The sequence below is a fragment of the Thamnophis sirtalis genome, unplaced genomic scaffold (assembly GCF_051295495.1).
Source record: "Thamnophis sirtalis isolate CommonGarterSnake01/CBP01778 unplaced genomic scaffold, rThaSir2_p1.2 scaffold_2, whole genome shotgun sequence".
Taxonomy (NCBI): domain Eukaryota; kingdom Metazoa; phylum Chordata; class Lepidosauria; order Squamata; family Natricidae; genus Thamnophis; species Thamnophis sirtalis.
Window position 1 is genome coordinate 151212501 of NW_028261382.1, and position 72089 is coordinate 151284589.

Consider the following 72089-nt stretch of genomic DNA (forward strand, 5'->3'; position numbering starts at 1 on the left):
TAACAGAACTTTTTTTTTTATTTTTCTTTAAAAAAAAACACAAATATGTCATCATTTGTCAATCATTAAAACATTGAAGTACAATTTTTTTTGTGTGTATACCCCTCCCTCCCTCCACCCCCCCACCCCCCCTCCTCCTTCCCCCCCCCGACTTCCCAGAACCCGTACACGGTATAGAATTTTAACTAACACAGTCTAAAATCTATTGAGAAAAAAGAAATAAAGAAATTAATAACATTCTAGATTGACCTTAGCTTCTTCTTACTGAACTAACTTTAAACAATTTAAATCATTTCTGATCTTAAGCATAGGCTAACTGGAATTTCTTAGTCCCGTATTTATTTTGTATATAGTCAATCCATTTTTTCCAGTCTCGTTTATATCTCTCATTTGAATGATCTTTGAGATATGCCGATATTTTAGCCATTTCAGCTAAGTTTGTTACTTTCAATGTCCATTCTTGAATTGTAGGCAAGTCTTCCTTCTTCCAATATTGCGCCACCAACAGTCTTGCTGCAGTTATCAGGTGCAGAGTCAAATTGGTCTCTACCACTGTAAAGTCAGTACATATACCTAGTAAAAATAACTGAGGACTAAACTTTATCCTTCTTTTAAAAACATTTTGCATGACCCACCATATTTTTATCCAAAATGCTTTAACCTTTTGGCAGGTCCACCATATATGATAATATGTAGCATCGAGAGAACCACATCTCCAACATTTAGGCTGTACATTCGGATACATAGAAGCCAACTTTTTAGGATCTAAATGCCATCTATAGAACATCTTGTAAAAATTTTCTCTCAGATTTTGAGCTTGTGTAAATTTCACATTTCTTACCCAGATTCTTTCCCATGTATCCAACATTATTGGTTCCTCAATATTTTGAGCCCATTTTATCATACAATCTTTAACTAATTCTGTTTCCGAATCCATCTGTATTAATACATTATATATCCTCTTTATATGCATTAAGCTTTGATCTCTTATTTGTTTAAACAGATTATCCTCAACTTGAATAAAACCAATTTTTTGATCTATTTTCCACCTAGCCTGTAATTGCCCATACTGGAACCATGTTTGAATTACCTTCTCCTCTTTTAATACCTCTAAAGATTTTAATTGTAATACCCCCCTTTCCGAGGTAAGAAGCTGTCTGTAAGTAAATCTGTCCTGTTTTTGTGCTGTATTCATATTTTCAATTGCATGTCTAGGAATTGCCCACATGGGTATCTTGTCATTTAATTTATATTGGTATTTCTTCCAAACCCGCAATAAAGCATTTCTTAAAATATGACTTTTAAAGTTCTTATCCAATTTTTTGTTGAATAACAGGTAAGCGTGCCAACCAAATACCAGATCGTGTCCCTCAATGTTCAATATTCTATCATTGGTTAAATGAATCCAATCACTAATTACAGATAATACCACTGCATCATAATATAGTTTTAAATTAGGTAGTTTCAGTCCTCCTCTCTCACGTACATCTTGCATTATTTTCATCTTTACCCTCGGCTTCTTTCCTGCCCACACAAATTTGTTGATACCCTTCTGCCATTCTAAAAGGTTCGCATCTTTTTTAAGTATAGGTAACATTTGGAAAAGAAATAAAAATTTTGGTAAAATGTTCATTTTCACTGCCGCTATCCTGCCCAGCAAAGATAAGTGCAATTTCTCCCATTTTTTCATCTCTGTCTGTATGCTATGCCAAAGTGGTTCATAATTATGCTTATATAACTTCCCATTTGAAGTTAAAATGTTAACTCCAAGATATTTGACTTTTTTAACTACCTCACATCCTAGCATCACTCCTAATTCTTCCTTTTGTTTAATATTCATATTTATAGCTAATGTTTTGGTTTTTCCTAAGTTTATTTTAAAGCCAGACACTTGACCATATTGATTAATCGTATTCATTAAAACCATACTGGATTCCTGCGGTTGTTCCAATATTATGACCAAATCATCCGCAAAAGCGCGGACTCTATATTCTTGCTGCCTAATCTTGATCCCTTTTAAACCATCCAAGCCCCGTATTTTATTCAACAATACTTCCAAAGTTATAATAAACAATAATGGGGACAAAGGACAACCCTGTCTTGTACCTTTTCCAATTTGAATAGAGTCTGTTAAACTTCCATTGACTATGATTTGTGCTGTTTGCTGTTGGTATATTGCTTTAATTGACTGTAAAAAATTATCTCCTATCTGCATTTTTTGCAATATCTTCAACAGAAATTGCCAGTTAACTCGATCAAAGGCCTTCTCAGCATCCAAAAATATAAACGCAGCAGGGATCTGGTTGTTCTTTCCCAAATATTCTAATGCATTAATAATTAATCTGACATTACTTTTCATCTGTCTCCCTTGTATAAAACCTGTTTGGTCCGTATGTATCAATTGTTGAATGACCAACATTAACCTATTTGCTAATATTTTAGTAAAAATTTTATAATCTACATTCAGTAATGAAATGGGTCTATAATTTTTGGGTTGAGTAGTATCTTGATCTTCTTTGGGTATCAAAGATATAAACGCTGTCTTCCAAGATGGAGGGACTTTACCTTCCGTTTGAATCATATTAAATAATTCTCTAAGAGGTTCTACCATTTCTAACTGTAAGTTTTTATAGTAAACCGCTGTCAAGCCATCTGTACCTGGTGCTTTCCCTGGCTTTAATTGCTTAATTACCTGCAGGATTTCCCCCGAGGTTATTGGTTGATTCAATTTTTGCCTGTGTTCTTCTCTAACTGAAGGTATTTTCTCCTTGTCTAAATATTTGTCTATGTCTAAACCATTAATTTTATCCCCTTTATACAGTTCTGTAAAAAATTCCCAGAAAGCCTTTTGAATCTCTTCCTGTTGGAACACCTCCTTCCCTCTGTAAATCATTTTAGATATATTTCGAGTTTTCCTTTTTTTCCTAATCTGATAAGCTAACCATCTGCCAGGTTTGTTTGCATTACAAAAAGTATTGTGTTTTGCATATAATAAATTAGTAGCTACCTGGTCAGAGATCAACATGTCAAATTGAGATTTTAATATGTTAATAGTTTCCTTAACCTTTGTATCGTCTGGTTTCCTTGTTAACTCCAGCTCTTTTCTCTTAATTTCCTCTTCCAGTTCTGTTCGTTTTAACCCTTGCTTATTTCTATGTGTTTTATTTATATTCATCAAAACTCCTCTCATATACGCTTTGCTTGCATCCCATACAAATTCCATAGATGTACCCTTATTCATATTCAAAACAAAATATTCAGATAGTAATTTTTTACAATCATTAATATAGTTTTCATATCTAAATAAATTTTCATTCAGTCTCCAAAACCTTCTTGCCTGCACTACCCTTCCCAACTCCATCCAAACTGGGTTATGGTCCGAAAGGACTCTAGCTGCAATCTTTGTTTTCTTGACCCTAGAAAGCAAATCATTAGTAGTTAGAATAAAATCAATCCTTGAAAGGGATTGATGCCTGTCCGAGAAGAAAGTGAAGTCATATTCCTCTGCATTTCTTTCTCGCCAGATATCTCTCAATTCAAAATCATCCATAATGTCAAAGAAGGATTTGGGTAACTTTGCTCGCATCTTGGTATTTAGGCGGGAAATCTTCTTATCTCTCTTAGTGTCTATCACTCCATTCCAGTCACCCAATAGTATACAGGAACTATAGTCCCACTGTACTAATTTAGCATGAAGATTTCTATAGAATCTATCTTGCTGTTGATTGGGTGCATAAATTCCCAAAAGTAATGTCTTTTTCCCTTCTAAGATCAAGTCTAAAGCAATATATCTTCCGAAGGGATCTGCTTCTATTAATTCAGCTTTCATATCTTTTCTTAAGTATACAACTATACCATTCTTCTTTTCCATAGCAGAAGCTGCAAAATGTTGACCAAGTTTTGAGTTGATCAGATATTTTTGATCAGTTGACTTGATATGAGTTTCTTGCAAACAAATTACATCGTTCTTAAACTGTTTAAGATAATGAAATATTTTCTTCCTCTTCTGTGGAGAGTTCAGTCCGTTGACATTCCATGTTAAAATCTTAGTTGTCATCTTTGGTTGGTTGAAGCATTTTTAGAGCTTCCTGCACGGCCTGTTTAACCTTAGGTTTAGCTCCTCCCACTGCTTCCAGATTTGTTGTTGTAGTTCCTTGATCGATGGCCGATAATTGTTGATACTGTTGCTTCTTAGCTTGTTTCTCCATACGTCTAGTAGTCATGCGGCTAGGTCTTGGTTCCATAGCACCTTGCACTTCTAGAGAAGAGAGATGCTCCATCTTGTCTGGTGGTTGTGTAGTTTGCTGTCTATCCTGTCCTTCTTGTGGTCTTTCTCTAGGTCCAGATGGTGCAGGGTGTCCAGCCTTCAATATATTATAATAAAAATCTCGGGCTTTCCATACAGAGTTGAGGCGGTACCTTTGCTTATCAAATGTAAATATGATGCCGAATGGTGCATCCCATCTATACTGTATCTGACGGTTTCTGAGTTCTTCGACCAAAAAAGCGTAGTCTCTTCTGGCTCTTAACATTTGAGGTGGTATCTCTTTCAAAACAGCCAGGTCTTGACCGCCAATTTGAAGCTTAGTGTTATAAGACGCTTGCAGTACCATATTTCTGAACTCTCTTGTAGTAAAATATATAACGATGTCTCGAGGAAGCTGCTTCTGCTTTGCCAGCCAGGAGTTAACGCGGTAAGCTTTGTCAATTTGCCAGCCTTGGTTGGTCCCTGGTCTTCCCATCAGGCGGTCAAAAGCTTCCGATAGGATCTGTTTCAGGTTCTCCTGTTTCTCCTCACGCAGCCCCCTTACTCTTAATGCAAGCTCCATTTGTCGGTACTGTATCATAATAATTTCTTTTTCAGCATTTTCCACTTTTTGTTCCACCACCTCTGTTTTCAATGTCAAGTTAGCATTGGCATCATTAAGAACCTCTAGAGTATCTTCCACTCCAGAAATATGTTCTGTTAATACAGTTACAAGACTCAGCATGTCGTCTCTAATTTTATCAACCTTAGCCTCAAATTTCTCATACAACTCCTGTTTAAGTCCTTTTATTTCACTTTTAATTTCACTTTTAATTTCTTCTTTCATTTCTTTTATTTCCTCTTTTCTCTCCTCTCTATTATCTCTAAATTTATCTTCCATTTTAATTGTCTGTGCATTAAGAGCCTCGCTTAGATTACTCAGAAAAAATTCTTTCGTTAATACATCCCCAGCAGGGGGCGTAGGAAGCGGAGGCTGCAGCTTTGTGCCAGGCACTGAGGGTGTACCCCTGGAAGTAGAGGGTGAAGACTTCAAGTTAATATTTGGTTTTGAGGCCATTTCAAAATTTGTCTGCCTGCAGTTAATAAAACTCTATCGCCTAAATATGCAGCTTTAAGTAAAGAGGCTTTTATTTTGAAGTTTAAGGCTTGGCAAAACTTTCAGTGAGTAAACATTGTAACAAGACCGTTCAACAGATTCATCACCATTTAACTTCCAAATAACAAAGTTAATGAAGGAGTAAAATTCTTCTATTGTGAAACCAAAACATTTGATAAGCTATCTCTTTTGTTTTGAATTCTTTTGAAGTCTTGTGAGGATTAGCAAAAAGTGTTCGTTATTACCGGAGAAACCAGCCTGCTCGGCGCCATTTTAAAAGCCTCTGAGTAAATAATTTTTCGGAGGAGAAAAAGAGAAGAAACTAAAATGTTGATAAGCAATTATTGTCCTCGCAGTAAACGGATTCAGCTCGTGATAAGATTAAATCAAACAAAACTTAGAGCAGAGTGGGAGAGACCTACTTTGTCCTGCACAAGGCAGTTTGAAGTTCCCAGCACGGACAGCCGTTCTGCCTTGGGCTCGCCCCCCTTTCCTTGCAAGCACAAAAGCTGCAAAAATCGAAGAGCATTTGCCAGCAAAACAGTTTCTTCTTTCCCTCTTGCCTGAAGGATAAGAAAACCTGATAAGACGTCAGATGGAAGATCCTCTAAACAGGTACGTAGCCAGGAATTCGGAGGCAGCTGATTTTTTGCTGCCTTCACCAGTAGGCTCCTCCCAGGAAGTGAACAGAATGTATTTTTTGATAGAAAGGAAGTTATTTTAATCTGTCAGAAAGAGCCCATACATGTGTATGAAAGGATATAATATTAACAAACATTTAATAATTGGATTACACATTAAACAATTTAAGACCATAGGTTGTCCATTACAGTAGCAAATATTAGGACAGTTATTGAAAGCCAACATTTAACTTAATATTTTTTTAATTTTATTATTGTATATATTTCCTGCTACAATCCCAAAAGACTCAGGCTAACATATAACATAAATAAAACAGCTACAATAACAAGATCATAATAATGATAATAGTAATGAAATTCTAAGGGTATCTATAAAGAAAAGCAAGAATAAAATCCCACACACTTGTTCACAGTAGAAACAAAGTTAAGTTAACGTTAATTAACTTTTACTCATTGGCAAGTTATGTGTATAAGTTCAGCTGGGGAGAATGTGCCATAACATGGGAATTATTTCAGAGGACACCAGAGATGGTATTCAGCAGGTTCTGATCAGTTCTGGATAACCGGTAGCAGAAAGTTTGAGTAGTTCGGAGAACCAGTAAATATCACTGACTGCCCCTGCCCCCATATATTCTCTGCCTCCCGAGTCCCAGCTGATCCGGAAGAAATGGGGATTTTGCAGTAACCTTCCCCTGGCGTGGGGGAGGGAATGGAGATTTTACAGTATCCCTCTGCTGCCACACCCACCAAGCCACGCCCACCAATCCACACCCACAGAACCGGTAGTAAAATCTTTCGAATCCCACCACTAGAGGACACCCACCATTGCAGTCACCCATCCTGTGAACCCCATGAGGAGAAGGAATTTTCAGCAGGCCTTCCCTTGATGAATAAAACAGGTTTGGAAAGTATACATAACATTAACATTTTATTTATATTTCCATTTGTTTTGACATTTCTTAAACAGAAAGGACAGAATGTCATTCTCAAAATAAGTGCCAGTGCAAAAAGGGGACTTCTTCATGTCTTTGCTAAATGACAGAGTGGTTATGTGTATACTATTTCTGTGCAGCACTTCATACAAGTTTTTATATAAGTGTCACTACTTTCTGGCTTTTTTTACACACAGGTAATTAATACCAACAAAGAACAAACAACATATTTGGATAGAGGTGTAATGGTGATCCTAGAATGGTAGAAATGCATTTAAATAAAAAAAATGGTTTTTGATTAGACAGTGGGAGGAAATTGCTGAGGATGGCAACATTTCTCTAACGGAAATCAATGCCTACAGAAAATATGGATTCAACTTGAAAAACAAGAAGAGGAAGAAATAAGGTGTTTGGCAAATAAGTGTATCCATTCTGGTTCTGGATCATTGTGTGTTATATGATGTTTTCACATTAGCAGATATGATGGTCATGGCTGCTTTCATTTCTATGGTTTTATTTGTAGCACATCCTTTTAGTATAAAATAGGGTCCTATAGAACTTTAGGGTTACTGGATTTTTATGGGTATGTGTGCTTTTCATTTTATTTTTATCTGTTTGATCTGATAGATGAATTGTTGGTGAATAAAAATCAGTGTGGTGTGTTGAAATAAACTACAGTATTATTCTTGTGTATATGTTGTATTGGAACCTTGATAGTTAACTATTGTGAAGGGAATGAGGCAGATTTGTAATCAATACTTTATTTTTCTAATCTTATTTAGAATATTAATTATTTTTATGACCACTTCCAAGGTCTCTTCCAACTCGGTTATCCTGTTATGCTTCTTATGGTGGCAGTGACGTGCGGTCAGCTTTAGCCCTGGTGAGGCACTTTTTAGACTTGTGGACTTCAACTCCCAGAATTCCACAGCCAGGCATGCTCAGTTCCAATTTAAAGCGACAGCATTTCCCCCCCTTGCAAAATAAGTTTTCCCATTCTTTTTCTTCTCCCTCCCCCTCCTTCCTCCCTCTCTCCCTCCCTTCCTCCCCCTCTCTCAAACAGACACACGCACACAGAGAACTTCGATCTCTCTCTCTCATTCACTCACTCTCAAACACAAACACAGAAGTTGGATTGGATATATTTCCCAAAGGCTTGAAAGCAGCTCCTCTGCCATACCCCCCCTTCCCCTGCTGTCTTCCGATCAAACTTTTTGAATTCCTCCCCCCTCCCCACACGGACCTTTTCCAGCTGTTTCAGAGACTATTTCAACTCTGCTTCTCCCTGCCCTGCCCTGCCCTCTCCTCTTGAAAAGCCAGAGCTCTGTCAGACTGAGCTAGTTGCTCCCAGAGAACTCTAAAAAGCGTCTAAAAATGCCCTCTACAGGAGGTGAGAGAATACGTGCCTCATTTGCATAAGGAATTCTTTGCTTGTTAATCCTTGCTTAACTCTTAAAAGGTGAAAAATTCCCCTAGTTCTCTGGCCTCCTCCTAGTTAATACTGAGAGCAGACACCAAGCCACTGTGACTTGAAATCTGATAGCAACTACCCTGGCTTTAATTATTTGAAGAAAATTATTTAAAATCCTTTCCTTTCTCTGAGGAGACTGGTGAGGCCCCGCCTCCCTTGCCTCTAGTGACTGCACGTCCCTGTATGGTGGTATCTTTTGTCCATGTCTGAAATGGGACAATACAATACAATACAAAACTTGCAATGTTTTTATTAAAAATAAAAACATTCATTTATCTCTTTTATAAGAAGAAATATTTTTTCTTTGTGAAAAGCAATGATTTTCAGTTAAATAACAACAAATGCATAATATTTTACTGATAATTACTTTTCCCTGATAAATGCAATTTTCTTCTGTTTCTTAAGTTTCATATAATTAATGTCATACCAAATCAATTCAACTTTTAAAAGCAATTACAAAAACTTCATTAAAAAGTACCATTTTAAGCCTTTATCATGAATATGTATGGGAACATTTTTCACTGATCTAGTGATTATGTCTTCCTTTGCTAGAAGCATAGATATTTGTCAGTATAGGATTATACCATGCATTTATTTCAGGACAGAGATTGGTTTAAATGCTGCTGAAGTCTAAATCCTAGTATAGCAAGGGTATCTGCAGAGTATGGTGAGAAAGGTCAAGATAGGCAATCAAAGATTTTTTTTTAAAGCAGAGCTTCAATTGCACATTAAAAATTAGCAAAGCTTCATCTCACCATCATGGCCTCCATCCTTATTTTTAAAATCACACTCTGGTCACTGGCCATGTTAGACTTCAACAGCATCCTGTTCTACATCTCAGATCTAGCCAATGGAAGGTTATCATATCATATTTATTTTTTGTTGTTTTTAACATATTCTTTATTTCAATTACTGTACTATTCTGTACAATTCTGAGAAAAGTATCCAATGACATTTATAGCAATAGCAGTTAGACTTATATACCGCTTCATAGGGCTTTCAGCCCTCTCTAAGCGGTTTACAGAGTCAGCATATCGCCCCCAAGAACAATCCGGGTCCTCATTTTACCCACCTCGGAAGGATGGAAGGCTGAGTCAACCTTGAGCCGGTGAGATTTGAACAGCCGAACTGCAGAACTGCAGTCAGCTGAAGTAGCCTGCAGTGCTGCATTTAACCACTGCGCCACCTCGGCTCGACATTGATAGTTTATGGCCAACATTTACCATTCTACATGTAAATGAAATTTTCTTGGAATTGGATCCTTTCTAATAAAATCTATAATAATCATCTATCATATTTTTAAGCAAAGAATATGAACATTTTATTCACATTTTGAATGTTAAAAGCAAATAAAAATTATGAAATAAAAATATAACCCCACTATTGCTAGTTCATATCTTCCCTGTTTAAATGTTTTGGGCAATAGAATATTATTCTAATGTGTTTTTAAAGAATCATCACATTTAATCATTCTTGCATCTTAGAGGAAGAAAATTGCATAAATGATCATCCAAATAAACCCATATTTTAATAATCAGGCATTATTTGGGTAACACAGAGGATAGATTCAGAAAAAGAAATGACTTTTAAAATGGAACTGAACTACAACATAAACATTTTAAAATGCTAGCTTGGCTTGAGAAATATTTTTTGATTCAAGGGTCAGATTCTTGAAAGACTGATTTAAGGTATATTGCATTAAGAGACAATACTAGATAAGACTGAAATGTTTTGGCAGAGTGGGGGAAATTATCATTCTGCCTTGTCAGACACTTTTTAATAAAATCTGAACTCTTCCCACCCCCATCCACCTTTGAATAATTTTAACTCTCTTTCATTTCAGCATATTACAAGGAAAGGACTGATCAGATTATTCTGCAATTGGGTCACACTCTATATTTCTGCACATCCCTTTCATGTGAAGAATATCATAATCCTTAAGTCATCAAGTTTATTTTGAGGCTTTTTAAAAAAATGTACTAAGTACAGAAGTTAGGTTCATCTCACTCAAAAGAGATCCTTTACACCATTCAGTGACATGCAGTCACTAGAGGCAAGGGAGGCGGGGCCTCACCAGTCTCCTGAGGGAAAGGAAACTATTTTTAAAATAATTAAAAAGGCCAGGGTAGTTGCTCCCAGACTCTAAGTCACAGTGACTCTGAGTCTCCTTAGTGCAGTTAGTAGGAGGAGGCTAGAGAACTATGGGCCTCCTTTGCATAAGGAATTTTTCGCCTTTTAAGAGTTAACAAAGGGTTAAAAAGCAAAAAATTCTGTATGAAAATGTGGCACGTGATTCTCCCGCCTCCTCCTGCAGAGGGCACTTTGTTTAGAGCCTATTTTAAAACATTTAAGCAGAGTCATCCACATGGTGACTCTAGCAGCAACTAGCCTAGCCTGCCTGGCCCTGGCTAGACCAAATCTAGCATTTTTGACGCAGCTGGAAGGTATGTGGGAGGGGGCAGGAGGGAGGAATTCAATTTATTTGTAATGTAAGTAATTGTTTTTATTATGTGTATGTGCGTGTGTGTGTGTGTGTGTGGTTTTTTATTACCTGCCTCTGCTGGCGCGCGTGCTGGCACATCTATTTTTATTTTTCATTTTTCATTTTTTATTTTTCATTTTATTTTTTTATTTTTTAAAGCCATGCCGCCTTGGCGTGCCATAGAGAGAAACATGTCCTGGTTTGTGGCCGGGCGGCATGCACTTTAAAGTGCAAGCATGCCAACCGGCCACAAACCAGGACATGTTTCGCTGAATGGCCGGCCGGCCCGGAAGGCATGCCGGCACTTTAGAGCTCAGCTGCCATTCAGCGAAACATGTTTTGCTGAATGGCGGCTGAGCCCTGCCTGCCGTGCCGGCATGCCTTTAAAGTGCTGACTTGCCTTCTGGGCCGGCCGGCGCGGATAGCAAGCCGGCACTTTAAAGGCATGCCGGCACTTTAGAGCTCGGCCGCCATTCAGCGAAACATGTTTTGCTGAATGGCGGCCGAGTCCTGCCAGCACTCTAAAATGCTGATTGTATTCCTCCTTTGCTAGAGTCCCCAAGCAGTAGCAGATGCTTCGGGAGCGATTGTGGGGAGGCTGCGAGGTCCGGGCAACCCTTGCTCCCCAACTTCTTCCCCGGCGATCCCGAAGGGACTCTGCACGCACTCAGGAGCCCGTCTCTTCCGCCCATCGGCAGCTCGGCACTCCTCTGGCCAGTGTACCTCGATCGGTGCTCGTTTGGCGCTGCCTCGGCAGCTCTACGTGGGCACGGTGGCCATGGCGGCGGGCGCAGAGGGAGGTGGCAGCAGCCCCCCAGCCCTGGCAGCAGGTGAGTGCTCCCCCCGGGAGGGTGGGGGGCTTTGGGGCTGGGGTGAGGGGAGGGGCACTTGGGGGGGCGGGGGGGCTTGTGGAGGAACATGGGGGGAGGTCCTGGGTGGAGGAAGGGTGGGCAGGAGGTCCTGCCAAGGGTGGTTATAGATCAGCGATGTGCGGTGAACTTCATGGCTGGTGAGGGTCCCGCTCTATGGTGGACGTGGCGCCGGGGCTTCGGTGGGGCTTTTGCGCTTGCCTCACTGGCCATGAAGCTCACCGCACATCACTGACACCATTCCATCATTAGTTTAACCTTAAATGGATCTAACCTTCAGTGAAGATGTTGGAAAAATGTTAAAAAAAGAGAAAAGGCTAAGCCAATGTATCAAGTAACAAGGAATTGCATATTTTAAATTGAGGCTTTATCTTAAATGAAGAATGAATTTAGTTAGTTAGTTAGTTTGTTTATTTAGTTAGTTTGTCACTCATGTACAAGATAACAGGAATAAGAATAAACATGAATAAGAACACAAATAAATACAAATAAATGGGGACATTAGGGCAGGGATGTTAGGCATGCTGGTGCACTTATGCATGCCCCTATGTTTACTACACTACCCAATGCCAATGCTTTTTGGCCAGGCAAAATCAGGTTTTCAAAGTTAGGATTCTTCCTGCTATTTTCCCCCATTCATCATGGTCTTTGCCAGAATGCTCATCCTGAATTCAGCTGTGTGGATTCCTAATTAACAACTTGCCCCTAAGGTACTGACCCTCCCTGAACTCATCTGTCTTCTTCTGAAATGACTAAGCACTGTCCTGCATTAAAGATGTAAAAGGCCACAAATTACTTTCCTGGTCTTTGTAGCTAAGAAAAGGTGGCGCGGGGAGTGGGGAGGGTAATAGTATGGGGCAAAGGAATGGGTAGGAAGAACCATTGCTTAGTGACTAGCAATTTCAGGCTTTGGGAACAAAACTAATTTATTCCAGAAGCTCTCTCTGCCTGAGTGAAGAAAAATATTCCATTATTTTTCAATTAGGTAGTTATACTGTGTTATTGAAACAAATAACTTTTCCATCCAAAGAGCTTAGAAAAGGTTAATATTTTTACAATTACTGAATGTATAAGCTATTCTAGGAGGGACAAAAAATGTAAGGTTTCAAAGTCTTAAATTTTACCAAATTCTACTTAAAAGGTAAAGGTTCCCCTCACACATATGTGCTAGTCGTTCCCAACTCTAGGTGGTGTGCATCTACGTTTCAAAGCTGAAGAGCCAGCGCTGACCGAAGACATCTCCGTGGTCATGTGGCTGGCATGACTAAATGCCGAAGGGACATGGAACACTGTTACCTTCCCACCAAAGTGGTTCCTATTTTTCTACTTGCATTTTTACGTGCTTTCGAACTGCTGGGTTGACAGAAGCTGGGACAAGTAATGGGAGCTCACTCTGTTACATGGCACTAGGTATTTGAACCACCAAATTGCCAACCTTTCTGATTGAGCATCTTAGCCACTGAGCCACTGCATCCCTAAAATTCTACTTAGGCAGATGTAAATAGGAAGTTGAGAGAGACACATGCAGTTGAAGTTTAAGAATCTAGCATCCAGTATTCTTGAGAGAATGTTTGTAATTAAAAAAAAGTGTAAATGTAAAAAATAAAGAGAGAACCATATGGAAATATCATGCATGCAAGTTAGAGATAATATATAGTAGTCCACTTGATCCATATAGGATCACACTTAAACTCTGAATTTCACAGCCTGTTAACAAAGTTAAAATGGGCTTGAAGTTAAGTTTCTTTTAGTATGCAAATCCAAACCATGTTGTGGGAACCAAGCCATCATATTAAGTCATAATATGAATCGATTTTTTAAGTGAACATAGCAATTATGTTTTGTTAACATTTAGATTGTATATCTTGCCTGCAGGAATTTATATATTTACATTAATGTAGGGGTGTCAAACTCGTGTCTTCTAAACTTCTAAACTTTGTGTCATCACAGCGGTAACACATGACGTATCGGAACTTCCCCCCCTTTTGCTAAAGTAGGCGTGGGCATAGCCGCGTGTGACACATCTGGCCCATGGGCCGCGAGTTTGACAGCCTTGCATTAATATGTCTTAATTCATTGCATCTTTTCTTTAATATAGCATATCTCCACTTTCCATAATGAAAATGGGTTCCATGTTGTTAGAAGATACAACACTGTTTTGTATAAAATATTAAAGGCTGTTTCTAACTTTTGAAAATATAATGTGCTTATTTTCTGAAAAATGCTTCTATATTATTCTATATTCTATATTATCTATATATGCTTCTATATTATGATTACAAGGAATTATGATTACTGTGATTTTCTCACACAATTAATGGAAATAATGCCTAGAGAATGAAATATAAACTCAAGGAAATGGTTTCCCCAGACTTTGAAAGTCTGAATCTTTTGAAAACATTTCCTGTCAAAGATCTTTCTTTTTGATGACAAGCTGACTTCAAAATACATTGTGGTATGAAATGATCCTTTTAGTGGTTTTCACAAAACAATTACAAAGATAATAATTTTCTTGTCAACAGCCATAGAGCTTTCTTGAGTTTTGAATAATAAATATAATGAATTTAGAACAATATTTATGATTTAGGTAAATTTGTGTTTCTGTACAAACTCTAAACCTACCCTATTCATCCTGAACAAGATGTGTGCGTTGAACTGGACAGTTCTTCAACAACACATTTTTATAGCACAAAATTCTAGAAAATTAAACAGGTTTTTAAATTATTTATGATTACATATTGTGCAATATGTTAAAATATCAGTATATTGTATTGTCCTATTGGACAATGCTGTTATCGTGTCTTAACATCTGCTCATTTGTGGCTGTATTGGTTTACCACTGAATGGAATGACAGGCATTGTTGAATGATAGCCACAAGAAAAAGAAAATATGGTAGAAGACATATTAAAAATCATCTTCATTTGTTTGTCCTCTATGAATTAGTAATGTGGTATTAATATTTTTAGATCATTGCACTGAGATACAAACATATATTAATAGCTTTTAATGTATAATGAAATGTCTTGTTTTGTTTTGTTTATAAAGATTTCTCTCTCTCTCTGGTATCCAAAATTATTGTTATAACCTAGTGACAATAACTGCTTTTTGGTGGCTAAGATTGCCTCTTTGTGAGTAGGTTTTAAGCCACACCCACTCCTTGCCTCTAAGACAAAATATCTTCTAATATGAAGCACTTATTTATTTATTTATTAAATTTTGTATGCCGCCCATTCTCAAAAGAGACTCAGGGCGACTTCAGAGCATATCTGTTCAAAATTATATTAAAATCTAGAGGAAATTTGATTCTACAATCAATTACAACAGCTATTATGGTCATGAACCTTGGACTGATATGTACAGTAAATCTGAACTGTTAGGAAGGGTCTAACTCCTAGAAAAAGCCAAGGCTTTTATTAATCCCACCTTAAAAAAACTAAACTTGCAAACTATTCATATTTTAAAACAAAGATCTATTTTCCCTTCAGTATTTTCTTAAGCGATACCACAGAGGAAGTGGCTATTCTGCTCACATACATAATGCATTTTGGAGCAAAAATACTCTCAGGGATATAATTTTTTCAAATAGATACTCTGACGAGATGAAATGGCCTTTTGATTAATTATTAAAATTTGGGCCATTTGTTTTTCTGACTAAGTGCTCATCAACCCATTGTTAGGCTTTAAAAATAAGAGTATGTTTCAAGGAAGTGCATCAGAAACCTCACAATTACATAAAAATAATTAATTATAAATCCAATGCTCAGTGGTTCAGTTCCTGGCAGTGCTATCATTGCTGGCATCATGATACGTAGAATCTTGATGTTTAAAAACAAGGAAAAGGTTTTGAACAAATATTTTAATGAACATTTTACTGTAAATTCACAATTATCAGTTCTATTTTGGTCACACATAGTTAAATGAAAACATTAAATTAAAATATAAAAATAAACACTAAATGTTAATTATGATTTATAAAAAGTAAAAGCCTTAACTACTTATAGACTATCATTGCTCATGAACGTTCAATAGATAGTATATATAAAAAGGGTTCTGTACATAAGTACTTGAAGCAATAATGACAGGACTACCAGAGGTAAACAGAGATCTCTATCATTGTAAAAAATCATATTTCAAATAACTGGAGACAAATGAAGTTGCTGATGAAAGTGATTGCACTTTCTTAAAGATTATGTTTCAAAACTTTCTAAATTCTTGATTTCACTATCACTGCTGCATTCAAAAGCAAGGCAAATATAGAATTCTGCTACTTTCAAGATACCAAAAAAAAATGAAGTAGGGATTTAATAGGATCCATCCTTTAATATAGAGAACCAAAATTTGGATTCAATGAGATACTTTAATGTGGAAGCAAATAAAAAAAGGTATGAGACGGTTTGAACTTGGCAGAACAATAGGAAAACTGGTATCTTTTTGCTTTACAGCTAAGATAGGATCATAAAGGGATACTAAGACAGGAGGAAAAACAATTTGGCCTCAAAAGTTCAGAACAATAATCAAAACTGAAGTAGTATTGTGATACATTTAGGCTGAAGTAGAACATGGGTATTGATAGTCTGATTTACTGGAATGAAAAGCAATTTCTAGGAGGTTCTTGAGTACTTCATAATTTCATTCAGTCCTCTAAAGGATAGGAAAGATAAATAAATGTTGGTATTCCAAACTTAATATGTCATGATGATGGTTCAGCTGATACTCTGACTTCTAATCTATTTTGAAAGAAAAAAGGTTGCACGGCTGAGGCATTTTTATAGCAATCCTGTGGAAAAACCAATTCACATGGATTATCTAGCAAAGTGAAGACTTTGCAATCCAGCAAACATTTGGCTATATTGAGAATTCCCTGACCACAACTTCCTTTACTCTAAGAAATGGTGGGAGAATAATAATAATAATGATATTTATATCTCCATTTGGGAATTATTATTTTTTAATATTCAAGCTTTCATTTCTGCTGTTTATTCCACTTTCAGTCAAGAGATCAGGTTAATGCTTACAGGAAAATATAGGGGACCGCTACATATGAACCAAGAGTTAGTGCAACAGAGCTCCACCATTTATTCTGAAAATTGGTTTATATTAAACAAACAAAAACATTTTTTTTCTTATAGCAGTAATGCAGACCCCATGTACTTTTAATAGTTGGCTTGTAGCAGGATTTCTTGGGAAAAGAGACTGGTGAATTAGTGAACAGACTGAGATAAAAGAAAATGTTTTGATAGGGGATTAAGGAAAAAGGTATGAAAGCACTATGAGACTTTGTGTGTCTGTATGCTTGTGTGTATATGTGTGTGTATGAAAGAGAGAAACAGAGACAGATACTGAGATACATCTAGATCAGGGGTGTCAAACTGGTGGCCCGCAGACTGGATGTGTCATGCGCAGGCCACACCCATCCCAGCTCCACGAAGGGAAAAGCATTGCAATACATCATGTGACGGCAATGTGATGTGGCAAGTTTGACACCAGTGATCTAGATGATTCTGCATTGCTTTTCTGTGTCTTTTAACATGTCACATTTCATTTCATGATTTGTCTTATTAAAGGGAAGCTCATGAACTCTGTTTGAGGGGCCAGGTTTACTACTTCTTTCCCTATACGAATACTGCAGTAGAAATATCACAAAAGGTTCTACTTCGTTCTTTATGTTTGTCCCAAAAATCCCTTTTTGTTTTCAGTTTTCTAAAAGGCCTGTACAAAAATGAAACAAAGTAGACGAAACAAAGTAAAATGAAACACTGAAGAGATATTGCTTCAATTGACAGTTTATAATCAGAAAGAAATGGAAGACAATTTTCACTGTGATTTCAAACTGCATCTTCATTCGAATTTCTAAACAATCCTGAATGTCTAATGACACCACATGTGTGCCTAATTAAACATATGATTATGAATAATTATGTGTATCTGATTATGTCTTCCTAATGAAATATAAATTTGTGCCTTCTAAAGAGTAATCCTTATTCTGCTTTGACTTTTTTCTTCCAAATTTAAAATCTTTTTCTGTGCACATTGAACAAAGCTTGTTTAAAAATAACTTGAATATCTATAGTTTTATGCCTGTTTGCTGAATAGGGACTCCTACTGCATTTGGTGAGACCTGCTCATAAATGAGCACATTTAGGACTATCTTTTTTCATCGTTATTTTTTATTATATTGTTTTATGTAAGAGACTGATCTTGATTTTATGTTTTGCTTTTTATAATAAATATTTGTGAATATTTTATGTTTTTAATTTTATTAGATATTTTCACTTTTTATAAATCATTCTCAGATTAACAAAAAATAATAAGACATAGACTCCAGAAAATCAACTTTTCAGGTTGAAAGTGACAAAAACCTATATGCAGTGAAAATTTGATAGGCAATCATAAAAACAAAAACAATATAGATGAATATACTTATGATCAACACAATAATTGTATAGTCCAAATATTTACCCAAACAGGAAGGTTTCTGAGCAATCTCAGAAAAAACCCCCTCTGTATTTGATTTTTGAATTTCTGTTTTATTCCACAGTTTTATTACAGATATCTAGTACAAGAATAGTACAGGAGTGATGAAATTATTAATTGTGAACAATAGTGATAAGAAAGCATGAACAGAACTGACATGGACTTAAGCATATTCAACACGTTGGTGGTGGTGGAGATAGCAGATTTTGAAGCAGTATTCAACCATGCAGATTTTAAATTACCCACAAGGTGGCAGAGGCAGCTTACAAGAGCTTTATTTGGTAGTGAAATATTCCATGAAGGATTTCATGATCCTGAAAATCTATAAAAATCTTAGAAAAGAAAGCTAGGGCAATGGCACAAGAATTTCACTGATTCTTATGAGAAAAAACTTCAGATTCGCATAAACCTCTCAATACACCCTTAAGAAAAAAAAGTTTATAATCTTTTGAAACACAAAAATTTTAAACACCAATTAGAGGATTGCTTGGTTGAACTCTGTTGTTATTACTATTATTATTTTACAAGTATTGTTATAGTTACCGGTATATTTCTTTCACTACTGGAAAACAGAAAATTGTGTTTTAAGTTCCAAGAGGCCCTTCTTTCTCCCTTGTTCAATTGCCAAATAATTGAATCAGAAAGGAAAAGCCTGGTGGCTAATTTCATTCTTGGTTTTCATCACCTTAAAATGATCAAACATCCTTTTCTCACTTTCCTAAAATTTAAAATAAATCTATACTTTTGAAAGGAAAGCAAATGAACAATAGAAAATTATTTGAAAATTAGATTTAAAAGGATGTTTGCTCATAGTTGATGTCAAGGGATGGTGACCAAGCAATAGATCATGAAGTCTTGAAGGCTTTCCTGAAGAATTTTCCTGGATTTGACCATTTAAGAAAAATCTGTGTGCTGATTTGAAAAGTATTCAAACTGCAAAATTGCTTTTGTATAGACAACAGGATAGACGTTTATAACTAGCATTCATATCATTCTAATAATTTTTTTCTTGTTCATATTTCCCTATTTTTAACATTATTATTTCAATCATAGAAATAATTGCTTGTTAAAAATATTTCATTATGTGTTTACAAAGGAGTCTTTTTAAAAGCATAAAATCTGGTGCAATTTTCCTCCAATCTAAAAGGATAAAACCTATTTTGAATCTGGAGTGCCACGTGGAATATATTTTTTCAAAATCTTTTTTTTCAAATCACTTTGAAGAATTTGAAACAAATATAATTTCAATAAGACGGACTAGGCTTATAGAATTTACAGATGATAAATTTCTAACATTGCTTTGCCTGCCAATATTGGAGCTCGGTAAGGCATTCTTTGCCCGAGGTACTTGTTTGTTTGCCAAAGCCAGTTCAGCACCACTGTGCTTGGACAGTTCCACCAGGAAAGAAATTGTTCTCCTACCTAGCTATTAATAAATTCACCCTCTGGCTAGAAACTGTCCATTGCCATTCCTAATTAGAAATATCCTAAGAATCTACAGATTCAAACAGTTTCCTGCAAACTAATAATACTGATTATAGTAAGAACAAGAGCAATAATCCTCTTTACAGTATTTAACTGAACCAGCAAACGGTTTCCAAGATGTTTTGATTTTATAGTCAAGAACACAGTATTTAGGAATTGTGGCAGGTTTTCAGTTTAAAAAGAAGAAGAAAAAGTCACTTAGTTGGGAAGATATGATTTATTTGAATTTTATTTGAAATTAATTTCCATTAAATTCGATCCTCACCACCCATCCTGCTTTCAATAAGAGGTTTGGGAGCAAGAGAGTTTCTTTAAATTTATTTATTTTACTAAGAAAATTTATATGGCCACCCTCTCACTCTCAGCTACTCTAGGCAGCTTACAGGCAGTAAAAACAGTCTAAAATAAATTTAATAAATAAATATATAATTCAATGTAATGAAATTCGAGAAGAAAAGTGAAATTTGAGAAAGGCATTTCACTGAAACTTGAGTTTGAAAAGGCTACGGAAGGGGTCGCGGGGAGGGGGAGGGAGGAAGTGCAACTTAAAGCAAGTGCTTATGAGAAGCTTATGACTCCTGTTCGCATCATCTTGGACATAGAGTCGTTATGTCCCTTGAGGAATTGGAGTGGTGACGTCTTTTCTGATACCGATTATTACGTGACTGCAACAACAAAAATGAAAAGTCATCGGCAAATAAAAATCCGAATGCCACATCAACAGCGAAGGAAAATAAGCTAGACACTCGGCAAGACAACAAGAGAGAGAGAGAGAGAGAGACAGAGAGAGACAGAGAGAGAGAGAGAGAGAAAGAGGGGGGGGGGTTCCAGTGTGCAACCGAGAGCTGTTGATCAGAAAGCCAAGTGTGCAAAAGATCTGATAGCTGAGAAGGCGGGTGGATGTCAGCGGCTCCTCAACTTGGAAGACACAGAAAAGAAGAGCGGTGAAAATACCAACGGACGTCAGAAGCAGCTCGGTGAAGATAGAAAGTCTGAAACCTCGGAAGAACACAGCTAGCTCTCACCTGCTGCTGCTCTGATCGGCTGGAGCTGTTCCCACCTAAAGAGCCCGCTCTTCTTCTATTTCCCTTGCTCTCGGTGTCTCTACACTCCCTGGCAGGCTCTACTTTCTGCAAACTTTTTTTTCCTTTTTGTAATTTGAGCGGATTTCCACCCCCCCCCTTAAGTTAGGCAGACAACCAGTCGCTCTGCTGTCTTATCCCACACGCCCCCTCCCTTTCTGCGGTTTCCCTTTTGCCCATCAGAGGACAGAAGGCAGAGAAGTAGAGAGAGGCAGCGATGCTTCAAGAGGATTAACTGTAGCCGCCGAAACTTGGAAGGAAGTCTCTGGGAATCCAGACTCAGTCTCGCTCCTCACTCTCTCGAGTTGAATGGTAAGTTACACTAGATCAGGTGCGCTGGGCGACGATTTTCGCATCCTGCCAGCCGAAGAGTAAAGGGAGTTGTAGTGCAACAGCTGTGGAGGGCGCCAGGTTGGGGACAGCTAAGCGGGATGAATGACTCGTAAACCAGGGAGGGAGGGGAAGGAATGGAGGAGGGAAAGGGGGAGGGGAAAGGCGCAATCCCAAAGGCAGCTGTCTCTGCGTTTGATGGGCCAAGCTTATAGAGCCTCTTTCTTAGCGGGGACCAGGGCCCCCAGAAGAACCCAACAGTGACAGTCGTTCTCTTTCTTTCTTTCTTTCTTTCTTTCTTTCTTTCTTTCTTTCTTTCTTTCTTTCTTTCTTTCTTTCTTTCTTTCTTTCTTTCCTTCCTTCCTTCCTTCCTTCCTTCCTTCCTTCCTTCCTTCCTTCCTTCCTTCCTTCCTTCCTTCCTTCCTTCCTTCCTTCCTTCCTTCCTTCCTTCCTTCCTTCCTTCCTTCCTTCCTTCTTCCCTCCCTCCCTCCCAGAGTGGCGATGTGCAGCAAAGCGTTTCTCGCCCTGCTGCTTTATGGGCTGATTATGCACTGCAGCGTCTACTGCTCACCTGCTGCTGCCGCTGCTGCTGCTGGACTTCAGTACCCCGCGCTGAGGTAAGTGCCCTATTCTGCCTTCCCCGCCCCCTAGCCAGTCCAGCCTTGGCTGCCGTCGCCGCCCGGCGCTCCTGGCTCGTCTGCTCCTTTGCCATTCGGCCGTCTCGCTCGGAGCTGTCCAGGTTAAGGCTCGCGAAGCCTTAGTCCCTTGTCCAAGGCGACTTCGCCACATCTGGCAAAGGGGGAGGGCAACTTCTGCCAAGATAGGCTGGAAGAATTGAGATCGCAGAGGGGGCCCTCGCCTGGTTCTTTCACTTGTATGTCCTGCCTGGGGTAGAAGTCCACTGGAACTCTTAGATTCAAGAGAGGCCGCGATTCTTTAGGAGCGTGGGGGAACGAAACGGCCAGGAAAACGTACGAGGTTACAGTATTTTGACTGGGGTGTGTACATATGCGTGTGTGAGAGAGGGAAGAAGAAAACGCGCGTGCGTGCTTGAGTGCATATGCATGTATGTGTGTGCGCGTGCGTTTTGCTTAATTAATTGCTCAGTGGAAGCTTCCATCTCTTACATCTAGCCTCAAATTGGCAAGATTAATTCTTCCTCTGGTCTTCCTCCAGAGCAATAATTTTGATTTGGGGAAGGGGGTAGGTGGGAGGAGTTCCTTCGGACTAGGCTTTTCCATCACAGTCTCTTGGGAATCCCTGACTGGAACGGAAAGTCAGTGGCTTCCCCTTTTCAGGTTAGTCTCCTAAATAATCCCAGAATAATACTCTAGAGGTGTATGTGTAGGATCACAATGGATAAATCGCTTTGTACGTGTTATCTACTATCTTTGAGCTTATCTCCAACATGAAGAAAACAATGTAGAAATTCTTATTAACTTTAGGCGCTAATGATGGCCATGCTTACTCAGAAGTAAGTGCCAGTTATACCAATGGAATTTATTTCTAAATATGGGTATGTACATAATTTTCCAAAAGTTAGCCTAAAACATTTAATGAATATTACTCTTAGATCAGTGTGTTACCTAGCAGCCTTACAGTGAAACTATGTAAATATCTATGTAGATTTAAGGATATTATTATTATACACTAGAATTCTATTTATTTCTGATCTGGAATTTGGTTGCCCATAGCCTATTATCTAGAAGTTACTAGATGAAGGTAGTTAAAACACTGCACCTATTACATGGCTGGTAGTATGAATTAAGGTTTGAAATCATATCTAATACACAAGGAAATGATTCCTTTTGTACATGATAATTTTCAGAGAATTGCCAAATCATCTGATTTAACCTGACCAATGCTCAGTGCTCAATGCTTGTTTCAGTAGATGCCTGTAAATTGGATAATTTGAAAGAGGATTGATCACAGTCATCCCCAGGGATGTAGGTTAGCATGGGAAACTGGAAACCTGCCTTGGAAGAAAGCAGTGACAAAACATTTCTATAACTAGTAATCAAACCGCAGAAGCTGAGATAGATTCATTGGTTTCTTAATTTTGTAGCAGTTTTTAATTCTCTGAAATTTAAATTAATTGAAGTGCAGTCCAGACTGAAGTCAAGCAGTACTTGGCATAGGGCCAAATCTTTTTCAAACGTCAGCATTGGTTGGCTAATGATTTTTTTCTGCTGACTTTCTTGTAAGATTTGAACGATTGGCTAACACAGGTTCTCACAATGGAGTTGTCTGATCCCCAATGATTTTCAGTTCAGTTCAGTTGGTTTCTTACCTCATTTCCTGTCATTGTAAGGAAATGTAGGAAGACTGTTAGACTCCTCCTTGCCCCCACACATTCAATCATTTATTTATTTTTTCATGTAATTTGTTTCTGGAATGGCTAGGAAAAAACCCCATAAGGTTTACACCAATATGCATTAGAAGGATTCTTCTGTAATAATATCTTCTAGGATGTGTGTTTAACTACCTCATTGAAGTCACTTTCTTCCCACAATTTCTGCCCAAAATTTAAATGTATTTGTTTAGCAATAAATTCCAAACCAACCAGTTCTTTAAAATAAATTTACAACTGCCTATTGAATAAGAAAAACCACATTACTTTGAAGATTTAATACTATTAATTTCAAACTCTGGCTGGTTTGCCAGACAGGTCCCAAAGATGCAAAGAAGGATTTAGTGTGGAATCTAGTTAATGTCATGTGCCATAAGATTTATTTCACAATCCACAGTGGAGGTCAATTAAGGATGACTGTTGTAGTATTCCCCCTTGCACTTCTTAATATATATATGTATATAATGGTAATTTCCAGGGAGAGGAGAGAACCAAGGTAGAGTATGTGACGGAAAAAAATAAAGCAGAGACCAGAGGAGAGCTGATAAGATTTATACAGATTTCTTGCACAAAATAAAAATAAATCCGCTATTTGGCTGAATAAAGCCTCCTTATTCAGTCTAGATTATTATCAACTAAATGCCCAAATGAATTAAATTAAGGCTCCGCAAGGAGCAGAATGCGGACCTAGTTGGAACATTTCGGAAAATCTCCCAAAGCTACTTGAGGAAATCATCTTTTGTTGAGGAAAGCCGTTCTAAGCGTTGCTTCTGGAGAGGAAAAAGGCTCACACCCGACTTCCTCCCCGCACTGAGAAATGCGAAGTCCTTTAGGGAAGCTTTAAGAAGTTCAAGGCATTGCTGGATTCTAGTCCAGACGAATTGGGAGGCGCCTCTGCGCGGAGAGAGAAGGGAGGGTGGGAAGTTGGGTTTTTTCCCCCCTCCACCAATCCTGGGGACAAAAACAGGCTTTCCCTCCCACGGGAAAGGGGGGACTGCGGCGCACTCTTGGCAATAGCAGAAAAAGCGGCCAAACAGGGCAAAATGCGCTGATGCGCAGACGCCGAGATTGTCCTGAAACGAACCAGCTTTGTCCACACCCACCCGGTTTTCGGGACGGTTATCCTCGCTTGTCCTTTTCCCTCTGCCCGAATCCCACCTGTATGGGATGGAGTGGGTGAGGGTGGGCGTTGGAAAGCAGCGGCCCTGAAACGGGAGAGTGACATTCCTTCCCTTCTCGGTTCAGAGGACGCCTGCAGCCTTCCAAAACGCCTGAATTACCAGCCGCGAAACACTTGAGGGGCATCTATTATTGATCGCTCCAGCCAGAGCTCCGCCGACGAAAATAACTGGCGGAGATGCACAATGACCTAAAAGCAGGGAAACGGCGGGGGGGGGGGGAACAGGAGGCGTGGTGTGTGTGTGTGTGTGTGTTTGTGTAGGGGGAAGAAATGAAGGCTGCAAGGAGGCGAAGTGAGGAGGAAGGAAAGGGTCCTCTGTGTGTGTGTGTGTGTGTGTAATGCACTCACTCAGGTAGCGTCCCCCAGGCAATGATTTCAGTGTTGGGATCCTGCGTCTGTCAACTCCGCATCGCCCAGAAATGCACAGAGGCGCCCGAAAGAGTTTCGTTGCCTCGGGAGGTTGGTGGGCGAAAGGGAACAACCCCAGAAAGTGCAAGTCCGCCAGGAGTAGCCACGCTGTCTGCATTTCTTTGTTCCGTGGCAAGCTTGGGCGTTCCAAGCCAACCCGATAGAGCCCCCTGTCTCCGTTGCCCTTCCAGTTCCAGGGTTGGTGCCCGAGGCCCCATTTCTTCCTTTTTGGGTTTCCATTGTCCTGGGGGGCGGGGGGGGGAGGACTAAGAAATACACCCGCAGGTTAAATGAAAGCAGTTGGTACTTGGGTAGGGAGGAACGGAGAGTCTTTAGACTTGAGAAAAAACCCCAACCCCTACCCCAAGAGTCTCTCAGATCCGCCTTTGTCCCTTTGCAGAAGGTTTTTTTTTGACGGACTGAAAAGAGAAGGGCGACGCAAGGCGCTAGGCTAGGGGAAGGCGCTTGCTCAAGGGTTTAGACTGAGTTTTTATCTTTCTGTCCCGGCCCTTCTTCCCAAGTTAGCTGGGCAACCGGTTCCAAATTCCCAGGTTGTACAAGAAACTGTCGTTGCTCTCCTTTGGAGGTTGTCGGGATGAACAGCGGGGCTTTAACTGGGATGGCGGTGCTCTTCTCTCTTTCCCGGGTATACCCACCCCCTTTAACCAGTCAGAGGTGGCGGGTGGGCCCACTCGTCTGCTTACCGACTCTTATCCGTCCCCTTCCCAAATTACCCCTCCGCTGCATCTCTCCCCAACTCCCACATTAAGGCGGCGCTTGTGCGTCTGTTCTCCTTCAGTAGGCTGGAAGATGAAATGTACGACGAAGAGGGCAACACTCTTTCGGACTATGCCTTTGACAGCGAACCCCTCAGTATAGCCGACCCTTCCACCATGCTGGACGACATGTACACTTTGTATTACCCGCCGGACAAAAGGTGATTTCGTATTTGCATTTATATGAGAATTTGAATGATGCGCCCGGGGAGCGGTCGTCCAGGGCTGATGGGGGCACTCACGTCTCAGCCCACATCGGTGGGTGTGGCGGGCGGATTTCCCTTGCGCTTCCCAGCTTTGTCTTGAAGGCGGGGGTGGGAGAGAGAGACAGCGAGAGACAGAGACAGAGACAGTGAGAGCGAGCAGAATCAACTGGCGTCCCTCTGGGCTAGAGGCAGCCCCGGCGAACAAGCATGGGAAGGAAGGGGTGGCCAATACAGCAAGGCAGACGAAATCAGACTTACCGCTTCTCCTCCACGCTGGAAAAGCGAGAATCGGGAGTGGGCAGCCATCAGCTTACTTCGACCGGAAAGAGAGAGAGGGTGGGGTGGGGGGAGGGAGAGAGAGACACACACAGACAGACAGACAAACAGACAGCTGGTCTTGACAGTCAGACGCCGCTGCCAAGATAGGCGCGGCCCCGTCTCGCTGGGGAATACCAAGGAGAAGTAGGGGCCAGATTGATGCCGGCGCCCTCCCAGGAATCTTCCCTGTTCTTCGGTGGCTTATCGGCTTGCGGGGGGAGGGGAGGGGGAGAGGATGTCCATGGTGTCTATGGGAATTGGGTAATCAGCACCTCTTGTTGCTTATTAATCGGCGCTCTTTCCACTTCTCCCTTTTTAGGCGTGCAGATGGGCTACTTAACAAAGCGTACAGGAAAGTGCTGAACCAGTTGTCTGCAAGGAAGTATCTGCATTCTCTGATGGCCAAGCGGGTGGGGTAAGATGTTACCTCTTGTCTGCAGATTCTTGTTTGTTTGTGCTTGTGTTAAGAGGGCAAAACGATCAGCTTTTAAAGAAACAAGGCTTAATGACTGTCCCACCCTCAGGGTTGCTAAATGTATTAAACACCATTAACCTATTATTAGATGCTCAATGGTGTATCTCTCCCTCTCTCTTCCTCCTAAGGATGTGTGCTTTAAGCAAAATGGACTTTTTCCCATTTCATTCCAACACTGGGCATGTGCTTGAATCTCTTGCAGTTCCATGTCTTCAACGGAAGAAATGAAAAATGCCTTTTGCATCAGAGTACTTAATATATGCACTACACACATTTCTTCATTCATACAAATGGATTTTTGATTTCAGTTGCTAGCCTCCTAGATGGCCTGTGGTCCAATAGCTAGGTTGGGTTGTAGGCTTTTAATCCAAAATGTATTTTTATGGAAATTAATTTCCCCCATTTGGTCTCAGTGGAATTTCTTTCTGGACAAATTTGACAGGAGTATTGATTTGGATGCAAAAGTCAGGTCCTTCGTATAATATTGCTTCCTTGGCCAATAATCTCCTTGCTCTTTTTCTCCTCTACAAGTCTTGATGCAAAATTCAGAACAATATTTAAACCCCCCTCCCCACAGATGCCATAACCTTTTATCGTTACCCTTGGGATACCAATCTGAATATCCTTAGTGTGCAATCTATTGTTTGTGTATTCTAGAGGGGTCATTAAAATCGGTTAGACTAAGTTCTCTGATTTGCAACTCTGAATTGTGCCACGATTATTCATAAATGCTGTTTAATATGATACCATTGGCATCACCCCACCAGACTGATCACAATGAAAATCTCAGCTGATAAAAAACAGCCTCAGTTACTGTACACTTCAGTCCTTTATGGATACTGCGCCTGCTGCCCCAACCTGCTCTGTGATGAATCAATGCCAAAGGTCTATGTCTCAAAGGGAAAAAAGATCACATTTCCATTGATCCAGGTATAGAATCAAGAATTTTGTGGCGTGAAAATTAAATGAATAGGGCAAGAGAAGGACTTGGAATAGAACCTCCCAATCTTAGTGGCCTGAAATCAAATCTCCCAGGCCAATATGAGCCCAGCATGCTCATATGTGTCACTGTACCTATCAGCAGAAGGCAACATTTTAATGAAGAGGGAAATGAATTACACAATTTTTTCATGAATAATGCAGAACTTGATGAGCTGGTCTCCCGACTGTCTGCTTGCATTGTGATCAGTTTTCAACTTCCGCCGCATGTTTAGAGAAATCCTTTGTCTCCTCCTCAAGAAAGAGCCTACCACTGATTCCCTTTGCTTCTATCCCATAGTCTACTACGTGTTGCTTTAGCTGTTCACCAACCAGCCACATAAAGAAAAACAAAAACAACACTCCAATTCCCACCCAGCCCAAATTCTTTGAGTGAAGACAAATGATTGGGTGGGGGGATTCTTAAGTTATTAAAAAGATTTTTTTTTAAAAAAAGGGAATAGGAGCGATCAAGACAGGCAAACCTTCTGGTAGGAGATTTGGAAATTTGCATAGAAGAAAAGAGGGGAAGTGCTGACTCTCATTCGCATTGCAACCTAAAATGCAAAGTAAGCAGGCGTACCAAAAGTTAAAAGGATCTTGTTAATAAAAGAAACAGAGTTAAAGAAACTGCTTAAGGAATCCACACAGGTTGAAAAATGCCTCTCCAGAACATAGCTATTGGGATCTTAGTCACTGCCAGTTTCATTGACTGTCAGTAACTGTCAGATATTCCTATTCTGTACGTTTTTCTTCTTCTTCCTTGCCCTCCCTAGAGATTTCACTTCTGCTTCTACTGGTGCTGTCTGTTGATCCCAATGTTGCACCAACCATGAATTGCTTTTCTTTCTTTGCCTTGCAGTGGGGCCAGTAGCCTGGAGGACGACTCAGAACCCCTTTCCAAAAGGCACTCGGATGGCATATTCACAGACAGTTACAGCCGCTACCGAAAACAAATGGCTGTCAAGAAATACTTGGCAGCAGTCCTGGGTAAAAGGTATAAACAAAGAGTTAAAAACAAAGGACGGCGAGTAGCTTATTTGTAGCGATGAGCTCCCAACCACTCCTGTGTACACAAGAGTCCCCCGGGGAAAAAAATCTGAGAGAGGACCACCCCACCCCCAAAGTCATTTCCAAACTGACTGATCAATCACCACTCTCCTATGTTATCTAAACATGTATTTATGTATGAAGTAAAGCCATTAAATGACTATTTTGATAATAATACTGTTTTTCTTTTGTACAAAAAAATTAAATTAAGAGTAAGCACTAGAGAAACGCACAGATCTACTTTGTGGACCAACCCTTTAAATAAATAGATATAAAATAATAAATATTGGATAAGGATGCATAGTGATAGAGCTTTCCCCAACCAGATTCCCATCAAATGTGCTTGATTACAACTCCTATCATCCCCAGACAGCTACCTTACTGTTTGAAAGATAGTGATTTGAGTAAAACTCTGGGGTAGTGAACAGACCTGAGGAATAGGCCTTTAGTGGTTAGCTATGCACAAAAACAAAACAAAACCCCGAGGGCATTCCTCTAAACTTATGTTTTTTAATAAAATAGAAGAGATAGAGAGTAAGAGGGAGACAATCATTGCTTTGAATATGATTCCTATTTTTGTAATGGAAAATAAAGGAGAGTATTTTTTATTTATGACAGGGTTGAAAGAATAACTGTTCTCCACTTGCTATTGTACATTCAGAAAAAAATATTCTTTTCCTAGGGGTTTAGGTGCTCTCTTGAGTAGAGAGCATCTTTGGCCGCTGGGAGTCTTTCCCGAAAAGTCCTTGGCCATTACTCCCCTCCCCATCTCGGGCTAGAGAAGGCATTGCCTTACTTCCTAAGGATCAGTCTGCCCACCCTTCCCACCCCACCCCATTCATGAAGAGTTTACTCGGGACTGCACAATATGCAGTATGAATCAGCTTGCTGCCTTCTAGTCTTTTTGGGGGAGACGCTCCTCCTCCCACTCAGCAGATCTTCCTGCTACTTAGAAACTATGGGAGAACTAGCCCATTTCAGTCCGCTTAAAGATTTAGGGCTCAGTACTGTACAGCACTGCAGCTGTTCAGTGAGTAAGAGGAAATGTACCCACATGCATTTTTCAGGGAAAGGTACCGTGGGGGAAGCCCTTCCTCCAAACCGTAAGAGTAGGTTGGTTTCTAAGTGCGTTTGCGCACACGGACCTATTCGTAATTTCCTTTTCTAGAAATAACTACAGGAGTTAGAAAGCTTCCCTTAAAGAACGGGAGAAAGGTCTCTTCCTCAGTCCTTCTGAGTTTTGGACTGACGCAATCCAGGCTCCAAGTCCAATAAATTGGTTCTCTCGCTTCCGCGCAATGAAGCGGACGGCAACACTTGGGAGGGGCAGAAAGAAATGCTCCACCGCTAGAAAACCAGTTCATCAGGGAGATGGAATCCAGGCGGGACCCTTCGCCTTGCTGGACTCGTTTTCTAGCAAGGCACGAAATAATCCGAGGGGACACCCCAAAATCCGCACCGTGTTATCTTCCAGCCCTCCCCAGAGATTTAAGCCCCCCCCCGCGCTACAAAGGATCCCGTGCACCTCTCCAGTGCTGCCCAGGCTCCCTCGCATCTTGCTCTATTGGCCGGCCTTTTCTCTTTGGAATCGCCCCTCCGGGCCTGGCCAGGGGGAGCCACATTTTCCGCCTTCGGTGTTGCCCGTAGATTTTACCCATCCCTTCCCTCATGGCCTCTCTCGCAATGTTGTGTTTTCCATCCGGGTCATTTCAGTTTGTTTTGGCTTGAAAACAACAACGAACAAATTATATTGTGAACGCCTCAGGCATTTTTTGAGTTTTGTTATGACGCGAGCTCTGATTGTAAGACCGTTTCAGGCCCCCTCCCCCTTGTTGTAGCGACTATATATCTCTATATCTACTACTAAATACTTAACGCACTATTACAGAAAAGGTTCTTTTAAAAATATATATTTTAATTCTTTTTGGTTCCTTGTTGATTTATTGAGTTTGGAGGTTTAAAATGTATTTTTCTACATCATGGCTTTAACCGCTTAGTAAAATTTATTTCATACAATCAACTTTTGTCATACTAGAATGTGTAGTGTCCATCTGCGCTTCAGTTTCTGATATTTATAATCTTTCTGTATGGAGGGGGATTTGGAAATACGATGGGAGGTGGGCGAGGGGTGGGGGTGGAGTGGAATGATTTAGAAATGAACAAGGAAGGTACTCCCCTCCCCTGGCAAATGAACAGCTAAATGTATCTCCTGATTCAGTTGGCAGAATTTGGATTTAATCCAATAAAAGTGCTGCAATCAAAAAGCTTAAAGCTGCTTTCCCTACCTATATTGGAACCAAGCTAAACTCCTGTTCATTCACCTATCTAGCCTATGGTGGGCCTGAGCACAATGCTTCTCACAGATATGAATAAACTGAAGTCATCCAAATAACTAGGAAAATGAGCAGTAAACCAATCATTTGGTTTCCACTGGAATCAAGGACACTTGGTTTTTTTTTAAAAAAAACCAGCACAATCTTCAGCATAAACAAAGGTTGAGGCACCTTCAACACCAATGACAACATTTGTTAGTATTTAAGGTGTCACAAGACCACCTTTTGTGGTTTCAAATGATAGATTTACACAGCCTTCTCTCTGGAAAACCATTGTACTTTCTCAAAATTTCTTAGTCATTTCAATGAGAAAAAAAATCCTATTTAGACATATTTCTTACCCCCCCCTTAAACTAGATATATTGGAGTTAATCCACTTTTTGTGAGATTGTTTTGGATTGATTGAATTGGGGTTTAGGGTGGTCAGAATGTAAAGAAATGACCTACTGGATATGAAACATTTGATGCCCTCATTCCACCCCCCCTTTTTTTGAATGACTTGAAAAATGGGTTGAAACTTTGAGAATTTTATTTCCAAAACAGGAGTGGTAAGGGGGAGGGAGCTAGTGGCAAGGTATGCTCCATTCCCCACCGTACACATTTGATAAAGATTGGCTATATATCTAGCCATTTACAGCTAATTTCCTCAATATTTGTATATTACCCAGCAAGTGACAATGATTTCAAACAGCTTCATACTTTTAGGCTCCTCCAGTCCAAGAGATCACTTCCTTGTTTTAGAGTGTAGCTGCTTCACCTGTTTTCCTTCTAGTTATAAGGCATAAACGAGCGCCCACAACAAATTCTCTTAAGGTGCATGCATTTAAAAAAAAATATTCCCTTTCCAAAGGTGATCTCGAACGACCAGTGGAACTTCAGTCTTGAACTGACCGCTCCGCTTGGTTTTATCCCAATTTCCATAGGAATCGCCAGCTGCCTGGCTCAGTCGACCGGGGGCATGGGCTGAGTTTTGGGAGCTTGGCGCCCTGACCCTTGTGCCATCAACGCGGTCAATCCTCCTGGGGCACCCGTTGGGAATGGACTGGAGCAAGTGCCCCGGGGCTTGGAAAAATAGGACAGACTTTACACCTGGTCTAGGCTTGGCATCTTTCCCTTAAAGCAGGGAATTGCCCTGTGCCCAGCCGGGGTCCGGAGTACTGAAGCCAGGACAGCTTTCCCCAGGGCTCCAAAGAGACCGTCTGCAGCCCGCGGGCCTTCGACCCGGAGCGGGGGTGGGGGTGGAGCTGAGCGCAACCTCCCTCGGAGTTTCGCTTTCCCGTTCAGGCCATGTGCCGTAGGACGCAAACTTTCCGTGCCTTCACTTCGCCTTTTAAAATCGCCACGAGATCACAGATGGCTATTTAGTGGCCCTACAATGCTGCAAGACATCCGCTTGCCTTTCTTTCTTTCTTTTTCTCCCACCCCATTTTCCTTTTTAATCTTTTGGGTTGAATTTCTCGCGAGCCGCTTCTCTGACGAAAACAGCGGGCAGAACTTCTCCCGCGGGCGGTGGTTTTTTGTTTTTTGTTTTAAATGTATGTTTCTGTGTAAATGTTTTGTGTGTGCGTGTGTCTGCGCGCGTGCGTCACGTGCTTGGTGCGAAAAGGGCGACCTCTGCCTTTGGCTTGCTTGTGGCGATGAGCTTCGCCCAGCTGGCCAGAAAGCTAGTTAGTTGCAGCCAGTCCGCCGGGGTACGTTTTTCTCTCCGGGCAGTGATCGCCTGTTTGTAGAATAGCTATCGCCAAGAGCCTTAAATCCAGTGGATCCCCTTTGGAAATCCAGTGATCACTGAGGTTAGATGTCAGTCTTTTGGAAATATTTATATCTATATCTATATATCTATTTTTCCTCTCCTTTTTCTGTGTAGCAACTTGAGTATCACAAAAGCACTGCGGCAAGAATTAAAAAAAATATGATTATAAGCACTCATGGTCTCCGCTGGGACTTTGAGCACTGTTATTTTAAAGTGTGTAAAGTTTGTATTAATAAATTTTTGTAAACAATGCAATTTTGTCTACTGTTTGGGGGAGGCTGTGCAAAAGAGCCATTTAAGTAAGTCTTGCTTTTCAGTTTACATGTCAACTCCTTTGGAGTTATGGAAAAAGCCTGCTTATCTTGTCTCTCTTCCACTGTAACATGTAGGTATCAGAAAAATCATTTAAAAAACCTTTCCCATAAATGTGGTTTCTAATAAAGATCAGAATATTCCCAAAGATTTAATTGCAGCTGTCTTGAAAAAAAGACATAAATGTTCAGCTGTCTGCTTTTAAAGCCACCTTTTTAAAAGAATCTACAATCAATTTAAATTTATCTAAATACATAGTACTAGTTATTGATCAATCCATTATTTTATTATGCATTTATATTTAAACAGTGATAGAAAAGATGGATGATTGCTTTCACCATTTATAGGCATCATCTGGCTTGGAATTGTGGAAACTGCGGTTAGATCTGTCTACCAAGTCTGTGAAAGCTGTTTTGGGCATTAGTTTATCCTAAGCAAGTTCACTAAAACAAAAATAACTTTCATGGGGATTTTATTATGAATAAACCAGATTAGTGATGTCTTCAAGATAGGAACTTGGGCTGAATGCAGGAGCTAAGTCAGCAGTAGAGGTGTTTATCCCATTTTTGAATGAAGTCATGCACATCACTGTCCCAAATAGCAGAGAAGAGAAGAGCAGGAATGGCCACCTGGTTAAATTGTTAAATTCAGAATTTAAAATGATCTTACTGCTGCACTGAGGAACAATATCCTGCACTTCTAAGGAATTAAGCACGACCTTTTTATGGATTACATGCTAATGAGCTCATACTTATTCTGGAGCAAAACAAATGGAAACCAGTGGATTGCTTCCAGAGTAAAACTTGCTGTTTTCTTTCTGGAGGCATTTCAGAGATATCCCTGAGGTGGTTAGCCAGACCTCACCTGTATGCACTTCTTTAGCCTCACAATACTGCTTCACAATAATCACAATTATGGTGTAATGGAAACAATCTTCAAACAAACCAGCTTTGCTCAATAAAAAGCACTGAACCACAATACTTTTTATAATAAAAAGGATACACTTGATTCTGTGGCCTCTGATACACTATGATAACATGTTTTAAATACTTTTAAATTAGACCTAATTATTTTATTTCAAGTCACAAAACAATGGCTGTACTGTAAAGCCTTTTAGTCTGTCACTGGATCTCCTCAAATTTTTCAGTTTGATTCTTCAGCGCCATCAGTATGCAAAAAATTAAAGGGTTTCCTGAGGAAAATGTGGCTGCCTGTTGATTTGGCAGCATAAGAATTCATAGCAAAGTATTCTAAAGGGAAATTTAAATGTTTCAGGTATAATTGGAAACATTCCAGTTCCCCATTATGACTATGATTGCTATTCCTAAAGTAGATTAAGAGCTGTATTGAACTAGTCTCTTAAAGTCCCTCAAAATTTTTATTAAAAAGCGAATAGACAGCTGTGTCATTCTTCTCCGAAGAAGACTACACTGTATGAAATATTCAAGACAACAAGTAATCAAGCCATCCAAGAACTGCACAATAAGAAGCTTGGAGGGAAAAATAGGTAATGAAATAGCAACCTTATCCTGTTATAGGCAAATTCATCATTAAACCTATGCATAGAGATAGTGGCTTGACACTATGATTCCGAATACTTGGAAGAAAGTCCAGTGAATGTCAATTTTAGATTAATTGACTTGAAGAATTAAATCCATTCAAACCCATGGGTTACTAAACAGGAGCCAAGGAGGGTTGTTAATGTCAGCCCACCAAGGTACACCAGACCATAACCATCAACTCCATGGGAAGGGTACAATTACATTTACTGAAGTTGGCTACAAAAACAGAATCTTGCAAGTCTGACTGTGCTCTATACCAGAGTTTTTCAACCTTTTTTGTGCAAAGGCACACTTTTTTTCATGAAAAAAATCACAAGGCACACCACCATTAGAAAATGTTAAAAATTTTTAACTCTGTGCCTATATTGACTATATATAAAGTAATTCTCCCACGGCACACCTTACACTATGTCACGGCACACTAGTGTGCCACGGCACAGTGGTTGAAAAACACTGCTCTATACTACATACTCCTCTTTACAATTCAATGAATTAGAACTGTGTCTGTCTGAAAACTTCTGTTGGAGTATGTTCTGGACTTTAAAAAATGCATCCGTCATTTTTGCCCAGGCAACAGGTTCTGCATATTTCAATCGAGGTCATCTTCCTTACTCTACAACTAAGAAGCAGTTAACCCATAAACAATGAATTTCAAGTATGTAAATAATTTGATTGGATGGAGTGATCTCTAATTGTGAAAAGAATAGGATGTTATGTGTGGAAAATGAGGTATTTTTGAGGCAACATTATGGAATTATAGCTGGGAGGATACCTACAGTCTGAAATTATTAGCAACTTACATCCTGGGGAAAGTTCTACGATACCTGTAAACTCTACTTTCAGCTGAAAAAGACAAAAGTCCTATGAAGAACAGAAAACGTTAGTTCACATGTGCTATCCTAACTAGACATGCTTATATTATAAGAAGGCAATATGGGGATAGGGCTTGCTACTAAGATCCAGTACCAAATAAAATGTCAGCTGCTCTTTTTTGCATAGAATGATATGACCTTTGATGGACACATGATCTTAGATCTTCAGTTGCTATGTTCCAATAACATCTGGAATCAAACATTTCAGCTTTATATATTCTTGTATATGTATATCAGGAGGATTAGAGTGAAATAACCATTTTATTTTATGTGAGAGAAAGATAAAAGGTTTTTCAAAGGAGATAAAAAACCAAGTCAGATAGCACCTTTTCTGATTAACAAATTCTATTAAAGGACGTAAACTTTCATTCATGAAAATGTGTTAGCTGAAAAAAATACTATCAGATTCCTCATGATTTTTGTTGCTGCTCTACAACATTGTACTTAACAAGTAGTAAATACAAATGAAACTACCTTTAAAAAATAATACGAAAACAACATAGCAATTAACATTCTTAAATATACTTTTCAGAATGATAAATAACATTTGTAGTAGAATTGAGAATTAAGACATTGGGAGAAATTATAAAAATGTAACCCAATTTAAAGTATGGCATCTTACAAGCCTTTTTTTCATTTGGGAAGGAGGAAATACAATTGTACAAATAGGCTTCTGCTTGCGCAGTGGAATTTCTCCCCTTTCTTAAAGCCCTCAACCCAGTGCTAAGTCTGCAGTAGAAGATTCCTGAATTTCTAGAGCCGATGATTTCACATAGATCTAGAGGGCAATATAAGTCCCTGTGACTTTCATACTATGGATAGAATACTGAAGTTGAAGAATCTATCTTGTACAGGGCCATACCATGAAACTTGACATATTAACATCCGAAACGTCTGGAGAATCATCTCAAATACATTGGACATCATATGTACCATATAGATAAGTATAGAGAAGTTTACTCCTTGTTGCATTGAGCCAGTGTGATCTAGTGGTTAAAAATCTTAGATTAGAGAGATCTAGTTTCAAGTCCATTCTCAGCCATGGAAGTTCTCTGGTTGACTTTGGGTCAGTAATTTCCCCCTTAGGTCAACATAACTTGTGAAAAAAATAGAAGGAGTTATCACTATAGCTTCTGCCTTATGTTAAAAAGAGAAAAGGCAAGATATAAATCTAAGAAACAAAAAATAAATTCATAATTAAAGCCCAGTGAACAACAGTGGCCAATTTCTGCTCAAGTGAAGCTGACTGATTGCATGGGGGTTTTCTTTGGCAGGTAACATTAATTAATGTTGGCTGACATGCATCATCGAACTCGCTTCAGGAACAATAAAAGCTTTCTACTGATCTTGGATCATTATGATGAAATTAAATGGAAAAGTTATGCCAGCATTATAGACAAACAGTAAGAAACTTGCAGTGGGGATGGGTGATTTTTTAAACATTAATGAAGTTATGTGCTAGGTGAATTTTACATTGTGACTTTATACCGAACAGAATGCACAAATTAGAAGCAGATTTAAAAGGTAAAGGTTCCCCTCGCACATATGTGCTAGTCGTTCCCGACTCTAGGGGGCGGTGCTCATCTCTGTTTCAAAGCTGAAGAGTCAGCACTGTCTGAAAACGTCTCGATGGTCATGTGGCTGGCATGACTAAATGTCAGCGGTGCACGGAATGCTGTTACTTTCCCACCAAAGGTGGTTCCTATTTTTCTACTTGCATTTTTTATATGCTTTTGAACTGCTAGATTGGCAGAAGCTGGGACAAGTAACGGGAGCTCACTCTGTTGCGCAGCACTAGGGATTGGAACTGCGGACCTTTCTGATCGACAAGCTCAACGTCTTAGCCACTGAGCCACCGCGTCCCTCTAGAAGCAGATTACATGTCCTGAAAAAATAATTTGTGCAGTTATTTGTATTCAGATAATCATTAAACTGATGGATTGTGTACTCTTTGCTGCTAAAAGTTTGGTTCCATTTAGTGACATCAAATTATAGACAGTGCTAGTAATGATCGTAAGACAAACACCAATGTCTAATTTAACTTGCTGTTCTAGAGTATTAGGAGAAAATATTTAAAATTCAAGCAGGGAGATGAGTTGTTTAGAAATGTTAAGTTAAGCATCTGTGTCTCCTGTTTCAAAATTTCACCTTTCGAAAATGATTTTTTAAAAACAGTTTTCACAATTAAATACATTAAGCCTATTGTACCTCAAGCAACTTTGGAACTAAATTTCTAGATAGAAATGGCTGATGCATAGTAAGGTCTGGAACTGTCATCTTTTGCTAATGCAGAACCATGTGGGCAAAGAGGTTTGTAAAATTTATTTTGTTTTTTAGTGGATCCAAAGGTCCCCAGTTTTATCTAGTGCAGGAGACATGTGGAGATGAAATTCAGGGGATTTCTGATTATTGGAAACAAGTCTACATAACGTGAACAGAAATACCTATTTCTTGATACTTCTAAAGTCTGTCCCCCCGCAAATAACAGTATATTTCTAGAGGAATTGTGTGGAGTGGAAGATAATTGTGTTATTGCGCTCATTAAAATATTTGGAATTATTGACCAGTGCAAAATAAACCTACTCATTATCTACCAATAGAGTTTCTCTTCCTTTTGTTCTTTTCTGCTTAGGGGAAGACTTCTGAATATAGGAACTGTGAATGATGGTTCAGCCACCAGTCACCTCAGAAAAGTCAGGAAGAATTTGAATATGTTTTTGGAGTCACATCTGTTGAACATGGAATGTTTCTCGTGGTTCAGTAAATAAACATTGCTATTAGTTCCTGTATCTATTCAATTTCTTAGCAATGCAGAACCCTCCAGATATATTGGCTCCAATTTAACTCCTGTCATTCCCATGTAGAATGACCATATGCTGCAACACATCTGGATTACACCTACTTGAAAAGGGGATGTCACTAGTTGTTTTGGTCTGGAAATGAAGAAATTATTTTTCTGTGCAAAGTTGTCTGGTTCCCTCCTTTCTCTTTCTCTGGCATATGGTAATGCTTAATCACTTAAATTACTTGGGTATGTTTTACTCAGTATCTCTTGCCATAAATACTATTTATTGCAAAGAAGTAAATAGCTGCCCTGCAGTTCCCAATCCATTGCCAAGGAGCAATTCCTATGCAACACGAAACCTTGGCATTAGTTTATTTTTATTTCTGTTTCTTGAGTGTTTTATCTCAAACGAGAAGATAAAAGGCATGACCATACTAGCAATGACTCTTAGAATTTGGTCTTGGAGTAGGGTAGGCCGGCTGCTTTTATCTGTTCTTAGGACGCATGTAATTGATGCAATCTGCTTTGGAGATGTTTTTAGCAGTGATAATATTGAATGACACAAACACACACATTGAAATAAAATCAAAACTTACAGACAATTTTCATAGGGATGAAACTGCAGGTTGGACTCAGAAACAGCCTTTCCCGTGATATGAGCCATAGAAGAGAATAAAAGAGTTTGTTTCATGATATTTCATTCACACCCCTATTAACAGCATTGATATTACATAAGGCATATAAACACTTATATAAAAGATGGCTATGTGTACAGGCATAATTCTTAATGCCATGTTTAAAGGAATACTCAAAGTATGAAGGCTAATATTTTGGTCAACCAGTGCAGGAAAAGCAGTGAAAACGACCACTGAGTTGATTGGGCTGCTGTGAAATGACTTCCAAAGGGTTAAAGCTTTAATCAGTTGTGGACTGATCAAGAATGAGAGCTGTGGCTGCAGGCTGCAATATTGTTGTCACTTTTTAAATGATCATTCAAGCTAATGGTTTATGGCTGCTTTTCATTTCTTTCTTTGTAACCATTTTTCCAAATGATGCTCATAAAAGTCAAAATACTTATATGTTGGCCACATTTAAACTAAGAGACAGAATTTAATTCACCTTGATATCCTTCTTTAATAACTTTTGAGGAAGGATGATTAGAGTCCAGAACAGCAGAGTGAATCAATTAGTAGCAGAATTAAATTTGGTTCAATAACAAATTTTAATTCTTATTTTTAAATAGTATTTTCCTCTTAAAATTTAGTTTTTATATTTCATACATTTAATGCAAAATAGAAACATGTAGGTGTTAAGCATTTGTCTGTCTCCCAGACAGACAGACAGACAAACATTTATTAGATGACAAAGCAGAAAAATTTATGCGCAAGTAAAAAAGAATTTTCAGGTTACTTTATGCCTTTCTTAGTATATTGGCTGTTAAGCAGTTGGATTAGGTTTAGAAGCAGTATAATGGTCTCATTACTATATTTTCTATAAAGGTGAAAGAAGCAAGGGAAAGAGAAAGTGAAAAGGGGGCAGAAGAAAAAGCTGCATTCAGAAATCCATCTGGCAAGCCAGGAGCTTTGGTTGTGAAAATGTGAGGAGCACTACTCTATTAAGTGCTGCTGCTGTCCTTAATAGGTATAAATCTCTAACAATGCGTCACATTCTGATTGAAGGGTTTTGCTCGAGGCATATATGTGGAGAATAAATTCCTTCCCTTTTATACATGTTCCAAGAATTATTTTATGGCTAGCTAAATGTCTGAAAGGCAAAAGATCCAGAGCTTCTGTCTACAATCCTGATCTGAATCTTAACTTTTTCAGAAGTGCCATAAGGTGAAGATTGATTTATACTGGCTCCTTGTCAGACACCAAAATACTTACACCAGAGTTGCTGCCTTGAGGTAATTTAGCAATTGGAGGCTTGGCCTTGGCAAGGCACACATCATCCCTCGGAAGATTTGTTAATCCAGAAGGAGGTCTTTGTATTCATTTTTTTCAGGGTGTGATCCTGACATTGTGCTTGCCTACTATCTATCTCTTTCCTCAGAGAGATAGGAAGACAGGTTTTCTTTCAATTTAATTTATGGGAGTTAATTTAATTGAGGCCATGGAACTGGAATTTGGAGTCTATTATTAATTATGTTAATTCTAGGTGGCCATAGGCAAATTGAACATGATGGATATGGAACAAGTATAAACAGTTAACAGGTTTGAAAGGAAGTTCTAATTTAAAATGGCCAATTTCCTTTTGACACTTGGAATTTACCAACCTGTATTTGAATCAAAGCTTCTAAACCTACTTTTACCCTGACAGTATTAACTTTATCATCATTCTGTTACTATAACTCGTATTTAAGACACATTTTTAAAACAGGACATAAAATATTCCAGAGTGAGACAAAAGGGTTGAATTTCCAATATTCTTCATGAACGAAGGCAAATATATCAGTGATGGGAGCTGTGGGCATGGCATGGTTTGCTGGGTATCACAGGGGAAGGATACTGTAAAATCTCCATTCCCTTCCCCCTCCAAGGGAAAGTTACTGCAAAATCCCCAATTCTTCCCGATCAGCTGGGACTCGGGACACAGAGAATAGATGGAGGTGGGGCCAGTCAGAGCTGGTATTTACAGGTTCTCTGAACTACTCATAATTTCTGCTACCGGTTCTCCAGATCTGGTCAGAAACTTCTGAATACCACCTCTGAAATGTATGTGTCTCAGGATAATGTTGCAAGATCCAACCCAGATTGGATCTTGCAATATTGTTCTATCCCATAGTGTAAAAACAACGTGATTTCCATGGAATATTTTACTCTGAAATTAATTTTCATAATGATCCATTTCAAAATTATAGATTCAAAAATGTTTCTTTTTCTACAGTTTCCTAAATAACTCTGCAGTTTTTCTCTGCTATGATAATTTTACATTTTAAAGACATTTTTGATTATATCTGGGGATTGATAATTTTATCTCATTCCACCCGCCTTAAGATGTTAACAGGTGAAGACAGCGGTGTTGTTATCTGTTGGTAAACTCTACTGAAGACAGGAGCAAAAAGTACATCTGACCAGAGTTGTAAATTGCAGGCAGATTGTAAATTAATAGCAGATTAACTTTTTGTTTGAAAGTAGCTACTGCATACCAATCACAAAGTTGGACAGACCATGACAGGCTGCATTCAGATGTACTTGCAGTCACACACGCACGCACGCACGCACACACACACACTCACAAAAAGAGGCATATATGCATACAGTGGTACTCATTAATTGGTTCATTAGTGCGGGAGTTGGCAACCTTAAACACTCAAAGAGCCGCAAAGGTCCTCACCGGAAACCCCTCGTTCAGTTCTGGAGCCGACGAGAATACCAGTTTCTCCACCATAGAGTCTCTTCCTCGTGTGGTGTCCTTTTTCCTCTACCTGTCCTAACCAAAAGCCCTACCAATTGTGGAGTTGACTGGTGACAGGGAGCCACAGCAGAGGGAAGAAAGAGCCACATGCGGCTCCAGAGCCACAGATTGCTGACCCCTGAGGTAGTGGAAAGCATACATAGAGAAAAGATAATACCAATATGGCAAACCTGGTGGGTTTTTTAAATAACAAATCTAATATAGTGTAATGTTTTACAAATAAAATGTATGCAAAAACGTGATGGAGGAAGTCAGGGAAGGACAATTGAATAAGCTGAGACTATCAAAGCACACAGGAGTCTGGAACATAGATAATTCTGGAAAATTGGATTTCTGAGACAGGTCACCCTAGCAAAATGTATGAACTTTGTTAAAACAGAAGAGGTTTTTTTTTTTTAAAGAAAGCATCAGAATCTACTGGAAGATGAGATAATCTGGATGTCCCATGCACTTACCATAAGGAATGAATCATGATGAATCATTGCCACTGATTTTGCTGGTTGGTCTAGGAGAACAGGTACAATCAGGCTTGTGGTCTTCAGTGATGGGCTGATAGCATATGTGACAGCTATATTTCATCATTTTATTAAAAAATCTATTCTTTCATTCTGTGATGTCCACTTTTCTTGTCCTCTTGGGTTTTAACTGGGACACATGACCCTGGCTCATTAACAGTATTTATTGAGCTTTATAACCAGCGTTTAAGAGCCCATCCACATTTCCTGAAAGAAAGAGCTAGACAAAGAAACATGCTGGCTTCAGCAGTTTGTGTAAAAGCATTTTGAATCTTGATAACTGAAAGGTGTATTAAGGATATACTTTTTAAAATGAATTCCAGTGATATATTATATCCCATGCTACCATTCTTGGATTTGATCCACAATTTGACAGGCAAGTGTTTTGAATTGGATCTATATAGTGCATAGGGCAGTATATTTTCAGATTTTTCTATAATACATCCTGCCAGCTCTTCAGTGTTTTAAATTCTTTTTTGTAAATGTAATGAAGTATAGGAGGGAGAGCTGCAACAAAGACAATGGTCAGATAAAAGAAATCTGAGTCCAAGCAGAAATGTTATTTGAGAAAGTGTTGCAGGCATGACCCTCCCTAGTTCTAGGGAGGTTAAAGGGAAAGAGAGCAGAAGTGCATTCAGATTGACAAGATTTCAGCTGCTATAATCTTATAATGAAAGAAGTACCATATTTTGCAGAGTATAAGACACACCTTTATCCCTCAAAAAAGAGGCTGAAAATCTGAGTGCATCTTATACACTGAATACAGCATTTTTTGCCTCCCGAAACCCCGCCCTCTTCACCAAAATGGCCGTGCAGAGCCTTTAGGAGGCTTCCAGAGTGCTCCTGGGGCCTGGGAAGGGCATAAATGAGTGAAAAACGGGCTGTTTTCCAGAATGGGAGGAGGGAATGGTCACACGTGGGTTTTATCACAGCCTGATTGGTCCAAGGCTGAGAGGAAATCTATAAATACCGGTGCCTGTCCATTGCTGGCCCAGATTCTGTCTCAGCCTGGTCCAAGCTGTAGAGTAGTTGGATAGGTTCTATTTGTTTTCTCCTTTTGGGTGAGTTCTATTCAATCTGATTCCTATTTGGCTAATTGGGCACTTTAAATTTAAATTCTAAATTGATCTGCTGCGGCCCCAAGGGACAGATCTCTGCCTCGGGCGGCTGGGGGAGAGCCCAGTGGGGCACTAGTCTCCCCCCCGCAGGCCAGGAACCTTTGCCCGTCCCCGGGTGCGGGGGTGCGGTTCCATTCAAATTGCTTCGTTCAAACTACTTTGAAGAGGCTGTTTTTGCAGCAGGAAAGTGAAAGAGAAACTTCAAGCCTCGAGGCTCCAGCGAGCAGATCGCTCCGGAGGGGCCTCGCTGCAGGCTTCCTTTGTTTGTGTTGCCGGGGAGACAGAGCAGGGGGGGAGAGCTGCTCTCCCTGCTCATTTTAAAGTAACGCCGGCTAGAAAGCCTGGCTGGGCTGCTGGTGATTATTTCCAGCCCTTTTCTCCCGCGCACGGAGTTCCGGTGGCCATCTTGGAGGCTGCCACGTGCGTGAGGCCTGGCCCTTATTGACGGGCCTAGTGCGGCCTAGTGAGAGGCCTTGAGCTTAGGTCTCCCCACAGGCTTCAGGCCCTGGTCTCAGGTGGGACTTTGGAGGCCGATTCCTGCTCCTTTCGTCGGACACGTGAGTGGGGCATGGACGAGGGAGTGGAGATTCCCCAGGGGCAGGGGGCAGGCCCTACTGGGAGTGAGGAGGCCTTGGATCAGGAGGTGGGGAGGGGGGCTCCCCCTCAGAGATCTCTTTCTTCAAGGCGCCCCTCCAGTTCTGTCTCTAGGGATGAGGCAGCTCGCCATAGGGCGTTGGAAAGGACCTTTGCCAGGGCAGAAAGGCAGGCCCAGTCCTCCAAGCCTTTATCTAGGGACAGATCCAGGTCCCCTGTTAGGCCCATTTCAGAAAGGTCTCTACTTAGAGGTTTTAGCCCGGCTTCTTCATGCAGCTCCCCTGGTAGGTCGCAGGCCTTCTCCAGGAGGGGGCGTTCTCCATCCCCCATAGATGATCCTCTGGAGGGCACGTCCAGAGGCCCCTGTTCCCCCCAAAGGTTGGCCCCTCAGGGCCCTGCTTCTACTTATGGGGATGTGGAGGATCTGGATAATCTCCCTGAAGGGATTAAGAGGCTTATTTCTGCAGCCATCACTCGGGGTATTGCCCAGCGGGACAAAGGCTCCCTTTACTCTAGGCATGGGGGGCTGAACAGGGCTCAGTGTCGGGCTTCCTCCCCTTCCATGATCAGTGAGACTTCCTTCCTGGGTGGGGGGGAGTTACCCCAGGAGATGGGATTCTCAGATGATGAGAATACCACTGTTTCGGAGGAACCTTCTTCTAAGGTCCTATTTATGCCCGCCTTGTTTAAAGTTCTCTTGGATAAGGCGAGGCACACCACCAAGGTCGGAACTGGGGATCCTTCTGTGCCCCCCCAAGGGATCCCGACATGGTCATGTTCTCTGCCACGGCCACCAACAAGGAAGAGATCCCTGCCCCTCCCTTGTTCCTTGAGGTTCTGACCGACCAGTGGGCTAAACCTTCTAATTTCTCTTCTCCAGGCAGTACCGACCGTCGGCATTATAACATGGAGCAAACCTTTGCTCAGGCCATTCAGCTCCCGACGGTTGACATCCCTGTGGCAGCATTGGTGTCCTCCTCCCCGGTGGTGTCGGGCGATGCGGCAGATAAGATGAAGCCGGAGGATAAGCGCGCAGAGCTTACTTTGCGGAAGAACTCCAACGCCACAGCGTGGGCCATTAAGGCGGCGGCTTCAGCTTCGTACTTTAATCGTGCCACGGTCATGTGGCTCAAGAAGCTGCAGGCACGCATTCCCATACAGGAAGACCGGATCCATCAGGATCTGGTCAAGATTCTGGCAGCGTGTCAGTTCTCAGCTGACGCGACCTTGGACACGGTCAAGTTTGCTTCTAGCGCCCTGGCCACCTCGGTCACCTCCCGTAGGCTCCTATGGTTGCGCCATTGGCAAATGGACAACAAAGCGAAATGGGATTTGGCGGCTGCCCCCTTCAAAGGGCCCGATCTCTTCGGGGAGGCCCTTACTCGCATCCTCGTGGAGGATAAGGATAAGAAGAAGGTCCTCCCCTCCACGGCTAAGAAGGCCGAGAACAAGTCACGTCCCTTCCGTAGGCAACAGTATACGGCCCCTAACTTCGGCTATAACCAGCGCTTCTCTTCTTTCTCTTCTGACAGGCAGTTCTTAGGGCAGCCCTTCCAGGACAGGAGCCGTTTCCAGGGCCAGGCTCGGCGGCCCTTTCGGGGGGGAGGCGGCCGTCCCTTCCGCAGGGGGAAGTGACTCAAACCCGAGTCATCCCATTGGTGGCCGCCTCGCTCTCTATTCGGACCGGTGGGACGACATCACGTCGGACGCCTGGGTTCGAGCCACGGTTCGTTACGGGCTCAGGTTAGAATTTCTCTCCACTCCTCCAATTCTCTTTCGGTTGTTCCCTCCATCCCGGAGTCGAGAGCGCCGCCGCCTGATGAGTCAGGCGATCACCCACCTCCTCGAAATCCATGCGGTGGAGGCGGTTCCCGCAGGGGAACGGGGCCGGGGCCACTACTCAAATCTCTTCGTGGTCCCGAAGAGCACGGGGGGTTGGAGAGCAATTCTAGACCTCAAGCGCCTGAACAGGTTTCTGGTCTACAGGCGGTTCAAAATGTCACCGCTCAAGTCCATCCTTCAGGGCATCAGGAAAGGCGATTTCCTGGCCTCCGTGGATCTCACGGAGGCCTAGCTTCACATTCCCATCCTGCCCGCTCATCGCCGGTTCTTGAGGTTCTCCCACGGGCCCCACCATTACCAGTACAGGGCTCTTCCCTTCGGCCTGGCCTCGGCCGCGAGGACCTTCACAAAGGTCCTGGCTGCTCTGGCGGCCCATCTGAGATCGGTCCCGGTCCGCCTCCAATGTTATTTAGACGATGTCTTGCTTCAAGCGGGCTCCCTGTCTCAGGCCGTTTCGGATCTTCGGATTACGATTCGAAGCCTCCAGGCCCTGGGGTTCTCGGTAAACTTCGAAAAGAGCCATCTCACTCCCTCCACTCGCATTCTGCATCTGGGGACAGTCATAGATTCCAAGTTGGGGGAGGTGCGTCTGTCTCAGGAGAGGCAGGTCAGCCTTCGTCGGCTGGCAGAGAGCGTTCGCACAAAGCGCTCCGTTTCCATTCTCTCTCTGTCGCAGTTATTGGGCAAGATGGTCTCTTGCATAGGGATTGTCCCGTGGGCCAGACTCCATCTTCGGCCCCTTCAATGGGAGCTTATCCCCTATCAGAGGGGACGAATGAGCGATTCCCTTCGGACTCTCCGCATCTCGGCGGGGGTCCGTGCATCCCTGGTGTGGTGGCTCTCCCCGGCCATCCAGCGGGGGTGTCTGTTCTGGGAGCCGAGCAGGGTGACCGTCACCACGGACGCGAGTCTGTTCGGGTGGGGGGCCCTGGTGGGCTCTCGGATGGCTCAGGGCAGATGGATGGCCTCGGACCTCCGTCACAACATCAATTGGCTGGAACTGAAGGCCGCGCGTCTGGCCCTGAGTCACTTTCGCTCCTCGGTGGAAGGGAGCCACGTTCTCCTCCTGACGGACAATGTGGCCACCAAGGCGCACATCGTTCGTCAGGGCGGGACCCACTCGAGAGCCCTCTGGCTGGAGGCTCTGCGATTGGGGTCGTGGGCGGAGAAACACTTACAGTCTCTGGTGGCGGAGCACATCTCGGGACTCTCCAACGTCCAGGCGGACTGGCTCAGTCGAGCAACTCTGGACAACGGCGAGGGGCAACTCCACCCGTCGCTGTTCCGGGAGATCTGTTGTCGGTTCGGGTCCCCCCGGGTGGACCTGTTTGCGTCTCCCGAGAACACACAGCTCCCGCGTTTCTTCACCCGTTTCCAATCCAGCTCGGCGGAGGGCACGGATGCCCTCAGGAGCCGGTGGCCCCCGGGCCTTCTCTATGCCTTTCCCCCCATTCCACTCATCCCGGGGACCGTCAGGAAGGTGGTGACGGAAGGGGCCTTGGTCATTCTGGTGGCCCCGTTTTGGCCCAGGAGGCCCTGGTTGGCGGACCTGGTTCAGCTGTCGGTGACTTCCCCGTGGAGGATCCCACAAGGGGAGGTGGTCTTACGGCAGGGGGCCCTGATTCACCCAGAGCCTCAGTGGCTTCAGCTGACCGTTTGGCTCTTGAACGGCGGCTTCTAAGGGGGGCTCATCTGTCTTCCGGGGTCATTCGCACCATCGAGGTGGCCCGTCGTCCCTCAACGACCCGCATTATAACTCCACCTGGGCAGCGTTCGTCCGCTGGTGCTCCCCCAAGGGCATCTCTCCCGACAGAGCCACCATCCCCAACGTCTTGAATTTCCTTCAGAAGGGCCTGGAGGACGGGCTCTCGCAAAACACCTTGCGATGCCAAGTGGCGGCTCTGTCCTCGGTCTTGGGGGGGCGGGGTCTTCTTCTCTTTCCCAGTCTCCTCTGGTCAAGCTGTTCCTCAAGGGGGCGGCAAATCTCAGGCCTCCCCCCGTTCATAGATTCCCCACGTGGGATCTTCCGCTTGTCCTCAAGGCCTTAACGGGAGCTCCGTTTGAACCTCTACGCTCGGTGCACTTGCGCTTCTTATCACTGAAGGTGGTCTTCCTGGTGGCCATCACTTCCGCCCGGCGTATATCCGAGCTGGGCGCCCTGTCTTGTAAGGACGACCTCTGTCTTTTTCACCAGGACAGAGTGGTCCTTCGCCTTGACCCGGCATTCGTCCCCAGAGTAAATACCCCCTTTCACAGGGCTCAGGAGATCGTCCTGCCCGACTTCTGCCCGAGTCCGTCCACTGACAGGGAGCGTCTTTGGCATCGTCTGGATGTCCGCCGTGCCCTGCGGATCTACCTCCGGCGGACCAAGGATTTCCGCAAGTCTGAGGCCTTGTTCGTCTCCTTCCTACCTGGAGCTCTGGGTTCGAGGGTGTCCTCGGCTACCATCGGCATTGGCTGCGTCAGGCCATCTCGGAGGCCTACGTGGCCTCAGGGCGGCCGGTTCCATCAGGCGTCACGGCGCACTCTACAAGGAGCGCGGCAACCTCAGCAGCGTGGGCCACGAGGGCCCCGTTTGAAGACATCTGCCGGGCGGCTACCTGGGCCACTCCAACCTCGTTCATCCGGCATTATCGTCTGGATGCTTTCGCGTCAGCGGACGCGTCTTTCGGTCGTAGGGTCCTGCAGGGGGTGGCAGCTGAGGCTCCCCTTGGGTCCTAGAGTTCCTGTTCTCCCTCCCTGGGACTTTAGCTTGGGTATGTCCCACGTGTGACCATTCCCTCCTCCCATTCTGGAAAAAGGACGTTGGTCTTACCTGAACGTCTATTTTCTGATGGGAGGAGGGAATGGTCACAACCCGCCCTGAGTTCTGTCTGTTGGGGCCAAGGGGAGGGCCCGGGGGGTGTTTCCCGGGGTTTGTTGTGTTGTTTCTTGTTTTTCAGTTGTACCGTTCATGTTCGAGAATCTGGGCCAGCAATGGACAGGCACCGGTATTTATAGATTTCCTCTCAGCCTTGGACCAATCAGGCTGTGATAAAACCCACGTGTGACCATTCCCTCCTCCCATCAGAAAATAGACGTTCAGGTAAGACCAACGTCCTTTCCAGGAACACTCTGGAAGCCACCTAAAGGCTATACATGCCCTTTTGACAAAAAACGGGCCCGTTTTCACGAAAAATGGGCCATTTTGGAGAGGTCTGCAGAGTGCAAAAACTTTTTAATTTGCCTCTTCAAAATCTTGGTGCATCTTGGCCGCCGGTGGCTCAAAGGAGCTGCCCTCAGAGTTCTGGTCTGTATATCTAAAAAATCTATAGATATCTCTCCTTTCAGGCAAGAAAGGGGCAGGGAGGAACTCAGTCGTTAGAATCTCTTTGTAGTTCACAGCCTTTTGTTTTTCGCTGTGAATGGAGAAGAGGTTCAACAAAAAGCTTAGTTTTTTTTTTACTCCAGCCAGATCTTCTCAGCTGTTTTTTTTTTCAGCTCAAGGCAGGTCGTCCCCCCCCTCAGGACAAATCTAAGCTATTTAAAATCAATCTGAGCAGCGACCATTCCTGAGAACCTTTTTGTTTATTATTATTCAAAATACCAGCTTCAATTTTATAAAAAACTCCTTTGTCTTACTGCTTTTCAAAATGGCGATTTTATAGCTTCCGCATTTGATATATGATATATTTAATCAGCCCTGTTTTCCTGAAGACTTCTCTTTATTAATTGCCAAAGTTTACTGAAAGTATTTTATCTTAAATCAAGGTGAGCAGAGACTTTGTTTGTTTTCTTTTTTTCTTTTATAATGGCTCCCAAGTCAAAGCAATCTAAACGTTTTTTCAACAATACATCCCAAGCAATTGCTATAAAGCCACAGCCTTTGCCTTCTACGCCCCCTACTGGAGATTTGTTAACGAAAGAATTTCTTTTTGAAACTCTTAGAGAATTTAGAGAGGAAATGAAGCAACTTATTTCGGAATTATGTGATAAGCTTGATGCCAAGATTGCTCAAACAAAGGAGGATATGATCGGGGTTATAACCGTGATGACAGATTACATTGCAGGAATGGAGGATAAACTGGAACTCTTGGAAGAAGCTAATTCTAATCTGACATCTAAAATTGAAATGTTGCAACAGGAAGTTGAAAATGCAGAAAGACAACTTGTTATGACAAACTATAAAAAGACTGCGTTTGCAATAAGAGTTAGGGGATTGCGTGAAAATGAACAGGAGAATTTGAAGCAGACCTTTTTTGAGGCTTTCAGTCGTTTGGTGGGAAGTCCGGGACTCAACTTTGATTGGCAGATCCAAAAAATTTACCGCCATAATTCGTGGACAGCAAAACAGAGACAGCTTCCGAGAGATATAATTATATATTTTGCCACAAAAGAATCCAGAAACGCGATACTACAAGAGTTTTACAATAACAGGCTGCAAATTGATGGACAGGACTTGATCGTTTTTAAAGAAATACCACCCCAAATATTAAGAGCCAGGAGAGACTATGCTTTCCTAACTAAAGAACTTAGAAATAATCAGATACAGTATGGATGGGAGGTGCCATTTGGTATTACAGTTACACTTGATGATCAAAAACATCGCCTCAATTCAGTTTGTGAAGCTCGAGACTTTTACTATAAGATCCTAAAGGCGGGACTTCCTGAATTACCCGGACTTGGACAAAGACAAGGAGAAGTAGAAGAGAAACAACCAAACACACAACTACGAGGCGGGAGGTATTGTTTTTCCCCTCCGGAAGGGCAGAAGAGCAGAGAACAAGGATTTAGTTATGCTTCCAAAACATTTGCTTAATTTAAACCTGAATAATACTTTGTGACTCTGTCTTGTATAAAATGGTATAGTAGTATACCGATGAAGAGACATTAAGGCTGAAAGAAATGATGCTGATTTCCTCGGAAAATATACTGTATGGGACTTAAAAAAGACTTGATGGATAATTTTGAATTTTTATATAAATTGTTTATGTTTTATTCTCTAGGGTGAGGAGGGCGGAGATTGTGATGCTTCTGGATTGTGGTTTAGGTTGAATGGAGTTGGGAAGGGTGGCGCAGACGGGAGGGTAGTGAAGGTTTAATTAGAGCTTATTTTGAGCCAGAAAGTATGTTGATTTTTATAGAAATTCTTATTTGAATATAATGTTTGGAAGGAGATACTCAGGGAGTTCGAAGGAAGGCGGAGCAAATATGAGAGGAGTACGGATGATAATAAAATATATATATGGACACGGGTAGAGGCAGGATGAGAGGAGTTGGAATGGAAACCGAGAGAAATATTTGAGGTGTTTAAATTGCTTTATAGAGAAGGAGATAAAAGGGACAAATTAAAGGTTTGGAAATGGACACATATTTAGATAAAGAGATAAGGCCCCTAGCTAGAGTAGAATTTTATTTGATTAACTCACTTGGTTTCAACATAGTTTGAAATCCTGCAAGTAATAAATTAATTGAGATTAGGAATGATGCACACTGCTTAAGTTTTAATAATGATGGGAAGCTGAGCTTAAGGTAGAGAGTTTATTGATTTTTCTCTTTTTTTTCTTTTTTGGGTTTTTTTTTATTATTCCTTTCTTTTTTCCTTTCTTTTTTATCTTTTAATTTCTAATCTACTTGGTTTTAATATACTCCAGACTGTGCTTGATAAAGAGTTATGTCGGGAATGGGATCTGGGAAGTCAGAAGGGGGCTAGGGAGGGGGGTTCACGGGGGGGGAGGGGGGAGGGTGGAAATATAGAATCAATTTCCAAAACAATGAATGCACTTGTATACTGTTGCTCTTTTTTCTTTTTTTTCTCTTTTCCTTTTATTTTCCTTTTTTTCCCTTTTCTTATAGTTTTAGTGTAAATTACAAAATGAATAGATTAATGAATAGTAGAAATACACCGAAGTGAGGAGTAGAGGGAAAGAAGAGGGAGGAGTTAAGAGGGAGTGAGAGGGGAATGTAAGGAGGGTGAGATGGAGGGAAGGGGAGAAAGGAATGTCTGAGGGGGAGGGGAAGTAGAAGAGGGGAATGCTGGAGGGGAGAAATGAAAGTTGGAGGGGGAGAAGAAAGGGTGTATGGAGGATAGAAGTGTTATGAGTTGTGTTTATTGCTTTCTTAATTGCACAGTATTTAAGTGATTGTATAAAAAGGAAAATGAAAATGAAATAAAACAGTTTTCAAACAAGCAAAAATCTTGGTGCATCTTGTACTCCAAAAAATGTGGTATTAGCTCCAGAGTTTATGATTTTCAAGTTTCCTCTATGGAGGGCTGTTATTGTAAGTCTTAGTTGAGAGAATTAAGAAAAAGAGAAAATATTTTACATTAGTTTCAGTTTCTTGAGGTGGTTTTTTTTTGGGGGGGGTGTTATTTTATAAAAATTAGAATGTGGTAGTGGGTTCATCTGCCTCACAAATGGTGTTTTACATCTCCTTGCTTTAATTATAAAAATAGATTGGACATCTCTTATAAACAAAAGGAGATCTCTGATAATGGACAACATTGGATTTTATTCAGAAGTGAAGTAGAATGAGAACACCCATATCTGACAGATTCATGACTGTCAGATGTCTAATGACACTTAATATAAGTAATTGTACAATTTTCTATTGGGGCACGCTTGACATACTCATGATGAAGAAACTAATAAGATGCTAATTTACAAGTTATACAGAAAGTAAGGTACAAGCCATTTGTTGTGACTCTACTCCCATCAAGCTGTGCAATAATGTATGTATGCGTGTGTGTGTGTGTGTGTGTGTGTGTATGTATGTATGTATATATACATATATGTATATATGTGTGTGTGTGTGTGTGTGTGTGTGTGTATATATATATATATATATATATATATATATATATATATATATATATATATATATATATATATATATATATATATATATATATATATATATATATATATTTGTGTTTTTTTTTATTTGTGCTGATAAATAAATAAAGGGAGACTAGTATAGATCTATTTCAAGCTATTTAGCTCTCATCAGCTAGCCATACCCTCACTGGGATTATATATATATATATATATGATTATTTTACAACCCCCGGTATGCCCAAATATGGGAGGAAGATCACTACTTCCATTCTTCCATATATAAACACTGTATTCCCCCCCCCCCCGCATTACATTAATTCAACAAAAACATAAAGCGAACAGCAGATCCCAATATTTTGGTGGACAAGGTATGACTAAGGTGACCAGATTTTCAGATTGGTAAAGAGGGACACCATTGACCGCGGGGGGGGGGGGGCGGCTTGATTAAAATTTTTATATTTTGTCAAAAGGTCACCCCAGGACACTGAAACCAGCATAAATATGAATCTGTTGCCAAACAAAATTTTGATCACATGACCATGAGGATGCTGCAACGGTCACTAAGTGTGAAAAATGGTAGAAATGGTCGCTAAGTGTGAAAATGGTCATCAGTCACTTTTTTCAATGCCATTGTAACTTTGGTCACTAAATGTTTTCCCCCTCCTCGAGACACCTCACTTCTTCCTTCATTCCTCTTGCTTATCTACCTTCACCTTATCCGTCTTCTCTTTCCCTCTTCCTTCCTTTCTCCTTCCATCCTCTCTTCTTTCCTCACTCACTCCCTTCCTCCTTTTCTCTTCCTTCCTCCTTCCATTCTTTCAGTTTCATTTCTTTTGCCTATCTACCTTCTCTTTCTTTCTGCTCTTTCCATTTCTCTCTTTCTCTTCGCTTCTGTTCCTTCCTCCTTCCATCCTTTCCTATTTCTTCCTTCTTCCTTCCTTCTGCCTATCTACCTTCACCTTCTCTGTCTTTCTGCTCTTTCCCTGTCTTCCCCTTTCCTCCCTCCCTCTCTTTCCTTTCTAGTTCCATCTTTTCTTCTTTCCTCTCTCCCTCCCTTTTTCTTTTTTCCTTCCTTCCTCCTTCCTCTTGCCTATCAACTTCATCCTCTTTGTCTTTTTGCTCTTTCCCTCTCTTCCTCTTTTCTTCCTACCTCCTTCCCTCTTTTCTCCCTCCCTTCTTCTTTTTCTTCCTTTCTTCTCCCATCTTCCTCCTTCTCCTTCCATTCTTTCTCCTTCCATCCATCTTTTCTCCTTCCATCTTCTCCCCCCTCCCTTCTTCTTTTCCTTCCCCCCTCCCTCCTTCCTTCCTCTCTTTCCCTTTCTCACACACAGGAAGGGGAGGGGGGGGCTTTCTAGTCTCTTTCACAGCATAATTTCTTTATCTAACTTTCAAAAAACAGTGTGCAAATCAAACTTGAGATTTTCGTAACCTGCGAAGCACCAAGTTATTATCTTCTGTTGTTGTTACAAATTCGCAGCTACTCCATTCTTTCCGATAGGGAACTGCATTTCCCAAGATGCCTCAGGTCCTCAAAGCGCTGAACGCGGTTTTGCAATTGACTCCAGCGAGGCCTGGTAGCCGCCGGCTGGGGTGGCTGTCAGGGCGCTGACGGCGGAGCGGACGTGCCGTTTGTTACTGCTTCCAGCAATCGAGACGGACGAGGGAAGCAGCGGTGGCGGACATCGGCAGCGACTGTAACGACCGCTCGGGCGAGGTGCGGAGGAAGAACGGAAGGACCCTCCCGCCCGCGATGACGGCTCCAGCCATGGACGAGCAGGCTGGCCCCGGCGTCTTCTTCAACAACAACAACAATGCACTGCTCTTGCCGCCACCTCCGGGTGGGAAGCAACCACGCCTCGTGGACTCACTTCCCACCGCAACACAGGCGCCGCATAGGTGTGGTTGCTTCCCACCCGGAGGCGGCGGCGAGAGCAGTGCATTGTTGTTGTTGGGGCCAGCTTGCTCGTCCATGGCTGGAGCCGTCGCAGGCGGGAGGGACCTTCCGTTCTTCCTCCGCACCTCGCCCAAGCGATCGTTACAGTCGCTGCCGCCGTCCGCCGTCCGCCACCACCGCTTCCCTCGTCCGTCTCGATCCCTGGAAGCAATAACAAACTGGGCGTGTCTGCTCCGCCGTCAGCGCCCAGACAGCCACCCCCGGGCTCTGGAAGAGGCAGAGGTAAAGAAGGCGGCGGCGGCAGTGGCGGGGGGACCCACAGCTCGCTTCCCACCACAGCACAGGCGCCGCCAGTGGGCTTGCTTTGCTGAACATGCGGGCGACTGACACTAGTTTGAGCGGCCGCGGCCGGCACAAACTACCGTCAGTAGCTCTGTGCGCATCAAAACAAGTCTGCTAAAAGGGCCACAGTTCCCCATTCCTGTTCTAAAAAAGCATCAAGGAGTGAGACCACATGGAGGTACTGCTCAGCACACGCTCAGCCCCGCTAGCTAGTCCCAGCGAGTAACATTAGGCAAAGGGGCAGAATAGCCCGACTTTAACTTGCTTCTTTGACAACTCTTCTGTCCCGAAGAACAGGAGAAAAGAGTCTGGAATTTAGCCTGGCCACCATCCTTCTGCATTACAGGAAAGCGATAATAACGGACTGAGCATTAATCTCGTGGAGCCTCCAGAGAACACCAGGGCTATGGAAGGAGGCAAAAGACGCTCCGAAGCAAATCACCTTTCTCCTCTCGGCACTCACCATTGCTGCACTCAATATTAATCGATAAGCCAGGCTGAAGGCACTTATAAATGTTGGAATCCATACTAAAACTGCCAGTGAAATCTCAAGACGCCTGCAAACTAGCCCGCTACCGCACAAGAGCACTCAACCAACTGCCGCCGTTTTGAATGGGGCGCGCCGAAAAGGCTGCCGGGAAACGTCCGTCCAGAGACTTCGACGTTTGCAGAACTACATCTCCCAGCATGCAGTGGGAGCTCCTCATGTTGTCCATTTTAAAATTACATTTCCGAGAGGCTTGGGAGCAGAAGATGGTAAAATCGATTTAAATCTGATGCAGACAGTTCAGAAAGTGGTAGTCCCTCTCAGGGCGGCCCGCCCAACTCCGCAAAGGGGGAGAAGGAGAGGAGGGCCATCTCCTCCCCCCAGCTGCCCTACTGTGGAGGGACAAAGGCTAGTGGAGGAGGCGGGATGGGGGGTGGGAGCCAGCCCGCGGCAGCTACTGCCAGCCCGTGGCCTCCCTAGAGAGGTCTGTCTCCGCATCCACATGTGGAATTTGTTTCACCTGGGCAGCCGGGAGGCGAAGCTGGCGGCTATGCACTGGGCCAGGTGGCAGAACCGGGAGGGGGCGGCAGGGGTTGCCGGCATCACAGCGTGAGTCACTCGGTGCACCCCGCTGCGACTGGTGGGGACAGCGATGAAAGCTCGGGCTCCACTCCTCCATCTGGGGCTGCGGCTAACGGGGGCGGCCAAGCGCTTTCCTCAAAAACGGTACTTCCCACGACCTCCCGTCCCTCCCTGCAACTCCCCAGATTTTGGAAGCTGGGTATGTGTGGAAGGCGGGGGTGCGGGGGGGAGGAAGGAAAATGCAGACACCGGCAGCGGACAAAACAATGTTGCTGTAGCAAACAGAGCTGGCGACTGGGTTTTCGCTAGAGCAATGCCAATGTTTTCCGCTGCCAGTGTCTGCATTTTCCTTCCTCCCCCCGCACCCCCGCCTTCCACACACACCCAGCTTCCAAAATCTGGGGAGTTGCGAGGAGGGATGATCTTCTTCCCCTCTCTCAGGTTGCCCAGTCCCCCACCCCCAGTTCCTCTCGTGAGTAGCTCGCAAGGGAAGGCCTTCCCTTCCCTTGCTAAAGGCCACTGCCGCCCACCTGAAGCGGCGAAGCCTCCCGATTCCCACCGGCACCGCCGGAGTTACTCACCAGGGCAGTGCAGCAAAAGCAAACGGCAAAGGCGAAATGAAATGGAGACTCGTGAGAGTCGCGACTCGCGCGGCGTGCTTAAGCGGACTCCAGCCAATCAGTGAGCTGGCTGGGATGGAAAATTTTAAGCACGCCTCGTGCGTGCTTAAAGTTTTCCATCCCAGCCAGCTCACTGATTGGCTGGAGTCCAGGCCAATCAGTGAGCAGCAGGCTGGGCTGGCTTAGATTTTTAGTGTAGATAGAATAGATGGGGGAACGGAACGAGCGAGCTAGCGGCAGCTGATGATGCGCGGGGGAGCCAGCGAGCGCCAAAATAAAGCGGGGATTTTTGAGAACCGGGCGGGACGCGGGAAAAATGATGAAAAGTAGTGCCTGTCCCGCCAGATGCAGGACGTCTGGTCACCCTAGGTATGACTCTTCAGATACTAATGAATTCCAATCTGTATTAGCCTTTGTCATGGCCAGTGGTTAAAGACAATGGGAATTTATGAGATTATGATTAACTGTAAAGACTGTAGACCTAAGTCACATCTGAGAAATGACCTGTATATGTTTGCAGCCTGCACATAATTGGTGTTATGTGGAAAAAAAAACCCAAAGAGAAAATCATCTTGTCTGTAATGCAAAGCATGGAACTGTTAAATCAATTTTATGTTATTTTCCACTTGGTAAAATACTGAATAAATAATTAAACAAAAAAACAAATGAGAGGAGCATCTTCCTGTCATCTAATCTTGATTAGGGAAGGTTCACAGACTGCATATTTATATGCATCAACAGATGTACAGAAGCAATGAATTCACCTATGGAGAAATCGGTATCACTGCTGCTTGTTAGATATGGGATAGGAACATCAAATTTTCTAGGAGAAAGAAAGATTAAAAAAAAGTTTTGAGGGCATCTTATTGCCACATTAGAAGGGATAAAATGCCCTGTTAAAAATACTTATTTGTAAATAAAGGCTATTTACAGTGTAATAATTACTGCTAAAATATGGACAATTAGAACCAATAAATAATTGAAAATGTATGTTTATAAATACACATTCAAACATAGACATGGATGAATGAAAATATATAGCAGATACAAACTTCTCTTATAACTGTACCCTCCAAGAATTAAGATGTCCTAGACAATAAATACAAGCTGAGGTTTGATTTAAAGAATTTGGGCTTATTAATGATTAGCTATAAGTAAAACTATAGGTATACTGATAAATTCCTGGGATTTGTGTTAATTTTGTTGGTTTGTTGGTGATATACTTAAAAACACAGTATGGAACAATTTAAATTAAATAGTTGCTCACCAAATTAATTCAAGGAATTTGTGGTGTTTAATAGCACAGTAATGAAGAGTGTTTCCCTAATTTTTAAACATCTTTGTTTCCGAGTCTCCCTAAAGCAGTAACTCTCAAGCTCAAGTCTCCAGTTGAAGATACAAGTTGAATCCAAATACATGTTGAATGTAACAGTTCAGGACAATATAATTTAGGCCTTTATTTTTAATTTTAAAAAAGGACAACCAAAAAAACAGTAAAGATTTAGTCATTTCTTCATTTAATTTGTATGCTGACTCCCAGTAACTCTTAGGGGTTTACAAAATGTTTAAAAAATTGAAACAAGAAAACAACATAAAAAAGAGGAAAGATAGTAAAGATAACTAACCCACATGAAAAGAGAAAAAGTGGGGGAGGGGGGAGCTTCCAAAAATCCTTGGGCCAACAGCCAGTTTTCAGGGCCCTTTGAAATAGTGATATGGAGGGGGGTCATTTGAATCTTAGGGGGGAAGCTAGTATAGAGATTATTTCTTGAATCTAATTCCAGATTCAGACACTTTGGCAGAAAAGGCAACACTTTGGGGTCCTGATTTGGAAAATGATTGAAATCAAGGAAAGGACAAATCTGAATTCCTGTGTGATTAACTAGCAATGAATACTGTAAGAAAGCTTGGTTCTGTAGAACTGATAGGATGGTATAGCTATTCCCAATAACACCATAAAACAAACTCCACTCTTTTTTAAAAAAAGAAATTGCACTTATGATAACACCTCATTTGGGGTGGTAGAGATATATTAGGAGAATGTTCTGAATGTTCTCACAGAATGCTTTTTGCAGAGGGACTTGCCTGTTCATAAAATTATTGTCAGTCACAAACTAGTCACAAACTTCCATAAGAGCCACAGTGGCGCAGTGGTTAGAATGCAATATTGCAGGGTATTTCTGCTGGCTGCTTGCAATTTGCCAGTTTGAATCTCACCAGGCTCAAGGTTGACTCAGCCTTCCATCCTTCTGAGGACCCAGATTGTTGGGGGCAATATGCTGACTCTGTAAACCACTTAGAGAGGGCTGTATAGCACTGTGAAGTGGTATATAAGTCTAAGTGCTAGTGCTATTTTGTCAACAAACAAGCTGCTCCATGATATGTATTCTAAGCTCCCAGGATATTCTGTATCTTTGTTTTTAGTTTGATCTGTGCAAGTAGGATTATTTTTAAACAAATCATTCAGTTTTAGACACTCAGGATCCTGATCATTTCTGAGAATGGCTGGAACATCATGATTATTATCAAATTTTTAATTTAACGTTGATCTCACGGTTCAAGGCAACTTTCACATTCTTGAAAATGATGCTGGAAATGAGGTATTTGCTTTAAAGCTTGCCAACTTTTTATTTTTTTAAAAAAAAGTCTAAAAAGAGATATTACCTTAGTAAATTTGTAGGTTGGAATAACCTAATGTGTGAAGAGGTTGCTTTTCTTTTGTTCAGACAAGCAAATAATATGACATAAAGCTAATGTTATTGATTAATCTCATGTATTTGCTTCCATTATTTGACACAGCCATACATAATGCATTAAAGTGTTTTACTATGAACTTCTTTTAACAGTATTTTATAATGCAGTCTTCTTAATGCAGTGAGTACGATGTACTTGATTATATCTATAAGCTTTTCAAAAGAGTGAATTTACTGGAACGTATCCTAATTTAAGATAATTAATGTATTACTTGGGAATCATGGGAGATTTTAGGCACATCAATAAATTCTGGCTAAAATCCAGCATATGGTTCTTTGAATTAGTCCCATGCTAAATTAAGCATTTTGTTTAGATTGCTTGTTACCAAAATTCCAGCACTTTTAAAAAGGAAACTTATAAAAATGAAGATTCATTGAAATAAGAGTATGCTACATGTTTTTAATTAGTATTTTCATAAACATAATACACAAGTATTATGTTAAATATGCTGAGATAAACAAGTTTGAATGCCTATTCTCATATTACACTGTCATGTAAAACAAATACCTGCTGCACACTATTAATGGCTAAACAAGAATAGAAGGATAGTTTTAAGTACTATAGGACATGGTGCTAGAGGGTATTACGTCTACTAAATGAAGTGTTACAGGTGACTGGTATGGTACCCACTGCTTTCTGGTTTTTTTTAGTCTGAATCTGTAACACATTGCATAGAAACAGTAAATATTTATTATTTATTTAATTTAGAAATTGCCCATCTCACAAGAAGGATCCCATGCATTCACATATTTATTCACACTTGCAGAAAAATGTCATATTTAATTTTTTACCATGTAGATATAAAGTAGAAGTCTTTGTCAGCTTCTTTACACTTAGGGAATATTGGAACATTTATTTTGATTGTGGTTGCTAACATTTTTGCATGCAATTAGCAAAGTTGTGTTGAAAAGTTTACTTCAGAAACATCAAGAGATCTCAGGTTTGTGGGTTCTCCACGCTGTTGTATTTCCACAGAAATATACAGAATTTAAATTGGGGCACATGAAAACAGTCTACATGCTCTTTAAATACTCAGAGAAGTCTAATAAGAAAGGGAAGTTTTTTATTTATGTGAGAATACATTCTTGGAATTCAATGGACCTTCTAAAATTTATAATTCAGACTTGAATAGGTTTATCTTTATAATTTTTTTTAATATTTTCACCTACTTATTACCATTGTCTTCAGAAGAAAATGTTGTAAATGAATCAAAAGAATGTTGTTGGCAGTCACTGGGCCTTTATAGATTTACAGTTACCTGTCTCAATGGATTCACACAGCAACAACATGTCACAAAGTTGAAAAAAAAATCTATATGTTTGGGACCTGGGGAGAAGAGAATCAATAATAAAAAGCTAAAAATTATGAGCTTCAAATGTTTTTGTGATGAAGTGTGGAATCAATTACCACCTTTGAAGAGAGCAAATGGTTAAGACAACATTATTTCTGATTTAAGAGATACTGCCTACAAGAGCTATGTGTAATGATTTAGAATATGTTGATTCAACGTGGATCAATTCGATCTTTTCCCGCAAGGCTGTTTCCAGAGACTCTCTAGTTGTGCTATTGATCAAGTCATGATGATGGTTCAAATTTGCGATTGCAAGACAATTTTGTAGTGTGACAATAATGATTTTTTTTGGGGTTATTGTTTGGCAATCATTAAAACATAAGGCAATTTTGTGGTTATATTGACATAAATAAACCCTTTTTATTCAAGTAACTATGGATTATTACCTGCCCTTAAGAACATTCACAGGAAAGTGAAGATCTTTGCCAAATTTGTTCATTCGAACCCTTGTCCCCTCTGTTGTTATAGTTACATTCCAGTTACCTTTTGAGCCAAATTCAATAATCTGTTCTTACCACATGTAAATCCCTACATGATTTAACCACCTCTTACTTGCAGTAAGGTTTCTTTGCTGCAATGCTGCCCAGCTCTGTGCAGGTAGTCCTTGACTTGCAACAGTTCATTTAGTGACCATTCAAAGTTATAATGACACTGAAAAAAGGGAGTGATAACCATTTTTCATACGGCCATTGAAGCATTCCCAAGATCATGTGATCAAAATTCAGAAGCTTGGCAACTGACTCATATTTACGATGGTTGCAGCGTCCCAGAGTCATGTGATCACCTTTAGTGCCCTTCTGATGAGCAAAGTCAACTGGAAATGCAGGTTCAACCATGTTACTAACTTAAAGACTGCAGTGATTCACTTCACAACTGTGGCAAGGAAAGTCATAAAATGGGACAAAACTCACTTAAGAAATGTTTCGCTTAGCAACAGAAATTTTGGGCTCAGTTGTGGTCGAAGACTACCTGCAGTCTTTTGTGTACATTGCCCTGAACATATAACTGTATGGCATCAACTTGGGCTACTGTCTGTTTGGGGGTGATTTCAGCATTCTGGAATTCCTTCCCTCAGATGGTCAGTCTTAAGACATGTTTTTGCTGTATAGCTTTCTTTCATAATAACTATTGTTAATTTGCTGCTGGATTTTAATTGTTGACATCTTTATTGTTGATGTACTTTTAATTGTGTTTTGGGTTATTGTTTTGATGTTGTAGATAATTTAAAATGTTAGCATTTTATGAGGGGAGGGGAAGGTTTTTTTCAGTCCTGGCTCATTATTAACCCTGTTATTACTCACTGCAGGCCAGCCATTAGGCTAAAAGAGTGCATTATTTAACTAAATTTAATTACACAAGATGAAATTATATTAATTGTAATTGAATTAGATTAGATGTAAGTTAAATCATATTTAATTTTTCTCTTAGTCACGCCCATGTTTTGGCATGTACCCAAAGACTAAGAAAGTTGTGTCTCCTCATTTTTTTAAAATTTAGCTTGAATGAGTCATATGGGGAAGTGTGAAATTGGAAGATGAAATACATGTTCATAACTGGGTTTAACAACAGGTGATAGTGATGTACACTTAGTTGCTTGTCTCCATGGAATGTTTCCTTTTCTAAGGGACTGTATGACTGCTTATATCTTTCAATAAGAAGTATTATTGTTGTTGTTGTTATTATTATTATTATTATACAATTGTATCACAGCGGCCAGTTGTTTCGCCGGATTTGGCATTGGTTACTAGTCGGGCCCCACCCAGGGGCCTAGGACGTCATAACGTATTTTCGTAATATGTGTGCAGATCCAAGCAGTGCGGCTTTTTGCATTTGACTGATGGTGATTTTGTCAATTTTTAACTGTTTTAAATGTAATTCCAGTGCTTTTGGTATAGCACCCAGTGTGCCAATTACCACTGGAATTATCACTGCTGGTTTGTGCCATAGTCGTTGAATTTCGATTTTTAAGTCCTGGTCTCTTGCGATTTTTTCATGTTCCTTCTCGGCAACCCTGCTATCACCTGGTATTGCGATGTCTATTATTGTTACCTTATTTTTCTCAACCAGTGTGATGTCTGGTGTATTATGCGCCAGTATTTTGTCGGTTTGTATACGGAAATCCCACAAGATCTTGACCATCTGATTTTCAGTGACTTTTTCAGGCTGATGTTCCCACCAGTTTGTTGCTGTTTTAATATTATAATTTTTGCACAAATTCCAATGGATCATTTGTGCTACTGAATTGTGCCGCAATTTATAATCAGTCTGCGTGATTTTTTTACAGCAGCTGAGTATGTGATCAACAGTTTCATCAGCTTCTTTGCAAAGTCTGCATTTGGCATCATCAGAGGATTTTTCGATTTTGGCCTTGATAGCATTTGTGCGGATAGCTTGTTCTTGCGCAGCCAGGATTAGTGACTCTGTTTCTTTCTTTAATGTACCTGTTGTTAACCATAACCAAGTTTGTTCACTGTCCACTTTATCTTTTATTTTTTCCAGAAATTGGCCATGCAGTGCTTTGTTCTGCCAACTCTCCATTCTTGATTTTATCACATCTTTTCTGTATTCTTGTTTCGTCTGTTGGGCCTTCAGTAGATTTTTGTTCTTTACTTCGATTAATAGATGTTCTTGACTTTCTTTTAAATAATCAGCCAGTGCATGTTTTTCTTCTTCAACTGTTTGCTTCACTTGTAATAATCCTCTGCCACCTGATTTTCGGGGCAGATATAGTCTATCAGTATCACCACATGGATGTAAACTGTAGTGCATTGTCATTAGTTTCCTGGTTTTTCGGTCCAAAATGTCCAAATCAGCTTTTGTCCAGTTAACTATACCAGCTGTGTATCTTATAACTGGTATTGCCCAGGTATTTATGGCCTTGATTGTTTTTGAGTTAGTTCAGCAGTTGGTTCAGTGATAACTGGTTCTAGTGGTGGTGGTGTTATTTCCTCCCCGAGAGCTTCTTCTGGGAGTTCTACTATAATGTTTTTAGTTGTATCTTGAATATCAGTTATTTCCGCTTGTGATATTGTTTTTTGGGTTTTGCAATTTCCCTAAATTTCCTCTAGTTCAACTTCACTAAACACTTTATTCCATATAATAAATCGCCTTTGATCTGCTAGTCGTTGTTCACTAATATTTGAATCTGGATATTGTTGTTTCCATAATTCATACATTCGCTTTAAATAACCTCTTTTTTCTGGCTCTGAGTTGTGGTAACAGGCCATTATGGCACGGTTTTCATCTGCACTATATTTTTGTTGTTTTGTTGGCTGGTCCACTTATAGCCCACTTGTCGACGGATGTCCAGTGACCCCAACATCCGCCGCGGCCCTTGTTAACCCGTGCGACGACCGATATGGTATAAAATTTTTATTTGTTTCTTTCACCATATTGTATGGGTAGGCAGGTTTTTTTTTATGGGGCTAGGTTGCCAACCTGACCCCAACCCTCCTCCTTTCTCATCCGGGCTTGGGACCGGAAATGGCAGATGATGATGATGATGATGATGATGATGATGATGATGATGATGATTTAATCTTTGGTGAGATTCCCACCCTTTGGGGCTGGTTGGTAGCTCAACAGCTCGAGTCCTAACCAAGGACCTAGGAACTGTTAAGGTAACGTCAGAGGATATAAGCTGTTCCAAGTAGGGTGGTTTTTTTGTAGAATCAGAATGTTCAAGTCTGATAAATTTAAAATTTCCAAATAGCGAGGTAGCCCTTTAGGTATTGCTCCAAGGGCTCCAATTACAATCGGGACAACACACGATTTCTTTTTTCACAGTCACTCAACTTCAATTTGCAAGTCCCGGTACTTTGTGATTTTTTCTTGCTGTTTATCTTCAATTCGTGCATCTCCAGGTATTGCAATGTCAATGAATCATACTTTTTTCTTTTCAACTATTCAGTCTGAATTCTGATGTCCCACAAGATCTTGACTTTCTTTCTTTTTCCATAGTCGCTCAACTTCAATTTGCAAGTTCTGGTACTTTGTGATTTTTTCTTGCTGCTTATCTTAAATTTGCGCATTACCAGGTATTGCAATGTCAATGAACCAAAGTTCTTTCTTTTCAACTATTGTTATATCAGGTGTGTTGTTGGCCAAGTGCCTGTCAGTCTGAATTCTGAAATCCCACAAGATCTTGACTTTTTCATTCTCTAGAATGACCTCCTCCTCCTCCTCCTCCTCTTCCTCCTCCTCCTCCTCTTCCTCCTCCTCCTCCTTATTATTTCTTCATTTATTTAAAAAAATTCTCTTTCTGACTTAATATTAAAGTAGGACTGACTGGATGTTGCTGTCTGGGTAAATTCTAACCACTTGTTTAAAGAATGAGTTATGCCAAAGCAAAAGACATTTTGGATATTCTTCGTTAAACCTTTGGAATACAGTTTACAAAATTAACACTGAATGTGTTGCAGTTGACTATGCAAGCATGGTAAATGTAGCATTGGAACTAGCCCCCCCCCCCGTATCTTCTCAAACAAGTAACACTTTATTCTGTTTCCCTTTAATTAAAGACAAAGAGAGAAATGGAGTTCAAGAGCTTTTTGTTTTAGAGACAGAAGCTGAGAGCAATAGCTTGCAAAAGTCACACTTTTCTCTACTGACACATCCTGCAATTCCCAAACCACCATGCAAATCTTGCTATTTTCTTCCTTGCATTTACACTAATGTTTCCAACTGTTACTCCAGAAAGTGTTCAGGACCACTCACAATATTATATTCTGGAAGGTATATTAATAATGCAAGCAGAAAAAAAAAGTGTTTTCCAATGTACATGCTATATAAAAGCCCTGAGAGGGGACACAGCAAGATTTTCCTCATAATTTCTTTTCTTTTTTGCTTTTCTGCCATTTTGATGGATTCTTTTTGTTTTTATTTCTGAATATGACATGGAATTCTGAAAGTGATCTTATCCTTCCCATACTTACCATCCAGGTTCAGTATCTTAGACTAGAAGAGTCACTGTTCTCAATATACATTTAAATATCATTTAAAGAAAAAAAAGACCTGGATTCTAAGATCAAAGAGTACAGAGGCTAATGATAAAAATGGCAGCTAAATGAACTATTTTCCCTATTAGACTTTCACAGGACTCCGCCAATATCTCATAGATATCTCTAGAATACAGTGTGAAAAAAAACTTGCTTTAATGCACACTCCTATTTAAAATTGAATGGTTGCCAAAATGTTTACAAAAAAAGTTGGATTGTCTATGATGCAAATGTGAAAAAGTAGGCATTAATTAGTATCTTTATTATTAGACCAGCAAATAAAACTTTATTGATATTCTTCCCTTTTATTTGGTCTTCCTCCTCACTCCTCCTCTTCTTCCTCCTGATTCTTATCTTTATTTTTCTTTCTATTACAGTGGTGATATTTAAGTTACAAACTATCCTGATTGTTAAGCAGGAAATCTGAAAAGAAAATATATGTATCTTAATTGTGCTATGTTCTAACACATCAGGCAACTAGAAGAAAATATTGTTAAAATCAGTGGTGGGATTCAAAATATTTTACTACCGGTTCTTTGGGCGTGGCTTTGTGGGCATGGCAGGGGAAGGATATTGCAAAATCCTCATTCCCTCCCCACTCTCAAAATTTCCGCTCCTGGTTCTCCAGAACTTGTCAGAACTGGCTGAATACCACCTCTGGTTAAAATCCATTGCTTTTTTGTAAGTAGACCTTAAACTATTTTTGTACACAATACTTTAATGAAAGGAAAAATGCCTTCATATCATATAAAAAATAAATGAATGTAGTATTCAAGTAAAAGAAGGCCATTTATTAAATGAAATGAACATTTTTGTGACATGTAGACTTCTTATTTGTACGATAGATAGAAAGAGCTGAATCCCATTGAAATCATATTAAGATAAAAATGGTTTAGACATTTTTATACTGTCGTGCACACGATTTAACTTTTGTTTCAAGAACATAGGAAAACCTCCTTTTTGAATTGAAAATACAGGTAGTCCTCAACGTATGACACAATTGAGCCCAAAGTTTCTGTTGTTAAGTGAGACATTTGTTAAGTGAGTTTTGCCCCATTTTACGACCTCCTTTCTTGCAATAATTATTAAGTGAATCACTGCAGTTGTTATGTTAGTAGTTTGGCAGTTCGGGTCTCACTGGCTCAAGATTGACTCAGCCTTCCATCCTTCTGAGGTCAATAAAATGAGGAGCCAAACTATTGGGAGCAATATTCTGACTCTATAAACTGCTTAGAAAGGGCTTTAAAACACTGTAAAGCGGTATATAAGTCTAAGTGCTATTAGTAACATGGTTGTTAAGTGAATCTTGCTTCCCCATTGACTTTGCCCATCAGAATGTAGCAAAAGCTGATCACATCACCTCAGGAGACAGCAACTGTCATAAATATGAGTCACTTGCCAAGCCTCTGAATTTTGATCATATGAGCGTGGGGATGTTGCAACATGTAAGTGTGAAAAATGATCATAACTCACTTTTTTCACTGCCATTGTAATTTTGAATGGTCACTAAATGAACTGTTGTAAGTCAAGAACTACCTATAAAGAAAACACAATTATAAGAAATAGGGTGACCATATTAGATTTATTCTAAGTACAATTGCCAATGCCACACCTCTTTGTTCTATTCTGGGCTGTCAGTGTTTTAGAGAAGCAGAACACCAGGAATCCATTCATGATGGTGGAGAGACTTATCACATGGGGAGCTAACTTTGTCAGGAAGTGGTGATATGCTTTTAAAGCTTTATTCTCTACCAATCTCAGGAACTGGCTTCAAGAGAGGGAGAAAAAGTTATTATTAAATATAAAGGGTAAAGAAGATAATGAATATCTCAGTGTCAACTTCTAAAGTGTTGCCATGACTATTATCAGGCTGGCATGGAAGGGGAAATTCCATGCATGCCTTCGGCCAGAGTCAGATCTCATGTCTACAGCCTAGTTGGAGAATATGAATTATGACGCAGGACAGAATGGAGGGGATACAGGGGTAAAGTTCAAACTCAATTAAGCTAAAGCAGTTTTGGCTCCACAGGAGTCCATCCCAGAATGTCGATCCTAATAAATGATTGGATTTCTTTTGAACTTTGTCTAGAGGCTCGTAAATTAATTAGGTTGTCTTTTAGGAACTTCATACTCAGCTTTAAAAATGACAATGGCTAGTGAAGTATTATAAACAATGTAAAGAAACTATTTACAATAGGTATCACCTAACAAAGTTAAACATAATTCTTGACTCACGCATTAACTTAATTATTGCTTTTTTTGTCAGTCTGAAATTTCTGGGAGTGGATATTGCAGATAAAGTATACCTAAATAAAGAAGAGCCATGTATTGTGGGGGGAAATCAAAGACATGCATCACTGCTCAAAGCAAGCGTCCTGTCTCAGACATAAATTTCATGTTAATTGAGGTTTTGAGCTACTCAACTGAAGCCAAGGTCTCAAAGTGGCTGGTGAAGTCAATCATTATAAAGCTTGTTAGTATGGCAGCCCTCTGGGTATTGTTTAACTGCAATCAAAACACACATGTACAAAACCCCAGCAGTGTCTGTCTCATGGTGCATAAATCTATTCTGCATTCTGTTATTTGGCATTTGATAGCAGTCAACTAAGTAGCAGAGAAAATGCTTGCATATACAATCAGACGGTTCTCTTGGATGAAGGGAAAAGAACAAAAGGTCAATAAATACTGTAATTCATTAAAAAAAATTGAATGCAACAAGAATAGGTACAGCAGTTTCCTGAATGTAGAAATTCATGACATGATTTAATCATTTTGTCTAATAAACAGGTAAACGGGAAATATCTGGATACAATTGAATAAGACTACATGGGAATTGACCTTCATGAAGAACCTCTGTATTTATTATGGTGATGTTTGTATTTTGTGACTGGTCTTCAAATAGGGTTGTAATTTAACAGAAGCCCAATTTTGCTGGCATGAAAAAGTCTGGCTGCTTTGGTTATAGTTGCTATGGAAGCATGCTTTCAAGCTGACAGTTTACAAATTTCTAATATATCGTAAACTAAAACTTGTATTACCCATGGAGTTAATTTGGGTTGGTGGTTAGAAGCAACATAAAGATCATGACTGGTCAAATGTTGTCCCCAGGATTTTAAACCAAGAAAACATCAATTTGTCAATTGGAAGGTGTCAGATGATAAAAAAATAAAGGCCTTACATTTTTGTTTTAGGACTAAAGGAAAAGCAAAAGGAGGAACAAATCTTCCATTCTCAGGGAATGTTAAAAAAACAAAAAAACAAAAGCTTGGAAAGTAGAGAAACACGGAAATGGCAAGATCTATTAGGGGATGATGAAGAAAAAGTTCCACACATATATAATTCTTCATAGATGAAACTATATATTTTGTCATAGAAGAGATTCAGCTATTTGCATGCAACATCTTCTATTCCTTATTATTTCATATTGCAATGAATTGCAAGGGCAATGTTATCATAATTGCAAGAAGGAGAACATTGTGTATTACAAAGGACTTGAGCAACACATCAAAAATAAGAAAGATGTCTGATATTCAAGTTAAGGAAAGTCTGATAAAATGTCCACTGATATCTCATGAACTGAATTAGAAAGTTGCTTGAGTTATAGTAACTAGGCCAACTAAATTTAATTAGAATTACATTATTTGTTTTATTCTCCTTGGTACATCATTCTATTGACAAATACCTTATTTTTATTCCTTGAAAAGCTTATCTTTTGTAGTGGTATCCCTCCCATACCTGTAACATTGATCTTGGGATTCTATAGCATTTATTTTACTGTCATTCCTTGAAGGATTTTGTTAGTGTTATATATGACAACTTTCTTAAGACAGTATTGGGAATGAACTCACTGTATATTAATGCTGTCTAGATTTAAATAGAATAGAAAATTGAAAATTTAAATTGAAAAACTAGGATGAAGATAGGATAAGAGTAAGAGGTCACTTCGCTGAAAAGAAAGAGGAAGAAAATGGGCAAGCAAACACAGATGTGAATGAGCACTTAGAGAAGTAAAGGAAAAAGAATGAAGCTTTATAGGCTGAAATTCACAGTAGAAGTCATTTGGAGGACCACTTTAGGAAATGAATGAAATACCTTCTGAATATGATGCTTGGAAAGTTTGCTCCTCTAGAAGGCTTTCACTGGCCCTCTGAGATCCTTCCTGTGATGATCCTTTAAGAGAGATGGCTGCCTTCCATTACTCTAAAAGATTTGTATAACTCCACTTAACTTATTCACATGCTTTCCTTTTTATTTCTAACAGAAGAAGAGTTCCTGTGGCAGAAAAGGAAGAAAAGTTCTGGATTCAGTGTTTTGTGTGTGTGTGTGTGTGTGTGTGTGTGTGTGTGTGTGTTGTGTGTTGTGTGTTGTGTATTTGTATAGGGTATACACACACACACACACACACACACACACAGAGCCCTCTTTCTTAAGAGGGAATGGAGAGCAAAAACAAAACATTTGTGGGACTGAATGAGTACAAATGATATAATATGACATTATCTACATCATAAAAGGACCCAGCAGTAGAGTGAAAAATGTGAAAACAGAGATTAGCCTAGACTCTTTTAAGTATTTGGAAGAGAGTCAAGGACACCCTTAATCATAGAAGATGCTAAGAAACCATTGTGATATCTCTGAGAAAGAAATTTCATATATATAACTCTACAGTTCTGAGTGCATTTATAAATACAGCATCCTAATTCATTCCTCTAGGGAATCATTACCCTTCCTTGTGGTCAGGCTATAATCACAGGGAGGATAGAAAGGATAATATCTGAAAAAAAGGATTCTGTCCCTACATATATTATCTGTTCATTCATTTATCCATCCATGATAATTATTCAAATAGGTAATAGAATATTTAGATTATTATGAAGACATTCTATTAGTAAGTAATCTACAAATAACTATTATTAAATTATCTCTGGGTATTCTCTGTGATGTTATATACTTGTTACTCCTTCGCAGTATTACAATTCTCTGTTCACGCCATTCCATTGAATTCAAACAACTACTCTGCTGTGTTTAAAACTATAAACCTGTCTTTAAAGTGAAGCATTTGATATTCTAGTACAGAAAAAAGAGAAGAAACTTCACAGATATCCTCTTGTCACTTGTTCATGAACTCGATAAAACTAGTCAAGTATCACATACAGCAAATCAAAGCAAAGTCATAAACAATGAAATATTTAAATGCTGCACCATCTGTGTTAAAACAGCAGGGAATAGCATGTAATGGCATTTAGTCAAAAGACAGCAAGTTGGTACAAATAACTTAGATTTTCCTCTCTAAGTAAGCCGAAGTTGTCTGATGGCGCTACAGAGTAATCCTATCTTTAATTGTATTAATACAATTATTGCTAAACTCCTCCATTATACTGGTAAAAAAACTTGAAAGGGACAATTTAGTATGGTGATTGCTTTATACCTGGGGAATTTTATTGCCAGTGAAATCATTACTTCTGATGGATTCTACCAATGTAAAAGAAAAGAATAAGATTGATCATGTAGTTGGGATATGCAAGATCATTCGGAGTTGTCAAAGCAATTTGATGGATGAAACTGATGGAGCATTTTTAAAGAATTAAAGATAAACTAGTCTGGCTTTGCAAAGAATTTGAAAAATAATGTTGTAAATTTGTTTCAATATATATATACAATGTTAAAGAGATGCTTGAGAGATGGGATCAGACCTTGACAATGGCTCTCTGGGCAATAGATTTCACTACTTTCAGCATTGCTGCTTGTCAGAGTGCTTGGAATAAGGGACCATATATTTCCATTTGTATCTGTATTCTGACTCTTCAGCTAAGATAGTTCAATCAGGTTGGCTTGACAGAAATTGAAACAATTACTTTTCTTGCTCTTATCCAATTGTTCTTACACATCTTCTACTTATTTTTTTTACTTATCTGAACTGTAGAACAGTTCCCTTAATCTGGATGCTTAATTTCTCTCAAGAGGTTCTTTAATGCTTCTTTCATTCTTCCCACTTTTTTAAAAAGGCATTTATAATCTAGAATATCTCTTTATATTATAATATACTAGATATTTGACAGGAGGGGCCTGATTGCCTACTGGTGAAGATGCCTTCCCATTTGGAAGATTTGAGAGTTCAATCCTAGATTGAACATCAGCAGATATTTCTCTCTTAGGGTGCAAAGTGAAAATATCTGTCACAGACATCACTTGGGCATCAGGGAAGGCATCTGGCCAATAAATGCTTACCTCCATTCAGTCATCCCAACTCTATCCTGAATTAACAGATTT

The 72089-nt window shown here is 40.6% G+C and overlaps 1 protein-coding gene across 2 annotated transcripts; it reads left to right on the top strand.

Moving 5' to 3' along the window:
- The first annotated feature begins 20535 nt into the window (after positions 1-20535).
- Positions 20536-30891, top strand: ADCYAP1 (adenylate cyclase activating polypeptide 1). 2 transcript variants are annotated; one of them, XM_014070104.2, is made up of 5 exons: positions 20536-21112; positions 21625-21747; positions 25871-26005; positions 26688-26783; positions 28684-30891. In XM_014070104.2, the coding sequence occupies exons 2-5, from the start codon at positions 21632-21634 to the stop codon at positions 28865-28867; spliced, it is 531 nt and encodes a 176-aa protein (XP_013925579.2). In that variant the 5' UTR covers positions 20536-21112; positions 21625-21631; the 3' UTR covers positions 28868-30891. The 2 variants fall into 2 exon arrangements, with proteins under 2 accessions (XP_013925579.2, XP_087563336.1); XM_087707210.1 differs by having other exon boundaries at positions 20540-21112; positions 25868-26005.
- The last annotated feature ends 41198 nt before the right edge of the window (positions 30892-72089 follow it).

Bases quoted from the DNA above. Each gene is read 5' to 3' on its own strand.
- ADCYAP1 (XM_087707210.1), top strand. From the start codon at position 21,632: ATGTGCAGCAAAGCGTTTCTCGCCCTGCTGCTTTATGGGCTGATTATG. The intron at 21,748-25,867 runs GTAAGTGCCCTA...GTTCTCCTTCAG, and splicing joins CTTCAGTACCCCGCGCTGAG to TAGGCTGGAAGATGAAATGT. The intron at 26,006-26,687 runs GTGATTTCGTAT...CTCCCTTTTTAG, and splicing joins TATTACCCGCCGGACAAAAG to GCGTGCAGATGGGCTACTTA.